General features: G+C 35.1%; 2 protein-coding genes across 2 annotated transcripts in view; one reads left to right on the forward strand and one right to left on the reverse strand.

Annotated features, from left to right (window-relative positions):
• LOC140047799 (valine--tRNA ligase-like) overlaps positions 1–6,667 on the forward strand; it is a 30,592-nt gene extending 23,925 nt beyond the window's left edge. Inside the window, exons 20-24 of the mRNA XM_072092831.1 lie at positions 3,586–3,741; positions 3,987–4,187; positions 4,753–4,858; positions 5,025–5,197; positions 6,484–6,667. Of these exons, the coding sequence (XP_071948932.1) occupies positions 3,586–3,741; positions 3,987–4,187; positions 4,753–4,858; positions 5,025–5,197; positions 6,484–6,648 (801 nt within the window). The 3' untranslated portion in view covers positions 6,649–6,667. The remainder of the gene's footprint in view (positions 1–3,585; positions 3,742–3,986; positions 4,188–4,752; positions 4,859–5,024; positions 5,198–6,483) is intronic.
• Positions 6,668–49,182: 42,515 nt separating this feature from the next.
• LOC140047800 (uncharacterized) lies at positions 49,183–59,000 on the reverse strand. The gene is made up of 4 exons (XM_072092833.1): positions 58,886–59,000; positions 57,890–58,066; positions 55,043–57,726; positions 49,183–54,790 (listed from the first exon to the last, which is right to left on the reverse strand). The coding sequence occupies exons 3-4, from the start codon at positions 57,208–57,210 to the stop codon at positions 49,183–49,185; spliced, it is 7,776 nt and encodes a 2,591-aa protein (XP_071948934.1). The 5' UTR covers positions 57,211–57,726; positions 57,890–58,066; positions 58,886–59,000.
• Positions 59,001–61,675: the final 2,675 nt, after the last annotated feature.

Here is a 61,675-nt window from a genome sequence, read left to right on the forward strand (position 1 = left end):
TAGGGACTTATATATTTTGTTTCATGTTTTGAAGTATAATAAGTCCAATTTCCAGGACCTCCAACTCTATTTTTCTAAATTTTCTTTGAACTTTTATTTTTTAAATTGAAAAATATGGATTGAAACAGTCATCGCGCATCGTTTTTTTGCACGCAGTATTTTATTTATGCATTATAAAAAATGGAAAAAATGGCTACCCTAAATCTGATTAAAATGACCTCAAATGACGCTAGAACGCGTTGCTTCCGGGGGCTTCTCCCCCTGGACCCCCACCGGGGGCCCTTGGCGGCCCCCTGGCCCCCAGCCTTGTGATGCTCGCTTCGCTCGCATAGCCCCCTCGTCGGGGAATGTAGCCCCCGCGTCGAGAAGATCCTGGCGCCACCCCTGGTTGAAAGGCTGGTTACATAACCTGTACACCAAACTCGTATACACATGATTGTAGTGAAATTAGCCTAAAACACACAGCATAATTAGACATACACTTTTGGTGAAAATTGGGTAAATGTCAGGAGGCCAATTTTGATTTGGCCAAGTATCGCGCTATGCGCGAAGGCTAGTTTGTTTGTTTGTTTGTTTGTTTGTCATCACTCTAGCGCTCACAGTTTTGGTTCGAATGACTCCAAATTTCTACCATACATGTCACCTGGTGCAAGAACAACACTGCCCAATTTTGGTTAAAATCCGGGCCACGGTCCCAATTCTGGACCACTTTTAAAAATTACTTTTAGACCTGCTAGTGTTAAAAGAAAGGACAGAATTATCAAAGGCCGGTGAGCAGTCTTCAATTAACAAGTAAACTAAAATTGCATTTTCTCGAGAACTACTTCTCCAAAAAACTTCATTTTTGTACAAGAGGCAAGAGTTATAATTGGTGATTTGTAATTTTAAAACATAAATTGATTTAATATACAGGTTTTTTGATGCGAGTAGTTTACAAAACCTATTTCTCTTCAAATTCACCAGTGTGTTTTTCGCGTTGCTGTTCTATTGTTCGGTTTGTGTGTGTGTGTTTGTCATCGCTCTATCACTCACAGTGGTAAATACACATCGGAATCTTTCTTCAAATGTTAGTCAGTTGTGTATGGCTCGGTGGTCTGTGCTGGTGTTTACAGCATTTAAGTTACCGAGATCGAGTCTCACCTTGGGAAATGAAACGAAATCAGATTTTTTTTTAATTATTCGTATTGTTTATTCAAGTATATTTCTTAGTATATAAATTATACGGCTGATTTATAATCAAATCTAGAGAAATTAAGTCTCTATTTTTATGTTACATGGGAGGTTTATGACATATACTTAACTTTGATCGGGTTAAAATCGGTCAAGGTCAAGGCCAAGGCCAATTTTGATTCGGCCAAGTATCGCGCTATACGCGAAGGCTAGTTGTTTGTTTGTTTGTTTGTCATCACTCTAGCGCTCACAGTTTTGATTCGAATGACTCCAAATTACTACCAGACATGTCACCTGGTGCAAGAAAGACACCGCCCAATTTTGGTTAAAATCCGGACCACGGTTCCAATTCTGAGCCACTTTAAAAAATTATTTTCAGACCTGCTAGTGTTAAAAGATAGGACAGAATTATAAAAAGCCTGTGAGCAGTCTTTAATTAACAAGTACTTAAATTGCATTTTCTCGGGAACTACTTGTCCAAAAAACTTCATTTTTGTACAAGAGGCAAGTGTTATAATTTGTGATTTGTAATTCTAAAACTAAATTAGATTTAATATAGAGGTTTTTTGATGCGAGTAGTTTACAAAACCTATTTCTCTTCAAATTCACCCGTGTGTTTTTAGCGTTGGTGTTCTATTGTTAGCCGACTGAAGCTATTGTTCGTTGAAAGGCTGGTTACATAACCTGTACACCAAACTCGTATACACATGATTGTAGTGAAATTAGCCTAAATCACACAGCATAAGACATACACTTTTGGTGAAAATTGGGTCAATGTCAGGAGGCCAATTTTGATTTGGCCAAGTATCGCGCTATGCGCGAAGGCTAGTTTGTTACTTGGCCAAATTGAAAATTGGCCAAGTACTGTATGTTGATCTGTTTGTTTGTTTGTTTGTTTGTCATCACACTAGCGCTCACAGTTTTGATTCGAATGACTCCAAATTACTACCAGACATGTCACCTGGTGCAAGGAAGACACCGCCCAATTTTGGTTAAAATCCGGACCACGGTTCCAATTCTGGGCCACTTTTAAAAATTATGTTCAGACCTGCTAGTGTGGACAGAATTATAAAAAGCCGGTGAGCAGTCTTAAATTAACAAGTAAACTAAAATTGCATTTTCTCGAGAACTACTTGTCCAAAAAACTTCATTTTTGTACAAGAGGCAAGTGTTATAATTTGTGATTTGTAATTTTAAAACATAATTAGATTTAATGTACAGGTTTTTTGATGCGAATAGTTTTAAAAACCTATTTCTTTTCAAATTCACCCGTGTGTTTTTTCCGCGTGCTGTTCTATTGTTCGGTTCGGTTTGTGTGTGTGTTTGTCATCGCTCTATCGCTCACAATGGTAAATACACATAGGAATCTATCTTCAAATGTTAGTCAGTTGTGTATGGCTCGGTGGTCTGTGCTGGTGTCTACAGCATTTAAGTTACCGAGATCGAGTCTCACCTTGGGAAATGAAACGAAATCAGATTTTTTTTTATTGTTTGTTCAAGTATATTTCTTAGTATATAAATTATACGGCTGATTTATAATTAAATCTAGAGAAATTATGTCTCTATTTTCATTTTACATTGGAGGTTTATGACATATACTGAACTTTGATCGGGTTAAAATCGGTCAAAGTCAAGTTTGTTTAGGAGGCCAATTTTGATTTGGCCAAGTATCGCGCTATGCGCGAAGGCTAGTTTGTTTGTTTGTTAGCAGGATTACTCAAAAAGTAATTACAAGATCTTTACCAAAATGAAGAGACATATAGATATGTGGTCAAGGACCATTCCATTAAATTTTGGGACCATTTGGGACCACAGTCCCAATTCTGGACCACTTTCTAGTATACTTTTTTAGACCTGCTAGTGTTAAAAGATAGGACAGAATTTTTCAAAAGCCGGCGAGCAGTCTTAAAGTAACAAGTAAACTGAAATTGCATTTTCTCGAGTACTTGTCCAAAAAACTTCATTTTTTAACAAGAGGCAAGAGTTATAATTTGTGATTTGTAATTTTAAAACATAATCTGATTTAAAGTGCACGTTTTGTTTATGCGAGTAGTTTAAAAAAACCTATTTCTTTTCAAATTCACTCGTTTGATTTTCGCGTTGCTGTTCTATTGTTAGTCGACTGAAGCTATTGTTAATTGAAAGGCTCGTTACATAACCATTACACCAAACTCGCATACACATGCTTGTAATGAAATTAGCCTAAATCACAAACAGCATAATAAGACACGCACAAATATATATATATATTTTTTTTTTTACCGGAAAAATCTTATGTAGGAGAATTTTACAGTAGGCGGAGGTATGCCCTCTCGGAGTGGCTTTCTAGTTATATAATTGGATTCAATACAAACGTTTTGTAATTGTGCAATTCTCAATTTATTGAATTTATTTTTCTCTGTATATTGCCTCCAGGTTATGCAAAACAGCAGAGCTATCGACCGCTGGATCCTTTCTAAGCTCAGCCATACAGCGGAAATTTGCAATTCAGGTTTTCATGATTACAAGCTGAGAGTCGTGACATCAGCAATACGTCACTTTTGGCACAAATGTCTGTGTGATGTGTACCTGGTATGAGATACTATATATGTATATCAATTAGATTAAACACAAAAGTGTTCAATTGATATTAAGTTTAGTAATATCAATAATTATATACAGTAATACTAATTAAAACATTTTATTGCACTAGAAACTGTTTAATGTTTATCAGCTGCTAGTTTCTGAGATGCCTAATATAACAAATCCAGTGAATAAGGCCAAGGTGCCTGGTTTTTGAAGAATTACCTACAATCTTTTCTTTTTATTATACAAAGGAGACCATCAAGCCTTCATTATATAATGATGAATCAGGCTCTGGTAATGTTTCACGCTCTGTACTGTTCATGTGTATTGAGGCTGGCCTGAGGCTTCTAAGCCCCTTCATGCCTTACCTTACAGAGGAGCTGTATCAGAGATTACCCGGCCTACAACATGTTCCTAGCATTTGTGTTGCACAATACCCAACTACTGAAGAAGTAAGTTTTTTTTAAATTATGCATATATAAAGTTACAAAAGTTATTTAAATCCATCCCCGACATTTAATTATTAAACTAATTTAAAAATGTATATTTCCATTTTAATGTAACATAATAGTTATCTACTTTGACCAAAAATTTGATCGAAAAAAAAAGTATTTACTTGAAAAAAATGTAATTTAAAGCAAAACATGGTCAAATTGGCTACCAGCCAATGGATTTTGGTTGAATTTAACCATTTATTTGTGAAAACATTATTTTTTTTAAGTGATTAACTTTATTAAAACTACAAAATAACATATTCAAAGTCTGATTTAATTAATCTTCATTTTTCATGTTTTTTGGGGGACAATACATCTTTAAAGAAGGTTATTTTATTATCATCATGATCATCTCTAATAATATTAGCTCTTTTGTCATTTTTATTACTGTTACCCCATCATCCCATCATAATCGTCATAATTGCTGTCTTCTCATTGTCCACAAAAAATATGTGATACAAAATATTCAAATGACTTTGATGAATAATCATTTATTCTAATGTTTTTTGTTGAATATTCATAGTTCCCATATAAGGATGCAATCCTAGAGAATAATACAGATTTGATGTTGGATGTTGCTAGAGGAATACGATCACTTAAAAACCAATATGAGGTTACCCAAGTAAATGGTATGGCTTTTGATGCCTTTTTTAAAATGGATTTTCAATATTTTGTTTAATTCAAGGATCGGTTTCTGGATGTATTTTAAATAATAAAATTTATAAATTGTTGAAAACAATTGTTTATAGTAGTTTTTTAGGTAGTAAAATGTATATATTTTTCTCCTTTTTTTAGCTTTTGTTGTGTGTTCAACAAATGATGTTTACTCTATACTGTGCAGTTATCAAGATGATATAAAAACATTAACTAAAGCAGCTTCTGTAGAGCTTCTATCTAATGGCATTACCCCCACTGGTTGTGCAGTTTCTACCATATCACCTTCATGTACTGTTGCTGTGCAACTTGAGGTAGGTTCAGTAGAGCTTCTATCTAATGGCATTACCCCCACTGGTTGTGCAGTTTCTACCATATCACCTTCATGTACTGTTGCTGTGCAACTTGAGGTAGGTTCAGTAGAGCTTCTATCTAATGGCATTACCCCCACTGGTTGTGCAGTTTCTACCATATCACCTTCATGTACTGTTGCTGTGCAACTTGGGGTAGGTTCAGTAGAGCTTCTATCTAATGGCATTACACCCACTGGTGTGCAGTTTCTACCATATCACCTTCATGTACTGTTGCTGTGCAACTTGAGATATGTTCTTTTTCCTGTATACTTTCATTCATTCATTACCTCAGCCAAGGAGGTTATGTTTTCACCCCTGTATGTTTGTGTGTGTGTCTGTCAACAGCGTTGAGGCCACAGTTTTTATCCGATTCTCACAAAATTTGGCCACAATGAACTAGGGCCCAAAAGCTCGGAGGATTTCGAATTTGAGGGGAAAAGGTCATAGGTCAAGGTCACAACTAACAAAATATTATTTTACTGCCTAGAGACCACTGTTTTTATCCGATTCTCACCAAACTTAGCCACAATGATCAATGACACATCATATAATTGTAGTTAAATTTTTAAGGTCAGGGTCAAAGATCAAGGACCACAAAAAACTATAAAAAAAAATAAAAAAAAAAAAAAAACCTCAGTGGGACTTGAACCAGCAATCTGTGAGAGGCTGGATACATAACCATTACACCACACTGTCATCCACAACTTTGTAGTGTGCAGTTAACATATTTACACTTAGAACTAATAAAAAAAATGAATTTTACAGTAGGCGGAGGTTTGTACTCTCGGAGTACCCTCTAGTTCATTTCTTTATTAGCCATAAAAATACATACAGTAATCCAAGATGGCATGGAATGACCACAGTTTAAAACAAAACTTTGACCCTCAGACCGGTCACTCCGTAATACTAAGTAATAGCAATATGTGAATTGTTAGACCTAGGTCAATTAAAGTGTTGTCGGTTGTTACCTGGACCTAGAAATCATCTAACCTGTGTTAAGGTGGGAGCAAAGAAACACATCCAAATATCTCTGCAAACGCACAGTGGATAAAATGACATATTTTGGTCATCAGTCAATCGGCAAATCAAAAGCAAACAGCAGCACAGTTTTCTTTAAAATTATTTATTAATATAGAAAACAGCAAATGGCCAATATACCCTTTATTGGCACTCTACTGTAGTATGTCGTGTACTGTTTATTATTATTTGTGTTTTTATTACGTTTGTTGTTTTTCTGTAATTTACAGGGAGTGGTGGACGTATCAAAATTATTAAGTAAATTTAAATTGCAAGAAACTAAACGGAAATCTCAAACTTCAAAGCTGAAAAAAAACAAAAATAACAACAGATATACCAAATTACAGGGAGTGGTGGACGTATCGCTGTGGAATAGAGTATCACACAAACATTAATCTATCTATCCTCAAGTGTGTAAGTATATAACTATTTACAAAAAAAAATTTTTTTTGCATCACTAGAGAAAACTTTCGTATAGACTTGATAACCTATTACCATGCTTTCATGAAAATATTTGAGTAGTATATTAAGGAAGATGGCTGCTATTATTGCAATCTAAATCAATAGAAATTAGTATTGCACTAATTTTACGATTAGTTATTAGTTTATTAAACATTATCAAATCATGACTACAGAGGCCACATCACCCACACAGTAAGACTTCCTAAATGCTAGGCCAAATTCTATCTGAAACAAAAGCCACTTATGGAGTCACCATTGGTTGCTTAAAAAGTGGGACATATTTGAAATAAATTAAACCCAAATAGAATGGAATTTTTGCTGTATTTTTATAGGACTGTATATCATTCATGGTATCAGATCAACTAGTTTTATTTCCATTACCTAAGTAACATACACGATCAAACCACCGGACATTTAAATTGTTTTTTTGATAAATAGATTGATAAATAGATCTATCACAACTAGAATTCAAAATTAGACAACGAAATTATCATTTTTTTACAGAAAAATCAAAATGCAATGAAATCATGGCAGACTTGAATTAGAAATTTGATGAGTTGAAAGCTAATCTTAACAAACACTATGATGGTGAACATTATTGTTGGTTAAAATTCTGCTTATGCGATTTCTTAGATATAGGGGACTTTCACCAAAATGAAAAACCAGTAATAGCACATGAATTGTTCAATAAGCTTGAACTAAAAGGTTATTTTACACCTACTAATGTCAGCCTGTTGTTGGAGATTACAAAGGTCACAGAAGTTAAGGCTGCTGAAGATCTTGTACTTGAGTTTAAGCAATCTAATTGAGATCAGAATGCTGATAAACAACTACATGTATTGTCACCATATCGAAAACGCTTGTTTAAAAATGTTGACGGAGCAAGTTTTTTATGTGTTATTGCATACTACAAATTGACGTCAAAGTTTGACTCCAAAAATATTTGGAAGGTAGTATTCTACCTTTTTACCTTGAGAGTAATGGAATATTAGCAGATGAACCTGGCACAATAAAGAAATTTTCCCTTAATGAATTTGCAAAGAATATACTACTTGCTAGAGGTAATACAAACCTTTCCTAGGTAAAATGAATAATTTATAAATAAATGATGATTTATAAATAAATGATGATTTATAGTTTAATATTTAGTTGTATGTAGTTTTATGTATATACTTTACCCTAATTATGAACCCCTTCTGAAGCAAGTCTACAAGTTAAATATACAGTGTGTACTTTTTAGTGAATTTTTAATTTAATTGTTTTTTATAATTTATATGTATTTTGTTACGACATAGCAATATATCAGTGGGAAAGCCACTCGACAAATCGAACAAATTTTCATCTAAGAGAGGGCGTCCTATTTTTTCTTTGTGATTGAAGATAAAACCCAAGAAAGACGTCATTTGACCACATTTTGTACTTATATTAACTTTAGTTCAATCATTACCATGGTTATGCTTTTAAATTTTCCTGAATAATATTTGTGAATTATATATAAGTTATGGTTAATTCTGACATAGGCGAGCACAATGCAAAAACTTCGGTTCAAATCTCCGCCATGGATACCTACCTTATCTATCTCACATGTACCGCGAAACGTAGATTTGATAACATTAGTTTTCACATCGAGGCTATTGTTCCTATATATTTCTATCTTAGGAAGATATTATAAAGGGTTTTATAAGAAATTTTCTGATTTCAACAGTAGATTTTCAATTCTTGGCGGTCAAAGTAATTTCCGGGTTTACAATAAGTTCACCTTGCAACAACCTGGTTTCAACTATTTTCTCTCTTCTATACACAAGGGAGCAGTTAAAATAATAGATTTGACCCTAAAGGTGACTGGAAACAGGCACTTTCCATCAATCAATACAGTGTCCCTTTGGAAGACGAAAAAAATCAGATAGTAGGACTGGAGCTTAAGTTGGCCATAGTCATAGCCATTTCAGTTTTTTGTTTATTTTAAAACATACCACGCGTGTGTGAAAATACAGTAGTTAAAAAATAGAAATTATACTGGAAATTAATAAAGATCAAATTAAATATACGCCATAAATCGGAATATATTGTGTGGAATAGTAGGCCTATTATACACTTACATAGGGAGATTTGATGATAAAACATTTTGTTTAAAATCGAGTGAAATCCCGATAGCTGAGTTTTATTGAATAAGCTGGCAGGAATAACTGTAGGCTATCTTCCTGTGCCCCGTTAGGATCGAGATGTCTGCCAATGTTGCAAGCCGTAATGTCTTCTTTCTTGGGCCCACTCTGTTACGGCAGTTAGTTTCAAAAGATGTTTAAATTAAATATGTATTAATAATTATTAGGATGGTGATTATTTGAATAAACGCCTCTCCAATAAATCATCACTTTGAATAATAATCCCCGCCACCCCGCCCCCCCCCCCCCCCTCTTCACCCCCCCCCCAACCCAACTATCTAATAAACGTCCATCCACATTTATAAATTTGTAGTAGAATTCATCGCACTGTTATCTACAATTTACCCGCATTTGTTATTCTTTTTTACCACTTTTCATATCTATTAGAGGATTTCTTTTGATTATAAATGTTACCATGTTATTAAAACTAAAAAATTTAACATATATCCCTCGAGTAAGCACCTCCCTCAAATAAACCCCGCCTCCCCAAAGGGCCCTACCAAACAATAAAAACTAAACTTTAAACTGTTATTAATCATCTAAAACACTGTGGAACAAAGTAGTTTAGTTTTACGAATGTCAAGCATTTTCAATATGGTAACCGACAGAAAACGTACAAGAACATTATCATTCCGAGAACCATCGTCTACACTTCCTAGAGGGGGAGCGAGCGAAGCGAGCTCACCCTCTAGTGTATATCAATTAGATTAATTAATTAAAACATTTTATTGCACTAGAAACTGTTTAATGAAGGAGATACAATATCAGCTGCTAGTTTCTGAGATGCCTAATATAACAAATCCAGTGAATAACTACTACTTAACTACAATATTTTCTTTTTATTGTACAAAGGAGACAATCAAACCATCATTGTATGATGATGAATCCGTCTCTGGTAATGTTTCACGCTCTGTTCTATTCATGTGTATTGAGGCTGGCCTGAGGCTTCTAAGCCCCTTCATGCCTTACCTTACAGAGGAGCTGTATCAGAGATTACCCGGCCTACAACATGTTCCTAGCATTTGTGTTACACAATACCCAACTACTGAAGAAGTAAGTTATTTTTTAATTATGCAAATATAAAGTTACAAAAGTTATTTAAATCCATCCCCGACATTTCATTATTAAACTAATTTAAAGAAGGTTATTTATCATCATGATGATGATTCATCTCTCATAACATTAGCTCTTTTTTCATTTTTATTATGTTTACCCCATAATCCCATCATTATAATTGCTGTTTTTTCATTGTCCACAACAATTATGTCATACAAAATATTCAAAAAAAAACTTTGATGAATAATCATTAATTCTAATGTTTTTTGTTGAATATTCATAGTTTCCATATAAGGATGCAATCCTAGAGAATAATACAGATTTTATGTTGGATGTTGCTAGTGGGATTCGATCACTTAAAAAACAATATGAGCTTACCCAAGTAAAAGGTATGGCTTTTGATGCCTTTTTTAAAATAGATTTTCAATATTTTGTTTAATTCAAAGATCGGTTTCCGGATATATTTTAAATAATAGAATTTAGAAATTGTTGGAAAACAATTCTTTGTCTATAGTAGTTCTTTAGGTAGTAAAATGTATATATTTTTTCTCCTTTTTATAGCTTTTGTTGTGTGTTTGACCAATGATGTTTACTCTATACTGTGCAATTATCAAGATGATATAAAAACATTAACCAAAGCAGCTTCTGTAGAGCTTATATCTAATGGCATTACCCCCACTGGTTGTGCAGTTTCTACCATATCACCTTCATGTACTGTTGCTGTGCAGCTTGAGGTAAATTCAATAGACCTGCTATTTAATGACATTACACCCACTGCATATTATTATTTGTGTTTTTATTACCTTTGTTGTTATTCTGTAATTTACTGGGAGTGGTAGACGTATCAAATTTATTAAATAAATTTGAATTTCAAGAAACTAAACTGAAATCTCAAATTTCAAAGCTGAAAAAAACTAATAAAATACCACATTACGAGAAAGTTTGAGGTGTAAGTCAACAACAAACCAGCAACAAGGTATTATTTCATGAATTTACAGTCATTTTTTAAATTACAGAATGTAAAAACTTAACACACAACATAAGAAAGGTTATTTTAGTTGTTTTTATAGGCTGGAATAGAAACTTGATACTGTACAAACAAATAGGTGAAAACATAATATACTGTATTATATACTGCTAAGACTGTTTATAGCAATCAGCACGACCCCTGGTCTACTACAACATATGTATTTCTAAAGTAAGAATAGTAAAATAGACATAACATTTTCCATTTTTGAATTGACAATTACTATATACAGGGTATATCAGTTCTATAAATAGAAACACTATAGATGGTTTGTGCTAATTTTACAACGTATCATTTTAGCCTAATAATAATCATTCATTACGGTATATTATAAATCATAGATTCTGTAAACAATTATGGGAAACAAAAATATTGTTTAAGATTGCAACGTTTATATCAAAACAATTTACTATTCATAACACAAGTGAAAATTGCATAAAACAAAAACCCATCCCTATTTTACAATGGTATTGTCCATTAATAGGGGAATTTATCAGTAAATTACTATAACAACTTTAACAAAAAGTTGACCTTTGACCAAGCTATTCCAAGCTGAATGAATGGGTTCACCAAAAATTCCACTAATACTAACCTTGTATGATCCATTTTGAATCAATATGATACAAATTTCCTCAGTTTCCACTTTCAAAAAACATACTGTATGGTATCAGTTTGTCTGCCTAAAACAAATTATATTTTAAAGGTTAAGCCACAAACAAATCACAGACATAGTAGATCTTAGATATTTATTATTACATGCCTGTGACATTTAATTACAATCTTGCTTTACTATACATTATTAATTTCGGGTGTCACGAAACCTCAGACCACGAAAGCTCAGACCCCCTAAGACCTAAGATCACGAAAGCTAAGACCCAATACCTGAGATTACAAATATTTACGTTTCGCACCTACCTTGTATTTTAACTCCAACATTTTTTCTGAATACCACACCTTAGAATTAGCACTTTTATGAAAAAGAATCACATAAAAAGTAACAAATAAATTCTTAAATTGATGATTTTACAGCCGTTTTTCTCGCCCACATACTGTTGACTATAGGCCTACCCCATGTTCAATATTTTCGTTTCTATGGAACGTCAAAAGAGCAAAAACCTACCCCATGTTCAATATTTTCGTTTCTATGGAACGTCAAAAGAGCAAAAATTATATAGAGGGCTGAAATCTGTGGAGTCCATCTATTTTAACGCATTTTTTAGTGAAAATCACGTTACTTATTTATTTATTTATTCATAATTTTAACAAAGTAGGTCTAGGTTTAATTAATTAATGCTTCTTACCATAAATATCATTAGATAACAAAATAAATTATAATTCGCAGAATTTTTTGTCAGTGGAGCATAATACTTTTGTTTCACAACATTTAGAGGAAGGTTTAACTCGCGGCTGGTTATTATTAGCTCGCAAGAAGTGATGGTTTTTACTTCTAGGGTGGTTAGGAGGCGGCTTAGTTCGGGATGACCAAGGCACAGTGATGCTGACCCTGCTGATCAGTGTTTGATTTAGACCACCAAACTCATAGTGGTTAGTGATGAGGGCATATCATTTTTCGGTTTTTTGTTTTTCTCCTGTGAAAATATTGTTTTCCTCAAAATCACACTTGTGTGGATGAAACAATGTAAAATTAAAATTGTAATGATAATAGTATAATGATGTTGGTACGAAGGAATAAATACTCGAAAATAAATTTTAATTAAAAAATCATGATAATCATGGGAATGATAACTAAACGTGATATAATTATGCATAGGCTTATAATATGCAAAATATAAGCTTAAAATAAAATAAATGCAATGTTTATTAGTAATATTAGTTTTACGCACTATTATTTTAAAGAGATCCAAATTCTTCATACAAAAAAAGTAGAAAGTGCGTGATAATCAATATCGATGTGCGCTGATATACCAATCATTATTCGTAACAAAAAACGTAAACACAGTGGCGGTGCACAACACAGGCATATTATTAATATAAATGTAATAATATGCCTGTGTTGTGCATCGTCACTGTGTTTACAAGTGCGATAACACCATTGAAAACAACTGGATGGAAACTTAGATATGGATGATAATGTCCATTAAAAACTGTCACCAACTATAAATTCTGCCAACAACTTTAAAAACAGCTAACAACAGCATCTGTAAAATGTTCAAACAAAGTCAAAAGTATACCCAAGGAACAGTTAAAATGTTTTTTTCCGTCCAGCTGCCCCAATGAAAAAAGTAATAACACTAACATTATTAACACTAACCATGTAGTTATAAATTTAACAAACTCTGAAAATAAAATTATGCTTATATATTCGGAGACTTTAATCTTGACTTAATGAATAGCATCCGTCTATGTTTTATGCTTAGGGACAACAAAGACAAGCCACTTTGGCTTCTGTGTGTCTTGACCATAAACTATGTAAACTGTCTGTTGATGAATGTTGTTAATACCATACCTACGTACCTATCAAAAAAAAAACCCTTATAGTAACAATAACCAATATTTTTACAAAACAAATGATTTTGAGTAATTACTAAAAAAGAAAGGGAAAAAACATTAGGCCTATTATTGTACGGGGTCACTCAAGGAGACAAACAGGGTTCATCCTGCTTTTGTTATTCTTTCTTTCTTTTAGGCTACCTCACATATGGTGGTCACTCTAATTGGTGGTCGCGCTTATGTGCGTCACTATGAAGTAGAGGGGAATTTCCCCATTTCTCCACAGAAGAGTGTCCCATCGAAGGTGCTGACCGGCCGTGAGCGACCCATGTTGTTTTTTGTTTTGATTAGTCACGGTTATAATTTAGCTCTCTTCTAAGGAGGTCGAAGTGAGCATCTCTCAGTTTGTTCCCAACTTCGTTCGGTACCTCGATGTATGATTGGTCGTAATACGGGAAACGAGCGGTTATACATTCTCGTTTAATGCAGTAGAACTTCCTGGTAAGTTTGGTAGAAACAAGTTTGTTCCCCTTGTTATTTGGATCCGGATATAGCCACTTCTCATCATGGTAAATTGCAATATTATAAGGGATGATTTCTTGTCTCCGTGGGAATTCCGTGTGACATTGTCTGCATTCAATGGCTCTTGATTCCTTCTTAATAAAACAGACCACAAGAGAATTGTTGTTGTGGTGAATATCAGTGTAAGGGCGTGTAGTGGCAGTAGTTGTAGCTCTGGGACGATTACGCCATTTGTTCTTGTGTGTTCCTCCTTTTTTACCGCTTGTTTCCGTGACCTTTTCGACCAATGCACTTTTTGAGACCAGATGCTTTTGTTTGAGGTGATGTAGATGTGACTTTAAAATGCCGTTAATTTCGGCAACACAAATGGAGTGTTTGCACAAACCATTGTATTTATAACAAGGGCAGGTACAGTTCGCATGATCGGAGTAAACTACACACTCATACATACCGCTCTTGCAACTTTTAGAAGCGACTAAATATTTTGTCGGACCGTTCGTCAAAGAGGGCATTTTCTGCACGCCGTTTTTGCTGTTGAGAATTTTGGTAGCTTCATCAATGATCGTTTTGATCAGACCATCAGAGTGACCTGTTATGCTTAACAGAATGGTTAAGTCCTCTGAGAATGTCTTGTATTCATAAAGATCTTTCTGGTTTTGCCCAGTTACAATTATGGTTTTCTTTTTGATGGCATCTTGAATTGTCAGCTTGTTGAACTTATCAATATATTGCTGCCTTTCCTCCTTCTCCCATTCAAACCAATCCTCAGGCTCAACTGCGAGGTAGCTTGCTATCTCTGCCAGTTTATATTCGTCACTTAGCCCACAGATCGCCAAACCCAGCTCAATTTGTTGTTGGCGGTCTACTTCCTCCCAAACATCTCTTACGAATTCCAACTTAGTCATGTTGGTTTTGTTTTTTTCTTTCTTTACAACAGCTTCCTTTTGGCGAGTTAATTTGTTGTTTATGCTCTCCGATTGGTTGGAGTAGCATCTTTTTGTTTTTTCTGTGTTGTCTGTTGGCATTCCCGCCTTCCGCCTCGCTGATTCTACCATACTGGTTGCCATCATCGTTTCGTGGGCAGCAAGGTAGGCCCAGAATTGTGGTGATCTGCATCCAGTAACCAATGTTTCATGGTTATCTATTACCTTTTTCGAAGCTGTAAGGCGACTTTTCAAATCATCACTGTCACTTGCATCTAATATTCCTTCATGTTTACCATCTCCGAAAACCGAATCAATGATTGGTTTCTGTGACTTCTTTTGCACCCCTAATCTCTTTAGCTTTTCCACGCAATTTATGCGAAAGTGTCTGAAACACCTTAACCCGGTTGCCCTTTTCATTGATTCTTCTATTGCACCATGTAACGCTGTTTCTCCATCTGTGATGAATCCCAACCCATCTTCAAGACCAGGACAGTTTCCATTGACAGCAGATGCTATTTTTCTGTATGTTGCTCTGTCCTTACTGCTATGAATAGCAGTTGGGCCTAGAAAAACTGGTGCTTCTCCGGTTCTCTTTGTTACCAACATAAGATGTTTATATGTATATGGCGTTACCTCGTATTTTCCGAAACTGTATGTTGGATCAACACTGAAAGGATGACTAAGCCCTTCTGTTCGGGAAGTACAGAAACGCGAAAGGTCTTGGCACATATGTGGCTTACCCAAAACCCAAAGATCCTCTGGAACATCATGGTGTTCTAAAACTATCGGCTCTTCTTTATGCTTTGAGTATAATAGGAGGTCGTCCACACTGTCATAATTTAATGATTTATTCTTTATATCGTGGAGTTGTTTTCGTGATCTTGGTAGTTGACCTGGATTTCGAGAATTGTGTAAACCTCCAAAGTCGTCAAACACTTTCTTAAATGCAACTGACACAGACTTAGTGGATACTTCCTTCTTCAAAGCTTCCATTGTGCTTTTTTGGGTTGGATAGTAGGGTGTTCTACCATGCTTCCTATTTCCATGAGGTTCGACAGAAAACTCTACTGGATCGTCGTTGTTATTACATGTATTGTACTGTAATAAACAGGTTTTGTTCACTATATCATTACTTCCTTTAGTTAAAAAGAAAATGGAGCGACACAAGCCATGGCAATTTTTCTTAGAGTTCACATGAAGATGATATTCGCTTTCATTTTGAAGCTCTACTTTCTTTTTTTCAAGAATATGTATTTTCTCTCCAGTGATGTTTATTGTCCATATACATAAACGGAGCACATTGCGATATATACCATTCATGTCATTTTTTATGTCCTCCCAGTTCTTGTATCTCGATACATCAATTAAGAAACTCATGTTTCTTCTTACTCTGAGTGGTGTCTTTGTACATTTATTATGCTTGTTATGTCGTAGTATTGTAACTGCCTCAGTCACAGTGTATCGTTGACGCCTAAATCGTTCAAATATTGGTAATTCATCATCGTTCTTATACGACATCACATCCTACAAATAATAAATAAACAGTATTATTGTAAGATAATATATAAATTATTTATTTTAAGGCTATACCTATTACACTGCCCTTTGTTTTCAAACGGGGGAGTCGGATAAAGGAAACAAATGCGACAGTAAAAAAAAATCGTAACGTGTATAGAGCTAAATTTCCTGTTGAATTTAAAGATACTCATTAAGGACCTCATTGGAAACAAGTCCGTAGAGGACTTTTATGTGTTATCCTTGGCATCCTTTCTTGTTTTATTCATGGTTTTTTATATTTGCTATTTTAATTGTTTGTCTGTGATTTTTTTATGTACTGATGCCGAAATAAATAAAATCAAATCATACTGTATGCCTACTTTTGCTATTTATTGCATACGGTAATCAATTGGTCAATGACAGATTGTAGTTTAGAACTACAGCCAATATTTAAGGGGTTGTTCGTAATTCCTTGTTATGGCGGTGGAACAAGTGGCTTATATCAAAACTTGTGAATGAATCATATTCACATGAAAATTTAAAAATATCTTATAGCTAAAATAGGAAATAAATAAGTAAAATATATATTTTGGACAGTCATCATTCACCTTTTCACCGTATACATCGGATTTAACTTTCGGTACAGGTAATTCCATTTCAGTTGTTGTTTTATGACCAGAAATATTTGGTCCTGTAGGCCTACTCGTAACATGTATATTTTTTGAAATAGAAGTAGCGTCATTTGCCTAAAAAATAGAAATTCATTCATGTAAGCTTTATTCCAATCAAACATGTATACTGTAATAATAATTATAAGAAACAAAATTACATTTATTTACAATCGCTTTTTGCCAGTTCAATGGCAATAACTGTCGATTTGTCTAACTCATGCTTTCTATAACAGGCATGAATTACTTCCAATATTGATTTCACACAGTGTTTATAATTATAAATAATCATTTTAGTACAGTAATATAGTATACCGTACCTTAGTGTCATATACGTCATCGTCCGAGATTACAATCGTAAAGTCATCATCAGATGAATTAATACCACCTTGTAGGCCTGTACAGCTTGTAAAAGGCGTAGTGTAAGTCGGATTCTATAAAAACAAGAAAAGTTGTCTACATGTCAATTACTGTGTTATACTACGATCTATTATTAGAATTGTTATTGTCAAATCAATGACACAGTTGATAACTGGCTTTAAAAATTTACTCATCTCAACCTCACTCGTTGTAGGCGTACCATTATAATTACATTTAATTTTGAAAAAGGGAGATGACGACAACATTGTTAATAGGCCTATATATAATGTAATCATACCGTACCTTTTTGTCACAATCAACGTCATCGTCCATTATCGTAAAGTCATCATCAAATGAACTGATACCACTCATTAGGCCTGTACAGCTTGTAGTAGGCGTAGTATAGTTCGGACACTATAACGGACAAAACAAATTCAACACTATGAGTAGGTCTGTATGCAGCTTGTCTAGTTTCAAAAAGGTCATTGTTTTAAATATGACTGTAATATGTATTGTTTATTCCACTACGTTACGAATGTAACCGTTCTAACTGAATCTGTAGGTCAGATTATAAAGAATAGATAACGACACAATTTTTAATAAATAAATAAATTATGTAATAATACTGTACCTTATTGTCACATTCAACGTCATCATCCGATATTACAATCGTAAAGTCATCATTGAAAATGCCACTCTGTAGGCCTGTACAGCTTGTAGTATTTGTAGTGTATACCGGACACTGTAACGAACAATAAGTGCAATTATTTATCAACAAACTATTGTTAGTTATCTTTTACGAGGGTACCATTCTAACTAAATTCGTAGGCCAGATTATAATAAAGACTCTCTATTGAAATTTATAGGAAATGAAACAATTTTTATTTAATGTAATCATACCGTACCTTTTTGTCACAATCAATGTCATCGTCCGAGATTATCGTAAAGTCATCATCAAATGAACTGATACCACTCTGTAGGCCGGAAAAGCTTGTAGTAGGCGTAGTATAGTTCTGACACTATAACGGACAAAACAGACGTTCAATGTAATATTAAATTGTTTTAAAATTTAAAATTTTTTTTTATTATAGTGAACTCAGCAGTTTAATTAACTTTCGGTAATAAAGGTAGGGTAAATTTTCAGAAGTATGTAACAGAGTCAGGTCTAATGCCCGCTCCCAAAACTTGTATTTGTAATTTATTACCTATAGTCCTAATTTGGCTTTTAAAGTCTAAGTGATTTTTCCGCCCGTCTAGATTATACTATACAACATTTTTAATTACAGTATAAACAAAAAACACAGGCTAATTTAGATTTTTTAAGCTGTCACTGCTGTGCCGTTTTAAAAAGACTCTTCCTTCTATTCCACCCTTATGGATCACTTTATTTTAAAAACATAAATCTACAAATGATTGTCATTTATCATGAGGTTTTGAAGTGGAAAGGAAGAACTTGAACTTGAGAGTAGACCTGTAACAGACAGTGTATGGCCGTGATGCTCATCGACTTCTTAACCTTTCTCTTATTATAAATGCCTATACACGTTAACGAATCTGGGGGGAAATGTATACCTTGCTCTCTGAGAGTACACTTGTAGGCATCTCATTTGTTGTTTCTTCACTGGATGAATCACTGGGGTCACTAATATAGACACTCGCAGAAGAACTTGGCATCTGTAAGTTATTTATGAAAATAGATAACTGTAACAGCACTATGAATCATTGCACATTCACGAACCATAGCTATTTTATCTACTGCTTCCATAGCCTAATTAGAAAATAAATACTCATCATTGATTTCTTTTAAAGGTTTAACATGGATGACATAATATTAATATAATTATACCTCTGAATGCATAGTTTTGACATGTTTATACTTAGGAGAACTGGATATGGACGGGCTCTGAAGAAACGAATGTCTGGAATGATAAATGAGAAATTATAAAAACGGGTACACAAAATATTCATCCGTACACAGTTTAGAGCAAATTAAAAAATATATGCCTTGCTCAAAACATTATTTTTCCATTTTCCATGCTGCAGTATTTTATTAGCCGTACTTGTTTTGAGACTCTACATAATTAAGTTATATATTAAGCTATAATTTTTTTTTACAGTACAGTAAGTACTATAATATAATTATTGAAAGTAGTAACTTTACTTTCCCCCTTATGAAAACGGAGACCCAAGGCCAATTATGTATAGCTTTACCATACTTAATTTATTATCATTATCATCATAAGGTAAACTAAATCATAAACATAATCAATTACCTTGGTACCTGCTCCTTCACTAGAGAGAAAGATTGTAGTTGGTCTACGTCAACACCACTATGTCTCATCCGTTTCCAGACCCAAGAGCATAGCTCATTAACGGAAGTTACGTCGGTAGATGGGAGCACCTTTATTATTCCTTGGCCGTTTCCACCTAGTTGTTTTTCAACTGGGTGGGTATCAATTATAAAATAATTTCTGCGAGTGCAACCAATTATAATTATATACCCGCCACAGGTATATAGTGCTACATTTAGCCTTTCATTTTCATTAGGATTCAGTTCGATTACAGCCTTTACAAGAGCATTCCGTCCTTCGTCTGTATATACACGTTCCTGTACAATCATCTCCTCTGTAATACTATAGGGAGAAATCAGGTTTCCATTTTTTAAGACCGTGTAGGCTTCCAGGACATCATAGAATGAAGCAATATTACGCAAATAGTTGAAAAGTCTTGGTGAATCGATAATAATATGCTCAATTGCCGATTTAATTTCTTCACCAAAAAATGTATTCCAGTTCTTGATGAGCCTATCAGCGATTATCAACCCTAAGAAAGCACATGCATTTGTTGCATCATTTGGAATGGCTAGGCCTTCCACTGGGTCTTTGCAAATCAAACTACCTTGCTCAACTATTGTGGAGAAATCAAACTCCTCAACAGCACTAGTTTGGCTGTACCTTAATGGGATATCCATACCTATAAATCAGTTACTGAATTGTCCAACAGAATTCCTGCTCACCACCAGCGGATTCACATGGGTGCTATGGCCTTACAGGGACACTCGCCGTAGTTTCTTCACTGGTGTTGGTGGTGCAGACCACCTCACGTGCAGCAGGAGAAAGTATCAAAATAAACTCGCACACAAGTTGTTGTTGCATCACCATAGTAGTAGTCCGCTACGACCTTTATGGGTCGCCGTCTCGAAATAGGTGTTGATGTTGATGTTAAGTGAAATAAATAGGCCTAAATAAAAAAAAAAATTGTTTGGAAGCAGCGAGGGGCAGTGATTTTGGTTTAAAAAAAACCCGTGTATGATAATATAAAACGAGACTAAAAAGAGGAGAAAGAGCGATGGCTTTTAATAAAATGTATAGGTATCTGTTTTGTTTCTATTTTCTATTCATTTTTGTCCGATCCTCTTTAATAAATCCTTTCAATTCGGACATTTCCTTCCTTTTTGGAAACGTTCAAATATTGTTCCTATTCAAAGGTGGCTATGGGAAACAAGGAAATTAATTTCCAATTAGAGACTAATCTCGCTGTTGCTGAATGTTATGAAAAAAATATTATTATTTTTAACCACATTTTGACTGTCTGGTCTTGACCTTTTGACCGACTCATGGAATTATATTGAAATGGAAGTGAAAATTTAGGGACTACTTGATAATAACATTAAAATTGAAACAATTCACGAACAATTCTTAGGCATAATTAAAGGTGTAGTATAGGCAGAAATGCCTCAACGTTGGAGTAACTGCTAAACTCGGTAGAGTACCGGTACGAATTAACTATATCCTTACAACGTTATGCGATACTTTTACACATATTGTGAGTTGATCAAAGCAGATGTGAGTCCTTTCACAGTAAACCAACACCAAACCTTACATTTTTCATAAAAACTAAATGTATATAATTATTTATTGTTCAAACTTTGGGTATTATTAGGTAATTTAATGTAGTTTTATAAAACAAAAGTCAAAAGATAACTTGAGTGTGTTCAATATAAAATATGTGGTTGTTTGTAACATGGTGGAACATATCACGGGTGTAACATTGACATACACAGATGCAAGAAACAGATATAAAACTACAGAGGTAAGTCAATTAAATGTATTTATCTATTTTATTAAATTGCCTGAACTTAGAAAGAACACTAACAATTATGAATGCTATTCTTTTTAGTCGCGTGCAACGACACTACAGCTCACTATGTCGGTCGGTTGGTCGGTCGGTAAACACTAACTTGAGCACGCGACTGCAGCCATCTATGGCCTTGTTTTTCCAAGAATCATGATAAAAACAATAAACGCTCGGAATAATCCATTCTTACAAATCGAAACATAATTATGAATTTTTAAATAACATGGAATTATTAACAAAAATTGTTTACTAAGTTTTTATATAATTGATTTCAACCAATCACACAACTATCTATTTAATAAAAAGCATATCATATAATATTCTTTTAGCAAAAGTCTTCTTTAATGATGCCCATGAAATACCATTGTAGTATAATGGACGAACATTGACATACAATTTTTAGTATTTTAGTAATTACTTTAGATTTGGAGCTGTGATAATATGAAATAAACAAAAAAGCTAATAATACATAAACAATAAATGATTATGATAATAAAGTGTCTTTCATTAACCCTTTGCATTACAACAAGTTAAAGGTCTAAACAGGGTTCCCAGATAAGCTGGCCCCGATTCGAAACGGGTATTGGTGGTGCAATAACTTTCATAACATTCTCCCAACTGTACCAGATCAAATCTTTCTCACCATCAGGCCATATCCAATACAGTCAACTTCAGTGTTAGTGTTTATTATCTGTGTGACAACACCTGGATATTGCATAGTACCATAATTGACTACTACCCAGTCATTGCACTTCCAAGGTAGGACATCATCCACCAATGGTGCTTCATTAGACAAATCAGGAACTATAGGTTCTTAGTCAATGCCGTACAACTTTCAGCAGTACCTGTATGTAAGATATTATATTTTTTAGAGTATTAACTAAAATGGTTATTATCAAATCAAATCACTTTATTTCATCCTCAACAGGAAAATAATTTAAGTGCATTACATACTGTACGGTAGTATTACATACATTTAGATGTTATGCTATCCATTAAGAAAAGTCGATATAAATGAAATGTGCTGGACCATGCAAGTTAGATATTTACTCTGTGCATATGGCTTCGGTAATGTTTGGTTCAAACAATATATATTGTCAATTTCTCAATTCAATGACTCTAACTTAAGGGTTACAAACAAAAAACACATTCTTAGTTGAAATATTATCGTTTATTAAACATGACATCATAAGTAGGCCTAGAGTTACCATATTATTGTGAATGTTCATAATCTTAAGTCGGCCTACATTATTATTTTAACTAAATTTCACCTTGGATTTTTAAAACTCGAAACCTAAAAGGCGATTTAGAGGGCTATTCCCGTTACCTGTATCATACAAAGTTTTTTTGTTTCGTTTTCTTTCCCGTTTTTATACTTGTACTATTATTTTTTGCTCTTTTGGCGCTCCATAGAAACGAATATTGAGCATGGAGAGGAGTTAGAGTATACAAAGAAACACGTCTGAAAAATCATCAATTTAAAGGATTTATTTATTTGTTTGTATGTGTTTCTCCTTCTTAAAGTACTTATAAGTCTTAATTTTAAAGTGTGGTATTCAGGATAAAGTTAGTTAACAAATTTGAAGTCAAAATTACAAGGCAGGTGCGAAAGAAAAACATCCTCCAAACCAACACAATGGAGTAAATATATACCAACAAACAACCCGTCAAATTTGTTTGTTGTAAAGAAAAAATATATATTTACTCAACGGCCGAAAATAATGTGAGTTTATCTATGTTTTGCGGTAAGTATTTAATTATATTTATGGTAGTAAATGAAACCTACTGTGTTTAAAATTATGTATGGATAAACAAGTATTGTTTTTAAGCTGTAGTATATCTTAGATTTTGTAATCTTAGTCTTAGGTCTTAGCTTTCGTGATCTTAGGTCTTAGGGGGTCTGAGCTTTCGTGGTCTGAGGTTTCGTGACACCCTATTAATTTCAAAAGAATCTTTGACATTTAGACCTTACAACTTTATAACACAAGTTAATTTGATTTATTTCTGAGACTATCCCTTTTCACATCTGTATAAATTTGTTCTCTTGATTTATTCAACGTTTTCATACACGCATCGCAAACTGTGAGAAATCTCGGAAGGAAAGCATAGTTGTGTGCTATGATTGGTCAATTTAAAATCAGGGAAATACATGCGCGAACAGCAACAACTCGGGACATCTCGGAACAAAACATCTTGGAAGATTTCCAGAAAATTGTCTTAACACTATGCAAACCTAATAACAACTTGTTGATATAAGAGTCTTAGCGGCTTCAACAAACATCTATTGTAGCAACTAAATATTTCCCATATTGAACTAAAAAACTTTGAAGCCATTTTAAGTTAAGATTGTGCCCTTTAATTCCTTTAAATACTAAAATAGTTTTACACTATTGTTCATCAAAGTTTTTTTTTTAATATTTTGTATGACATAATTGTTGTGGACAATGAAAAAACAGCAATTATAATGATGGGATTATGGGGTAAACATAATAAAAATGAAAAAAAGAGCTAATATTCGAGAGATGAATCATCATCATGATGATAAATAACCTTCTTTAAATTAGTTTAATAATGAAATGTCGGGGATGGATTTAAATAACTTTGGTAACTTTATATTTGCATAATTAAAAAATAACTTACTTTTTCAGTAGTTGGGTATTGTGCAACACAAATGCTAGGAACATGTTGTAGGCCGGGTAATCTCTGATACAGCTCCTCTGTAAGGTAAGGCATGAAGGGGCTTAGAAGCCTCAGGCCTGCCTCAATACACATGAACAGTACAGAGCGTGAAACATTACCAGAGCCTGATTCATCATTATATAATGAAGGCTTGATGGTCTCCTTTGTATAATAAAAAGTTTTTATTGTTTGGTAGGGCCCTTTGGGGAGGCGGGGTTTATTTGAGGGAGGTGCTTACTCGAGGGATATATGTTAAATTTTTTACTTTTAATAATATGGTAACATTTATAATCAAAAGAAATCCTCTAATAGATATGAAAAGTGGTAAAAAAGAATAACAAATGCGGGTAAATTGTAGATAACAGTGCGATGAATTCTACTACAAATAGTATAATTGTGTTATTATAAATGTGGATGGACGTTTATTAGATATAATTTGTGACGTAGCAAGTAGTCTTTATTATAGACCATTGCTATATCGCGGTCTAACCTATAAGCGGTCTTTAAAATTAATGCCTACTCGAAGGAGTCTTAAAAGAGTCTTAAACCTCTCTTTTTTGTTGCTTTTATGTATTATTGTGAAAGACAGCCAATTGAACAAGTTTTAAGTGTTAAGTCAAATAATAATGGTGATTTTATTCTTAGCCTAGAATAGTTTAGACTGTTTTATAGCAATGGTCTAACAGGAGTGGCTTTAGTAAGACCATCTATCTCATTCCGATAAAGCCGGCTATAATCGGAGAGTTAAGACCATCAGGTAAAACTGTTTTATAGCAATCCACCCTGGGTTCTAGCCCGTAATTAGTTAAGATAAATATTTTGGCACATATGGCGTTTCATGCGTATAATATAATACTCAAGCCTAAATTTGAACTAGTAAATTTTGCTGCAGCGAAAAATCGAAGGAACTAGATTCGTTGCAGGAGGGAGTATAACAGACAGAAACTCAAATACGCATGGGCTTAGCATGACGCTTTCAAAAAAATTCAACAAAAATGTAAGTAAACAAGTATGATTACTGCAACAAAAATGCTTATTTATTTAAGTACAATGGTATTATTGTCAAAGATTGAAGTTCAGTGGTGCCCTTTTCATATTTCCCCCTCAAGGTCTACTATTATTTATTTCTTGCAATTCATACTGTATTGAAAACAGGAACAATAATGTAAAACTATTTTAGTATTTAAAGCAAACACTACTAAATCCAAGTTCAATTGTTAGATATGGATGGTAGCATGTTATGCTTTAAATATTTTGTACAAAAGATTACTCTATTCAGTGTTTAGACTGGCAAAAGAAGTTTTCTTGCTCTAGGGTAAATTATTCATTTTAAATAAAGCAATCTGGGTGGGGTGTCACGAAACCTAAGACCACAAAAGCTAAGACCCCTAAGACCTAAGATCACAAAAGCTAAGACCCAAGACCTAAGATTACAAATTCTAAGATATACTACAGCTTAAAAACAATACTTGTTTATCCATACATAATTTTAAACACAGTAGGTTTCATTTATTACCATAAATATAATTAAATACTACCGCAAAACATAGATCAACTCACATTATTTTCGCCCATTGAGTAAATGTATAGTTTTTCTTTACAACAAACAAACTTGACGGGTTGTTTGTTGGTATATATTTACTCCATTGTGTTGGTTCAGAGAATGTTTTTCTTACGCACCTGCCTTTCTTGTATTTTTACTCCAAATTTGTTGACTAACTTTATCCTGAATACCACACTTTAAAATTAGGATTTATAAGTACTTTCAGAAGGAGAAACACATAAAAACAAATAAATACATCCTTTAAATTGATGATTTTACAGACATGTTTCTTTGTATACTCATAGAGATAACTCTTCGAGCTGGGTGTCACGAAACCTAAGACCACGAAAGCTAAAACCCCCTAAGACCTAAGATCACGAAAGCTAAGACACAACACTTAAGATTACAAATACTAAGATATACTACAGCTTAAAAACAATACTTGTTTATCCATACGCAATTTTAAACACAGTAGGTTTAATTTATTACCATAAATATAATTTAATACTACCGCAAAATATAGATAAACTCACATTATTTTCGCCCGTTGAGTAAATGTATATTTTTTCTTTACAACAAACAAACTTGACGGGTTGTTTGTTGGTATATTATTTACTCCATTGTGTTGGTTCAGAGGATGTTTTTCTTACGCACCTGCCTTTCTTGTATTTTGACTCCAAATTTTGTGACTAACTTTATCCTGAACACCACACTTTAAAATTAGGACTTATAAGTACTTTCAGAAGAAGAAACACATAATAAAAAATAAATAAATCCTTTAAATTGATGATTTTACAGATGTGTTTCTTTGTATACTGTAATGTAACTCCTCGAGCTCCCCCCATGCTCAATGTTTTTGTTTCTAAGGAGCGCCAAAAAAGCAACAATAATAGTACAAGTATAAAAACAGAAAGAAAATGAAACAAAAAAACTTATTTTTAAATTAAAATTTATTTGCCAGTATTTATTTCTTCGTACTTGCATGATTATACTATTATCATTACAATTTTAATTTTACATTGTTCCATCCACACTGTAGATGGACTCCACAGAGTTTTCAGCCCTCTATATAAGTAAGTACAAGTATAAAAACAGAAAGAAAATGAAACAAAAAAACTTATTTTTCAATTAAAATTTATTTGCCAGTATTTATTTCTTCGTACTTGCATGATTATACTATTATCATTACAATTTTAATTTTACATTGTTCCATCCACACTGTAGATGGACTCCACAGAGTTTTCAGCCCTCTATATAATGTTTGCTCTTTTGACGTTCCATAGAAACAAAAACATTGAACATGGGGTAGGCCTACTGTACTCTAGGCTAGTCATTTTGTGTGCGAGAAAAAGGTCTGTAAAATCATCAATTTAAAAATGTATTTGTTAATTTTTATGCGATTCTTTTTCATGAAAGTGCCAATTCTAAGGTGTGGTTTTCAGAATAAATGTTTGGAGTTAAAATACAAGGCAGGTGCGAAAGATAAATATTTGTAATCTTAGGTCTTGGGTCTTAGCTTTTGTGATCTTAGGTCTTAGGGGGTCTTAGCTTCCGTGGTCTTAGGTTTCGTGACACCCTCCTCGAGCTCCCCCCATGCTTAATGTTTTTGTTTCTATGAAGCGCCAAAAGAGCAACATATAGTACAAGTATAAAAACAGAAAGAAAACGAAACAAAAAAACTTATTATCATGATTTTTAAATTGAAATTTATTTGCCAGTATTTCTTTCTTCGTACTTGCATGATATACTATTATCATTACAATTTTAATTTTACATTGTTCCATCCACACTGATGATGGACTCCACAGAGTTTTCAGCCCTCTATATAATTTTTGCTCTTTTGACGTTCCATAGAAACAAAAACATTGAACAGGGGTAGGCCTACTGTACTCTGTAGGCTAGTCATGCGAAATTCGCAAACAGTTTGTGTGCGAGAAAAACGTCTGTAAAATCATCAATTTAAAATTGTATTTGTTACTTTTTATGTGATTCTTTTTCATAAAAGTGCCAATTCTAAGGTGTGGTATTCAGAATAAATGTTGGGAGTTAAAATACAAGGCAGATGCGAAAGATAAATATTTGTAATCTTAGGTCTTGGGTCTTAGCTTTCGTGATCTTAGGTCTTAGGGGGTCTTAGCTTTCGTGGTCTTAGGTTTCGTGACACCCAATCTGGGTGCATAGTATCTAGGTAAATTAAGTACCTGGATAGTAAATCATCAAACCATAATAGATTTAACTATCGAGGTGGGGAGACTGAATAATGTTGCGTAAGATACATTGTATCTATATATAATATTATTATTAGTCCAGTCAATCTAGCAAATATAAGGGGGTGACCCACCACTAATTGCAAAAGAATTTATTTCACTGCAGTGCATTTCAGCATGGCTCCCTAATCAACATACTAAAAGTCCCCAAAAATCTAAGCATGGGAAATTTGCTAATTTGCATAATATGCAAATTAGCTTCCGCCATTAGAAAAACATCAAAATATTGCCATAACTTTGGATTGAAATGTCCAATTGAAACAAATTAAGTGTTCAAAGGTATGTTGTCATGGTCAGTGAACAAGATCAACATACTTTTAAATTAATTATTTGATTCTAATTTGCATAATATGCAAATTAGTTATCAAAATTGTGTAAAACAGATCAGAATTTATGCTAAAAGTTTAGTTTGGATGGTCTGATTTAAACAATTAAATGTTTAGAAGTATTAATGACCAATTACCATGATAGCCATACTTTTATTTCAATTCAGTATAATGCATATAATTTACATAATATGCAAATTAGCTCATAAATAGAAGTGCCTTTATTCTGTGTATAAACATTAGACTGGAAGCACCTAACTAAATAAGCAAGTAAGGTTTTGGCAGAAAATATAAATGAACTAGAGGTCATATATCAGAAAGTCAGCAAAAGTATTCATAATTATATAAACAAGACAGTCATACCCTTAATTAAATTACAGTTTATGAATATTTACAAAATATGCAAATTACCAATAGACTGGATACACAAAATACACAACAAACAAGTGGGGTTTTCCTGAATACATGAACCATATAAAAAAGTCATCACATCTGTGTGTGAATATTGTACATCATGGATTTCAGGCTTTACCATACATTGCATCCAGATTGTTAATAGGAATCAGTTATATAGATCTTAACGTAAACAAAAAAGAAGCTTAAAATGAACTCCCAAGAGAGCAACAGAGAATTTGCTTGTAAGTGAAAAAACCCTGGTCTGACAGCTGTCTACTGGCGGTATTGAATAGGTACTACCTAGGCCATCCATTATGATAAAGCCGTGTAGGATTATTAGTGGCAGAAAGGAATGACACATTCTCAGAACGTCACCCACTTCTTATAATAACTTTGATTAACTGTTGTATATTTTTTAAAGGACTATATTTGTTTAAATCATTTATCGATCAAAAATGGGTTGAAATCTTAAAGTAATGTTTCTATGAATTAAAGAGTAGGAGAATGGTGTATCATCCGCAAGTCCCCTAGTATGAATGTGTATATAGGATATTCTACCATAATTATTACAATAAAACTTCTATATACAGTCAAAATGATTTTAATATATATATTTTTATCATTGTTTAATAAAAAAAAAAAGATTCGCGCCTTAGTTTCATTTTTTATGAATTGCAGATTTGGCTGTGTGTGTTTTCTGCAATAAAAGTTTAGATGGTCAGGAAACAGTAATCGTACGAGAAAAGGGTAGTGATAGTATCAATAGGGCCAGTGAGCAACAAAGAAGTAGTATAAGAACTCATAAAGGTCAGCGGGTACATACTCAATGTCGTCGGGTTTTTACTCATCCACGAACAATAACAAATGCACAGACAAAATTAAATGAGCTGGATCAGCCATCACCAAGTATCCTTCGTTCTGAAACACCAACATTTTCTTTTGACAAGCATTGCTTGTTTTGTGGCAAACCAGCTACTTACAATGAGAAAAAGCGTGAAGGTATGGATGTCTTTCCTGTAAGAACTACATCATTCCAAAGTAGTGTCATACGTTTATGTGAAGAACGGAAAGACGAGTGGTCAACATTGGTTAGTAGCAGAATTGCATTTGCCCGTGATCTCATTGCCGCTGATGGAATTTACCATCAGAGCTGTAATGTAAATTTCAGAACAGGTAAACAGGTTCCACAGCAACACTCCTCTGGACTAGGCAGTATTGCAAAGCAACCAACGCTTGGAAGACCGAAAGAAGCAGAAAGGTATGAAGCATTTCTGTTGGTGGCAAAATACCTTGAGGAAAATGATGATGAACAAATTACAATAACAGACCTGATTAAAAAAATGGAAAGTCTTTTGGATACAAATATTTTAGCCTATAGCTTTACACACATGAAAAATAATTTGCTTCAACATTTTGGTGACAGTATTATAATTGCTGAGGTAAATGGAAAACAAAATGTTGTAACGTTTAGAGGAACCGCTGTGAACATCCTCCATGACTTTTATCAGGAACAGAAAAATAAGGACCCGTATATGGAGAAGATTCGAATGATAAGTACAGTTGCTAAACTTTTAAAGAGTGATATTAAGTCAGTTGAGTCTGTGAATGATATATATCCAACCAGAAAACAGATGTCATCAACAGCGACAGCATTAGAGTTCATCCCAACGCCAGTCTAGTGCCCCCTATCTGGGTAGACTTATATATCATGGCCGCTGGTTGTTATGTTATTGTTGTGATATTTGGTTTTGACCAATAAAGATCTTATTCTACTTGAGTCTTACGTGTCCGGTCGTCTTTATTGTGGTGTGCCTTTTGCCTTACTGGCGTGGTGGCAGCTATACGATTACGAGCCCACCCACCATTATTCGACTATTACTGGTGAGTAGCCTACCTAATCTAGTAGGCCTAGCCCAACAAATCGAGCTAGCATATCATCACATACTCTACGCTTTCACAGGCGCCGATCGGCTGTTGCTTCACACGTGCAACTGACAACACCTAGACTTCTGTATACATTTCTTACCATGGCCGGTACTAGAGCACCCAAGCAATGGTGCTTAACCAAGAACGAAACTATAAATACATTCGAAAACTGGAAGCAAAACCTTATCTACACACTCTCACTTGATGCAAATTTTGCCCCATTTCTCCTAGATGGTTCTGTTTGGCGTCCCAAAACCAGGGCATCCCCCCTTCGCGGCTTAACTGACGACAATGAGGAGGTACCTGTTGCACGTCGTCATACCGCCCAACAAAAAATCACTATCCTTGAACTCATGCTCGGTCAGATCGCTAATTTTTGCCCTATAATTTCCCGGAATACCATTGTTAAAAGCTCCTCCTCACTTTCACAAATTTGGCAAACTATCCGACTGCATTATGGATTCCAGTCAACCGGCGCCCATTTTATTGATTTTGCTGATATACTTTTACAAGATAATGAAAGGCCGGAAGATCTCTATCAGCGCTTAGTTGCTTTCGTCCATGATAATTTACTACGTCAAGACGGGGGCATTTCCTACCATGACGCCCAAATACAGGAGGACGAAGAACTTTCACCCTCGTTGGAAAATTTGGTAGTTCTTACTTGGCTCTCTCTCATCCACAAAGGCCTTCCTAGGTTGGTTAAGCAAAGGTATGGTACTGAGCTCCGCACTCGAACTCTAGCGTCAGTGAAACCGGAGATTTCTCAAGCTTTAGACTCTCTCTTAGAAGAGTTACGAACTGCGGATGATGCGCGTGTTTTTCGGTCATCCACATTTCGCTCTCCTTCAGCTTTCACACCCCGCTCTACTGATTCTCGCCGAAATTCCAATGCTCGGCAGTCATTCTCCCGACCACAGTTTTCCCAACACAAGTCCTGTCCTATCTGTAAACAGAGCGGCCGATCGGACGACAAGCATTTCCTCAGTGAATGCCCTCACTTGCCCGAGTCAGACAGGAAATACATGGCTAAAGCCCGACAAATCGTTGGCATCATCGATGATGATAACACCTCGGATGAGCCTGGTGATAATAGTGCACCGTCGACAGCTTTACGAGTCCAAGTTCGCCAGTCCCCATACCTTGACACATTTCACCAACACCACACAGCCAGAATCACACTAGACAGTGGGGCTACAGGAAACATGATTGCCTTTACTGCTGCCACTGCCCTTGGCGCCACCATTAAAAGTAGCTCTCAGTCTGCCCATCAGGCTGACGGATCTTCCCCACTTTCGGTCGTAGGCGAAACCACAATTATTCTCACAAGGGACGACAGAGAATTCAAATTTGAGGGTCTCGTTGTCGAAAAACTTGACGTCGACATTCTTGCCGGAACTCCTTTTATGGAGCTAAATGATATCGCCCTCCGACCTGCGAAGCGGGAAATCAAATTGGGTGACGGTACCACGTACATCTATGGTTCCCAGGTACAGGGCCTTCACCATAACACGGTTCGACGTGCTTGTGTGCTTCGTGCTCCTGAAGGGGAGACCACTATATGGCCGGGAGAATTTATCGAGGTAGCCATTCCGTCTGACTTCATCCAACAAGATGACGTGTTTGCTCTCGAACCACATAGTAAGGGTACGTTTCCTCGAACGTGGCCAAAGTTTGACTTGGTCTCTAGTGTTGCGGGAAGGGTACGTATCCCAAACTCCACCGACACACCTCAGGTCATCAAACGACACGAACATTTTTGCCAAGTCCGACCCACCTTTGTGCCATTGTCGGCCGAAAATGCTATTCCCCAAAAGTCGCCATCTAAGCCCTGTAAGCCTCCTTCCTCTGTCGCGTTTTCTGATTATGTCAAGCTAGATCCAGACCATATCCTCCCACAGAATGTGAAATCCCAATTCCAATCCATTCTTACTGAATACGATGTTGTTTTCGATCCTATGATTAAAGCCTACAACGGCTCTGTTGGCCCATTCCAGGCTGTTGTTAACATGGGACCTGTACAGCCTCCTCAGAGGAAAGGTCGAGTTCCTCAGTACTCCAGAGATAAACTGGTTGAGCTACAGGACAAATTTGATGAGCTTGAGGAAGTGGGAGTATTTGTTCGCCCCGAGGACGTCGGTGTCCAAGTCGAATATCTTAACCCATCTTTCCTTGTCAAAAAAGAGAGTGGTGGTTACCGTCTGGTTACAGCATTCGCCGAGGTCGGACGATATGCAAAACCCCAACCCTCCCTTATGCCGGATGTCAACTCCGTTCTACGTAACATCGCAAAATGGAAGCACATAATCACTACTGACCTCACAAAGGCCTTTTACCAGATTCCTTTGTCTCGCGCTTCTATGAAGTACTGCGGCGTTGCCACACCATTTCGAGGTGTGAGAGTTTATGCCCGGTGTGCCATGGGTATGCCTGGTTCAGAGACCGCCCTCGAAGAGCTGACTTGTCGGGTACTGGGGGATTTGATTAAGGAGGGAGTAGTAGCAAAGCTTGCGGATGACCTTTATTGTGGAGGGGACAGTTTAGAGGAGTTAATTTACAATTGGCGGCGTCTACTCCAATGCATTTACAAGTGTGGTCTGCGATTGTCTGCTAGCAAAACGGTGATTTGTCCACAAACTACAACCATTCTTGGGTGGACCTGGTCCCTAGGTTCTATTCGCGCAAATACTCATCGTATTTCAACGTTGAAGGCATGCACTCCACCACCGACGGTAAGAGGTTTACGCTCGTTTATCGGGGCATATAAGGTGTTAGCACGCGTTTTACCTCAGTGCGCATCTCTCATCGCTCCACTGGAAGAAGCCATAGCCGGCTTACAGTCCAAAGAAACAATACATTGGTACGATGCCTTACATGAAGCATTTAAAGTAGCACAGAACGCACTTGACTCAAACAAGGTCATAGTTTTACCTCATCCCGATGACCAACTGTGGATCGTTACGGATGGTGCTGTTAAAAGTCATGGTCTAGGCGCAACCTTATACGTTACTCGTGAATCCAAACCACAGTTAGCCGGCTTTTTTAGTGCCAAACTCCGTGCGCGTCAGGTCACATGGCTACCCTGCGAGATCGAAGCTTTGGCTATCGCGGCAGCCGTTAAACATTTTAGTCCTTTTATTATCCAGTCTCGACATAACACATGTGTCCTAACTGACAGTAAGCCATGCGTCCAAGCGCTTGAAAAGCTATGCAGGGGAGAATTCTCAGTCAGTCCCCGTGTGTCCACCTTCCTGTCCACCGCTAGCAGGTACCAGATTTCTATTCGGCACCTGGCAGGCTCAGCCAACGTCCCATCCGACTTTGCTAGTCGCAATGCTCCACCATGCTCAGTTGACAACTGTCAGGTTTGCTCATTTGTCAACGGCGCGATAGAGTCAACGGTACTACGTTCATCGATACGTGATTTCATTACTGGAGACGCCAAACTCCCGTTCACCAGTCGGCCAGCTTGGCTAGCCATCCAATCCGAGTGTCCAGACCTTCGGCGTGTAAAAGCTCATCTTATTCAAGGAACGCGTCCATCTAAAAAGTTAACCAATGTCAGGGACATTAAACGGTACCTTAACTGTTGTTCCATTGGAAGAGATGGTCTCCTTGTAGTCAACCGCACTGAACCACTCTCACTTAAGCATGAATGTATTATTGTCCCTCGCCCCGTATTAAACGGACTGCTGACATCACTTCACGTCCGGCTAGATCACCCAACTAGTCACCAACTTAAGTTATCCGTTCGCCGCCACTTCTTTGCGCTTGACTTGGACAAAACCATCGAACAGGTGTCAGAATCGTGTCATCACTGTGCCTCGATCCGTACTGTACCCACCACTGCAATTGAGCAGTCCACTGATGATCCTCCGTCGAAGCTCGGAGTCACCTTTGCCGCCGATGTCCTAAAACGCGAGCGTCAACTTATTCTTGTTGTCAGAGAGACGGTGACGTCTTACACCCTTTCGTGTTTAATCAGCGATGAGAAGCACGATACTCTCCGTGATACCTTGATTCGCTTATGCATTGGCATGTGCCCCGTGGAGGGCCCCTCAGCAACCATCCGCACAGACCCTGCCCCGGGCTTCATGGCACTCGTCCACGATCCCGTCTTACTGAAACATAGGATTTCGATCGAAATTGGCAGAGTTAAAAACATCAACAAAAACCCGGTTGGAGAGAAAGCTGTACGCGAATTGTCAGAAGAGTTACTTCGGCAAGAGCCTGGTGGTGGTCCCATCTCACCGACGGTGCTTGCTGTCGCCACATCTCGTCTTAACTCCCGTATCCGAACACGAGGATTGTCGTCTCGCGAAATGTGGACACAGCGAGATCAGTTCACTCATGACCAAATCTCTATTTCTGACCGCAAGTTGATTATCAGCCAACAGCACCTCAGAGCCTCTAATCACGCGCACAGCGAAAAGTCTAAGGCACCCGTCGCGTGTGCAGCACCTGACGTTTCTATTACGGTTGGTGATTTAGTCTACCTGTGGACAGATCGTCGCAAGACCTGTGCACGAGATCGCTATCTCGTTGTTTCTGTAGATGGAAAGTGGTGCAACGTCCGAAAGTTTACGCACTCACAATTGAGAAGCGCTACTTATCGTGTAAAGAAATCAGAGTGTTTTACTGTACCGACTGACGTTCATCATTCTCCCACACCAACCTCACAACGCCACTGCGACACCTCTGATGAAGAACCTGATTTCACAGTTGATCCGTCTCCATTTCCTCCACCCGAGGTACCGTCAACTCTTTCTGCCTCTCCTGATGAGGTGAACGATAAGTCATCATCCATACAGACCCCGGAAGAATCACCAATGGAAGTTCCAGCACAGTTGTCTCATCGCACATCCACACGTTCACGCAGATTTCCTAGACATCTCGCTGACTACGTTCTTGATTTATAATGTTTCATTCGTATTATATAGTTAAGTTTCGACCATTCAATTTAGATTTTGAGTGCTTTTGCTTGCTTTGTTTTGTTTTTGACTTGTGTTTTATGAGAAGAGAAAAAAAAAATGATTACGCCAGTCTAGCGCCCCCTATCTGGGTAGACTTATATATCATGGCCGCTGGTTGTTATGTTATTGTTGTGATATTTGGTTTTGACCAATAAAGATCTTATTCTACTTGAGTCTTACGTGTCCGGTCGTCTTTATTGTGGTGTGCCTTTTGCCTTACTGGCGCAAAGTCCTTAATTACATTGTTACAAGAATTGTTTGTTGGAAAAAACACTGATCTCAAGGTAGCATCGATTGGACAAGCTATTATGCAAGCTACGAGGCCAAGAGTTCTTCTAGCCCCACTGCAATTTGGATTGGCAGTTGAGATGCATCACCAATTTTCATCAAGATTCGTCGTTGACACACTACACAAGCATGGTTTCAGTTGTTCTTACTCCGAAGTCCAAAAATTTGAGAAAAGTGCTGCTTTAACACATGGAACTGAGATCCCTGGACCGGACTCAGAAAGATGCATTCAATTTGTTGCTGATAATGTAGATCACAATATACGAACTCTTGATGGCTTTGGAACATTTCATGGAATGGGAATCATTGCCACTTTTACACCAGAAAAATGTCTACATAAACCTGTACCTAGAATGTCAGTTACAACAGATGACATCATCAAAGTAGGCAGGATTAACATCAAAACTTTCAAATCCCAGCACACAGGACGCAGTCCATTAACATACAAAGAACTTCAATCAATGGAAGTGTATGATTCAACGTATCATGTTGATCTTTTGTGGGACGTGGTATTTGCTCTTCGCCCCAAAAAGCCTGGGTGGTCAGGTCTAATGCAGGCCGTACATCATGGTAATTATCCTGGAAAATCATCGGTGCAATTCCTGCCCATGATAGATTTAAATCCATCTGACATGTCATGTATCTTCTCCACACTCTCGTATGTTTGTGAACAAGCTAAGGCATACAATGTCACACCCGTTATTACATTTGATCAACCACTTTGGTGGAAAGCCATGATGATTATTGAATCAGAGCCAGATTGCAGTTATCTGAAGTCCATTGTCCTGAGACTAGGGGGCTTACATATGGAAATAAGCTTCTTAGGCTGCATTGGTTACATTATGGCAGGAAGTGGTCTACAAGAGATCCTTGAAGTAGCATATGCAGGAAATGCTGTCAAGCATATGCTGAGTGGAAAAGCAATCTCCAGAGCAGTACGAGGACATCTCTTGGTTGATGCTGCCTTACATACCATATTACTAGCTAATGCATATAATCTTCCTATATCCACTTTTCAACCTGATCAACTACAACACAATCGAGACACGGAAACAACAGAACTTTCAGAAGAAATGGAAATAGAAGTTGATGCTGACATTATTCCAAACACACGGCCAGATCAAGATTTGCTCGAAGCCAGTAAGATTTTGGATAATGTAATAAATTATCCAGACGCTCATATCGACCTTTCCTCTTCAGATGTCCTTACAAGAATTACTCATAGATTAAAAGAAGAGCGGAACTTACTTAGTGATAAAAGGACTGCCCAACTCTGGTTGCAATATTTGGACATGGTTGCTGTTTTATAAAAATTCATAAAAGCTGAACGTATAGGGAATTGGACTTTACATCTTTCAGCAGTAAAGGATATGTTACCTTTTTTTGCTGCGGCTGGGCATAACCTGTACACAAAATCTGCGTATCTGTACATGCAAAAAATTTGCCAACTCGAAAAGACTCACCCCAATGTCTACACCAACTTCATAAATGGTTTTCATGTGATTAGAAGAAGTGATCGGTACTGGGCAGGACTATCTACCGATCTTATTATTGAGCAAGTCCTAATGAGAAGTGTCAAAACAAGTGGTGGGTTAACGAGAGGTAGAGGGATGACAGAAGTTCAACGGTTGACCTGGGTACTGGGAATGCCTTCTTGTGCCGAGGTAAACTTTGCAATGCAAGAGCTCACCAGTGTTAACTACAACACTAGTGAGCAACACAAAGACACATCACAATCTCGTCAAAAAAGAGACACAGAAGATACTTATAAACTAATCGAAGCATTCAAGGAGTGGGATCCATTTGGTAGTGAGTCATCACTACGTAGCATAGTAAGTGGTGTTGCTGCTACTGACAATGTAAATGTTGACCAGGCAAGGTCTGTGGGCCAGTGTATACTTGAATCGATGGTTGGAAAGAACATTGATGAGTTCTCTTTCCAAAGAAAAAAACAAGCAGTCACACTTGGATCCAAAACAACTGTTGTCATTTGCGGAGATCCAGTCCAAGTTGATCCACAATTACTCTTTCAGCGATTAAGTGTTATCGCCAGACGTGAAGAGGAGGAAGATCCCGCAAATTTATTTAAATATGAACTTTGCAGTCATCCAACTGCATTATTCGATAATGTAGGTCTTCCAAGGGAGGCAAATAAGGCGACACTAGCCGATGCTCTTTGGGAGATTGTAAAGCAGGATCAGACAGACCCCCCTAATGATCCACATTATGTGCTTGATGGTGGTGCCCTCTTGCAACGTTTACCATGGTCAAGAGGTCAAACATTTGACAGTATTTGTCATACGTATGTATCATATGTGACAAGTCGGTATGGAATTCCAACTATTGTAATTGATGGTTATGAAGATGGACCTGCAATCAAAGATGCTACACACTGCAGACGTACAGGCAGTTCCAGGGGACCAAATGTTTTATTTACAGGAGAGACTTCGCTAATTATGAAGAAAAATGAATTTCTGACCAACAAAGTAAACAAGCAACGATTTCTTCATTTGCTCAGTTTACATCTTGAAAAGGCAGGTTGTACAACAATTCATGCCAAAGGAGATGCAGATATCCTAATTGTCAAGACAGCAGTTGAGTCAGCAAGGGTTGTTAACACAGTTCTTGTTGGTGACGATACTGATTTGCTAATCCTGCTGTGCTATTATGGAGATACAATTGAGAAGGACCTCTTTTTTATACCAGAAATAAAGACCAACACCAAAAAGCACAAGGTATGGAACATACAGAAAACAGTGATGATCTTGGGGAATAAATTATGTTCCAGACTTCTCTTTGTGCATGCTTTACTTGGATGCGACACAACGTCGAGAGTATTTGGTATAGGAAAACATGTAGCACTGAAGCAAGTCCAGAATAGTATTGATTTCCAGCAATTTGCTGATCTGTTTACTAAAGAGGGTGCGACAAAGAAAGATATAATTGCAGCAGGAGAGGACTCTCTGATTCAGCTCTATAAGGGCAAGTATGGTGAAAGTATAGACGTTCTACGGTACAAGCGATTCTGTGAGAAGGTGGCAAAGAGTAGCACATGTGTTGAACCTCAGACATTGCCTCCAACATCTGCAGCTGCACAATACCATAGTCGGCGAGTATATTTTCAGATACAAACATGGAAACAGACTGCTGCACAAATGAAAGCAGAAGAATGGGGATGGAAGGTAACTGATGGACAACTGCTGCCATTACAAACACATCTCCCCGCTGCACCTGAAAAGTTGATGAAGATAATCAGATGTAACTGCAAAACTGGTTGCAGTACTAGCAGATGCACTTGTAAACGATATTCAATTAGTTGTACATGGATATGTGGGGTGTGCAAAGGTTCCAGTTGCACAAACTCTTCTTCCTTAGATATAGATGATCTCAGTGATAATGATTGATATGCTTTACAACATTTGAAATTCCAGAATAATAAAGTGCTTTATTTATTCCCGATTATTATTAAGCAGCTAAAATCAAGAACAATATTACACTGAACATACTTTAGATCCGAATTTGCATAAATTATATGCAAATTTGATTTAAATTTTAAAATCAAGGTGGTTCTTTAGACATTGTTTAATTGAATCCAAATTTAAGATCCTTGTTGCGTGATTACTGTATGAAGGAGCTAATTACAAATTATACATAATCCTATTAATTTTATTCTGAATTCACTATTAAAAAAAAATACGACATTTGCAATGTTAATTTCGCGTAATATGCAAATTTTATTCAAATTTATTTAGTTTACTCTTTCTATTGACCATGAAATGTGAGTTTTAATGCTTAGTTTGATTGAATTGCAGCATTTTATGCACATTTATAAAGAAAATAGATTAATTCATCATCAAAAAAGGCTAATTTGCATATTATGCAAATTAGACAAATTTCCCATGTTGGGATTTTGGGGGACTTTTAGTATAGTGTTTAGGGGACCATACTAAAATGCATTGTGGTAAAAAAAATTCTTTTGCAATTAGTGGTGGGTGAAGGTACTATTTTGACTGGACTATATATAACAATTGGGCAATTAAAAAATAATTTAATAGTGGCAATGCAATCAAAACAGGTAGGAAGATATGTAAAACTATACTACATGCAAAAGAATAAGAATATTTATATATTTACACAACAGGCACAGAACATGAATTGAAAACTGTGATATACTAAAATTTAATTAATTAATTTTGAAACGATAAAGATGAGAAAATTTGTGAGAGTCAGAAAAAGTAGCCCCATCCATACACCAACATTGTTCTTCACCCCACTCTAACAATGGTAGAATCCAGTTGATGTTGATTTCCTCACTCATTCTAGCTATTAATGTTAGTAAAAACTGTATGATTAAAGAACTAAAACCCAGAAAATTAACATTTGGCTATACATGGATGGACAAAATATTGAATACAATAGGCCTATCCGTAGAATGTACTGTTATTAGGTTATATGCATTATCGTGCATATAACCTCTTGATTCTGTCAAAATCTTTGTTTATTTATTCTTTCCTTAGCACTATTTTGTCCGTTAATTATCTTGATATCAGTTTCATCTAGCTAAGTCAATTTTTCAGAGTATATACCTTATGGCCAGGAATCGATGTGGTTATGTTTTCAAGGTGCGCAATCAAAAATTACGCGGTCTACGCGCGATTTAACGAAATCACGTTTGTAATCATATCTTCACAAGCATCTATATATAAATTAGGCGAGCACAATGCAAAAACTTCTCTACAAAGAAATAATTTCGACAATCAAACAAATTATGACATTTTCTTAGGCCGAAATAACAAACTTAACATTAACTTTCTTTCTTAAGAAGTTCATATATTAAATTTAAAAGTATATAGTTTGACAGTGCATCGTTTTTTACATTTGTAAAGATGTCATCATAGTAAAAATTAAAAATTCATTGCGGTATTTAATAATCTATTTGCACCAAAGAGGTTACTGCATAGTAAATGCACGGGGAAATTTTTCTTCAACTTTTTGTCAGTTGTGTATGTCTCGGTGGTCTGTGCTCGTGTCTATGGCATTCAAGGTACCGAGATCGAGTCTCACCTTGGGAAACAAAATAAGATTTTTTTTTTTTAAATATCCGTATTGTTTATTCAAATTTATTTCTTAGTGTATAGATTATACACATGATTTATAATGAAATCTAGATAAAAAGTAACTTATGTCTTTATTATTATGTAACAACAAATGTGGTTTATGATATTATACGCAGAGGGATCTTTGATTTTTTTTTTTGAATTTCTTTATTTAGTGATCGGATTGTGATATCGGCTATTGTATTCGCGTTAGCAAGGTCCTATCATATTATAAATAATTAAAGATTCTGAGAAAAACAATCAATCAATATATCTTTTAAAAATCAATTATCTTTATTTAAATCAATGCATATAACCTATAATTCGTCATAGTGACGAATTAAATCTAGTTATTGTTATTTTTATTTTGTGTAGAATATATTGAATCGCAAGATCGCTTCGATGTGACGCACAGAACGTTGCGGAAATCATAACAACACTTTAACCAGTGAGTTGTTTGGTATTGATCAATTTTGCTTAGTTATGAAGAGAGAGAAGGTGGCTTAGAGACAGTATCTGAAAGAAAATCTACAAATCATGATGTACTCTTATAGACTTTAGACTCATTGCAGTGTAAGGTAATTAAATATTAGATTCATAGTCCTCAGTATGCACAATGATTATCTACTATCACATATTAAAATATAAAACAATCATATAGCCTTTAATGAATTTACATGGAGGTCTATCCAAATAAATTTAAATAAAAGGGTCGTAATATGTCTTTGTCACTCTCCAGCTCGTGGAAAATAAAGTTAGGATTCCATCATTTCAACAACAAAAAATATTCAGAATATCCTGCCAGTTTGCGTACAAGAATATAACCTGCTTAGTTTTTAATACGAGTACTGCTTTCTATACACATACCTTTGATTTCTGCAAAAAAAAATAAAATCTCTGTAATAATGTACTTTAATTACGGTAATAATCTAGGCGTAGGTTACGTTGACCGGGCCAGTGACAGGACGATCGACTGTACTACCATAAGTCCTCTAGGTGGATACAATTTATTTCTTGTCTACAAAGTGTACAGTAGTATGCTAATTAGGTAGTTGGAGTAGTTTGGAGAGAAACATCTATTTATAAGAGAGTACTGTATATATCAAACTATCTGTGTTGGCCGCCTTTGTATTTTTAGATATTAATACCAATAGGTACCATGTATTGGGATGCAAATTAACAGTTAGGCCTATGAATAAAAAATCTCTATATGATGCTTTAGTGCATTTTTCAGCTGTGAAATATAAAATTGTTAATTGAAAAAGAAAATTTAGGGTGATCATCCCAGTATTTACATTCTAAATTGGATACTTCATGCAACAATAGGCATAAACGATTTTTAAATTAACAGGTATAAAAGCAAATTGAAAGCCCTACGTACTCTGTATTTGGAGGAAATAAGCATAAGAGCAAATAAAGCCTTGACCACAGGATGTAATTCACTATTTTGAATCGGTAGTACGACTACTGTCGCACTTATGTGTTGGACCATACTGTAATGTGGTCCAGGTCGACGGGCCAGAATGATGGTAGTGCCAGTATATCGTTTACTGTAGTTTAGCCTCAAGGCAATACCATGTAGCTGGAGTACCTTGGAAAAATACAGTAGAGATTTATGAGACTTGGTGTGTGATGATTCAGTATGATAATTTGTCCTGTGAAAGAAAAAATTGTTGAACTATGAATAAAATATTGTAAAATATAATAAGGAAATTATACTATAGTATAATTAAGGGGGAACCGTATAATATATAATTATAATAAATGCAATGGCAATTACTAATATAATTATGTATACAAAAACAATATTACATTTAAATTCATATATTATTTTATTATGATAAGGAAATTTGTTTTAGAATGAGAAAAAGCCGCCCCAACCCAGCTATCAATAAAGCTACAGTATAAACAGAATGAATAGACCATTATTGTAACCGGTCTGGGTATAGCATATACCTATTCTACTCTAGGCCTAGTAAGATTAGCTAGAAGGATACAGGTCAACCCGTACCCATGCCAACAACGTACCCAAATTTTGGTTTACTCATACCCAAAACGTTGGTCCACTCCATGCACATCATGGGCTGGCTCGTACTCATCACGGGCTGGCCTGTACCCATGTTTAATGCTATTAAAAGTATATTTATATTACATACGGGTTGGTTTAGGTACGGGTTGACCAGCACACCCTAGCTATAATACGGGTCAAACCGTACCAATGGCTGCCAACTCGTACCCATCAGCCATCATGGATGGGCTAGAATACTACTTACAGGTTAGGTTAGCCTAGCTGAGCTAACCTACCTCACCTCTCTCGAAAATGCGACCGAAATTACTGAAGCCCAGGCCTAATTAACTAGAGCAACTAACCAACCAGGCCTACTTAATTTAAAATTAACTCTATAGGCCTAGGCTAGCTAGCCCTCTAGATAGATTAATTAGTGATCCGTAGTAGTGGGCTAACACCTTTGGCTCTACTACGAGGCCTTTTTATGCTCATAGGATAGCTTTTTTTGCGGCGTACCTAATGTAGGCCTATGCCTATCTAGGCCTAGGCCAGATTTCCCATTCTCGCAGGACTATAGCCTATGCTCTAGTAGGGCTAGTGGGTGTACCCTGGTCGACTCGTACCCATGCCAACTCGTACTTAACTTCCTACCCACCCCCTCATACCACCCAAATAATTGGTTGATTTCACGCTAGTAGGCCTAGCCTAGCTACGATATTCATTATGCCCTGCTAAAAAAGTAGATGAGCTACTAAACAAATTACGTAATTCGTACAATAATTGACTAGGCTAGGCCTAGGCTAGGCCTTTCTTGCATGGCAATACCAAAACCTGTTACTATTCTGGTTGCCGAGTGGATTTTATATTGAATATAGTCTATAACGTTACAAATTGTCTCCAGATAGGAACCTAATGACAGCGATATCGTGTATTAAAAGTACTTAATACAGTCAGATAGGTCTCTGGTAGACTGTCGACAGTCTTCCACGTTGAGTGTACTAACAGCAACAGAATCGGGTGACGTTCTATATAAACATCAGATAAGCCGTTGATTCCATCTCCCAAAAACGTGCCAATATTTGTTATAACGTAAAAGATAGCCCAACTGTCCACTAGAGAGAGAGTTTATTGAATTACAATATTCTGTCTGTCATCGAAAAATATATGATATACATTTAATTTTTTTAATGTAATATTTCCAGACGGTGACAAATATGTCTTGACTATAATATACATCATACCGTTTTGAATGTCCGTTTAAAAATAGCAGAGAAATGCAGTTTGTTTTAATATAGATATAGGCCTAATATGCAGTTTGTCCACCAGAGGGAGCTTTTGGACCAAAGTTCTTTTTAACTAAATAATTTGTCTAGGACTGGTGTGATCGTGTATTTCAGCTTGGATGGGTAGGGGGTGGGGGAGTTCATGTTTGGTCGATAACATGTTGAACGGAGGGGGTGGAAGGGGGTATGGTGTGTAGGGATAGGCCTACACCGTGTGTAACTGAAGTGTCTACCAGAGAGAGTTTAAGGGCATCTTTACATACATTTGTATTTAGTACATTTATATCGATCAATTACAAATAGCAACAGGTACGTTCTATATGAACATCAGATAAGCCGTTGATTTCATCGCCCAAAAACGTGGCTCGTCATCACCCGAAGTAAATATTATTTCATAAGGCCGTTGAAACCTACAATGTAAAATTGAAAAGATGTTAAGAAGAGATAAAATGAATAAAATATTCACACACTAAAGCCAAATTTATATAAATTATGCAATATATAAGGATGCAGTAGACAACGAACAAATGATTTAATTTAGGAACCATGATCGACAAAGTACTGGAACAATAAATGTAACATGGTTATGAAAACATTTTAAGAACGAAATACTTACTCATCATCCGACACAGCAATTATGTCTCCAAGCATGTCTTTCTTTTGTACCACATTTTTAATTACCAACGATGACGTTGATTCCAGTTTTTTTACGTCTTTGTATTCAGTGACGATTAAGCCACTTGCCTCCACCCTTTCATTTAGAGTGAAGGCAACGTCGGTGTGGTCACCCCACAGGTTCACCTCAATGGTATCCGGCCCATCGCTTATATGGATTGTGCGTAAACGTTTATTTTCGCCAACTGTTCTCACTTCGCCAATATAAGACACGTTTCCCTCAGCCGACAGTCTTCTTTTCATCGGCAAAGCTTTGATTTGATTTAACGCAACCTTTGCTGGATTTTGATAGTTTTTAAGTACACTTGCATCAAATTCAAATGCCGCTGCTTTAAAGAAAAACTGGAGGGAAAATAATATTTAATCTCAATTGCCTTTTCAAATCAATTCCAATAACATGATTATTAGCTCAAAAAGTATCAAACCAAATATTAAAATAGACTAGTCATACCTTTGTTTTGGCCGACAATGAAACTTTATCGCCCAAGGTATCGACTGAACAATTTTTAACAGTTATAAATGTTCCTCTTTCTAACGCCAGTATCTTATCTATTATGCTTCTCGTTAGGGCCGTACTTTCATTTATAAAACACTCGAAAATTTTATTGTGATCTTTTAACATCACATGTCCTTTTATGAACTGTCTGGCTGTTGGACCCTTTCCAATTGTGCGAGACTCGAATGGCTCTACAATATACAAATTAACAGACTTCTCGACTCTGCTCTGCATTTTGTTAGTGTATTATACCAATAGGCCTACAATGTATATTTAGCAGTTTTTCCAAGTGAATGAGATGAGTTCGTACATGCCACTTTTATATATCCATTGAGTACAATAGCAACAACTATCGACCAATCAATTTAACTAAAACCAATTCAATATTCAAATTAGTACTACACATCGGAAGCAATTACGTAACTACCAGAACGAAATACAATTGATTTTAATAGCTGTTCGTGTTTCCTTTATATTTATTTAAATTAGTACTAATTGTCTTTTTATTCAGTATTATACTGAATAAAAAGACCAGAACGAAATACAATTGATTTCAATAGCTGTTCGTGTTTCTTTTATATTTATTTAAATTAGTACTAATTGTCTTTTTATTCAGTATAATACTGAATAAAAAGACAATATAGTACTAATTTAAATAAATATAAAAGAAACACGAACAGCTATTAAAATCAATTGTATTTCGTTCTGGTAGTTACGTAATTGCTTCCGATGTGTAGTACTAATTTGAATATTGAATTGGTTTTAGTTAAATTGATTGGTCGATAGTTGTTGCTATTGTACTCAATGGATATATAAAAGTGGCATGTACGAACTCATCTCATTCACTTGGAGAAACTGCTAAACATACATTGTAGGCCTATTGGTATAATATACTAACAAAATGCAGAGCAGAGTCGAGAAGTCTGTTAATTTGTATATTGTAGAGCCATTCGAGTCTCGCACAATTGGAAAGGGTCCAACAGCCAGACAGTTCATAAAAGGACATGTGATGTTAAAAGGTCACAATACAATTTTCGAGTGTTTTATAAATGAAAGTACGGCCCTAACGAGAAGCATAATAGATAAGATACTGGCGTTAGAAAGAGGAACATTTATAACTGTTAAAAATTGTTCAGTCGATACCCTGGGCGATAAAGTTTCATTGTCGGCCAAAACAAAGGTATGACTAGTCTATTTTAATATTTGGTTTGATACTTTTTGAGCTAATAATCATGTTATTGGAATTGGTTTGAAAAGGCAATTGAGATTAAATATTCTTTTTTTCCCTCCAGTTTTTCTTTAAAGCAGCGGAATTTGAATTTGATGCAAGTGTACTTAAAAACTACCAAAATCCAGCAAAGGTTGCGTTAAATCAAATCAAAGCTTTGCCGATGAAAAGAAGACTGTCGGCTGAGGGAAACGTGTCTTATATTGGCGAAGTGAGAACAGTTGGCGAAAATAAACGTTTACGCACAATCCATATAAGCGATGGGCCGGATACCATTGAGGTGAACCTGTGGGGTGACCACACCGACGTTGCCTTCACTCTAAATGAAAGGGTGGAGGCAAGTGGCTTAATCGTCACTGAATACAAAGACGTAAAAAAACTGGAATCAACGTCATCGTTGGTAATTAAAAATGTGGTACAAAAGAAAGACATGCTTGGAGACATAATTGCTGTGTCGGATGATGAGTAAGTATTTCGTTCTTAAAATGTTCATAACCATGTTACATTTATTGTTCCAGTACTTTGTCGATCATGGTTCCTAAATTAAATCATTTGTTCGTTTTCTACTGCATCCTTATATATTGCATAATTTATATAAATTTGGCTTTAGTGTGTGAATATTTTATTCATTTTATCTCTTTTTAACACCTTTCAATTTTACATTGTAGGTTTCAACGACCTTATGAAATAATATTTACTTCGGGTGATGACGAGCATGTCATTCTGATTACTGAAAACTCGGAGATGAATGGTGACCTCTCTACTCTTCCAATTTCGGCACACGTGACAACAATTGACAGCGGTCCATGTAGGCCTATGGAATGCGTTTCGTTAAACTTCGTCGTCGATGATGATGGTGATGTCGACTTTCAACAAACCGATTGAAATATTATTATGGCACAATCTAAATATCTTCAGTTGTTACTTTATAGAAAGTTTGTAAATAAATAAAAAAAAAGATAAACTTGAATAGTGTTGTTTGTTTCCATAGTTCATACTTTGTTTGGATCCATTTTTCCCGTGACTATACCTGTACCTGTGCAGATATTCTACAATTTTCTTTTTGTCCTATCGATTCGTTAATCATTTCGTCTCTGCGCCCCCTTCCATTTAAAGTTTCTCACAATAGTGACATAAACTTTTCATTGGAAAATAGCAAGGCATGAACAAAATTAATTTTAAATTTGTTTTAAAAAACTAAATTTCTTAAAACAAGTGTTATCTGCTCAACGCGGGTGACTAAATAATATATTCTATAATATGATTCGGATCTACTATTTCCATTATAACTGCATTGTTGTCGTAATCAACTTTTATTTAAGTAGAAATAAATTTACATCGTACAATATCTCTAAATTGTAATTGTAAGATATTATTTTGATGCAAGAAAATGTTAGTCTGTGACTGTTTAAAACAAATTACCGTACATTTATAATGAAGGCGTAAGACACCTTTTTCTCTAAATGTCACTATAAATCATACGTATGATATACACTAAGAAATAAAATTAAACAAACGATGCGCATAGCCAAAAAAAAATTATTTTGTTAAGTGGATTTCGTTCCCATGATGAGACTCCATCTCGATATCTCAAACGATGTAGGCTATACATGATAACTGACCATCGAGCCATATACAAATCGGGATAAATCTTGAACACAGATTCCTCGTTATATTTGCCATGTCGTAACCACCTTTATGATGCAGATACACTTCGGATTATTAATATCTCATAATAATGAAAAGGTAAGCTATTTATCCTATACATTTCATTATAAATTATACGTATGATTTATGCACTAAGAAATAAAATTAAACAAATGATGCGGATAAAAAAATGTCTTGTTTAATATCGATCTCGGTACATCGAATGCTGTAGTATAAGCATCGCGATGATAGAATCTTGCTAACGCAAATTCAATAGCCGGTATCACTGAACATCGAGCCATATACAAAACAATAAAAAACAATCCGATTAAAGATCCCTCCGCGTATACTGTCATAAACCCCATTTGTTACATAATAATAAAGACATTACTTACTTTTTATCTAGATTTCATTATAAATCATGTGTATAATCTATATAAACACTAAGAAATAAAATTGAACAAACAATACGGATAATAAAAAAAAACTTATTTCGTTTCGTTTTCCAAGGTGAGACTCGATCTCGGTTCTTGGAATGCCATAGACACGAGCAAAGACCACCGAGCCATACACAACTGACTAAACGTAGAAGAAAGTTTCCTCCGTGTATTTACTATGCAGTAACCATTATAGATCACATACCGCAATGCATCATGATGCACTGTCCAAATATATACTTTTTACTTTAATATTTGAATATTTTAAAGAAGAAGGTTAATGTCATAATTTGTTCGATTCATAGGACGTTTTAATTAATGCTACTGTAAATTTAAAACTACCAGACCAGAGAATTAAAAAAATAAATAAATTATACAGAATAGATAAGATGATCAGAATTGAATTCGAATAGCTTCATGGTAGCTATAATATATTGGCAAAACTGTCGTATTTAGACAATCCAAGTCTCTCACAAAAACCAAATCCAACAAAGTACCACCTTCGGTTGTACTGCATTCAATTACTTGTTTGTAGTTATAATTAATCATTAGGGTATATACTTGAGACGTATTTTTTAGCAGATCTTCATTAAAATCTCCCATGACTATGCAACTTGTGCTCAGCTTATGAAACTCCAACAATAACATTTCTAGGCTCTTACAAAATTGTTTTACGTTATACCCAGGGGGTCGATATATTACTGAGACAACCACAGATTTTGGAGACGTTAACATAAACGCAATGAATTCAATATCCTTAACATTGATGTTCAGTCTACTAAAATATTTACTTTTAGCATAAACTGCAACACCGCCATGTTCTTTATCTTTAAATTCTGATGTAATTTGGGTTGCATTAGTATAACAATTATACCTTGGCTGATGATACAGGTTGAATGTGTCAAGAGATATGTCAAAACTACTGTCATTTTTACTTAACCATGTTTCAGTCAAGCAAATAAAATCTGAATTCAAAAACAATCTATTACATTGTAAATCTGCAAAATGTTGTTTAAGACCTTGTACGTTGTGTAAGATGATTGAACACGTAGATTTTGAATAATTATCATTATATTCATAGGGAAACGACTTCATATTATGTAAACAATGTTTTACTCTTCCGTCACAATGAATGTGTTTCGGATGAAAATTTTCAATCACAAGCCTAGATATTGACGTCACACGACTTAAAGCTACATATGCTTGTCCTGACAAAAACGTGTTTTTCAGGTTAATAACGGCCTTGTCTAATGTCATGCCTTGTACTTTATGAACTGTACATGCATATGCTAATTTTAAGGGAAATTGCTTGCGTGTATATTTTTTACCCATAGATTCCTGAAATCGTTCAATTGTTTGGGTACCAATTGCATCATTATCAAATTTAACTTTAATAGATATTGGTTTATTGTCGCAAGACTGTATTATTTCTAAAACACTTCCCATACAGCCATTCGTCATGCCTTTATCTACATCAACATTTTTAATTAACATTATTCTGGCATTAGGTGCAAGCCATAAATGACTTATTAGTGATGTTTGACTGTTAGATTTGCATGGTTTGTCACAAAGTTTGTTTTTATTTGCCCTATTCAATTCTGTATCCTGCGCTTCAATACATATTACATCGGTACATTTGTTATGCAGCATTTCTTTGTTCCACGTATTTACATCTCTATTATATGAATAAATATGCAGTGCATCCTCACACTGTTCCCCAGTTTCACGTGATTTCAAAATTGCCAACGATTCATCAGATAAAATGTCACCTCTTTCAAGTATTCGCAACTTATTTAGTAGAATGGCGAATTCTGCATCACCTTTTTGCCTCATTATTTCATCTAAATTCACTTTCTCAAAATTATCAATCCATAATGCTCCTTGAATCGTTTGTGCATATAAAGGCATACCCTTAACAGGAGGTAATTGATAAAAATCACCAACTGCAATAATTGAAACTTTGCCAAAGGGAGAATCATCACGTGACTGTTTAATTTGTCTTAATCGACCATGAATATACCACAATAGCTTTTGATCTACCATAGATATCTCGTCAATTATTAAAATTTGCAATTGACAAAGATAATTCCGAAGTTGATTGATCTTTTCTTCACCAAGAGGCTGATATGGAAATGAAACGTTTACAGGAATTGACAATGCACTGTGAATAGTTTTACCGTTAATATTGTATGCTGCAATTCCCGTCGGAGCCACTTTTAAAATTGATACATCATCAGGTTTTTGCATCATTTTTCCTAAGATTCGTGTTCCTTCATTAAAAATACATTTCACCACGTGCGACTTTCCAGTACCCGCACCACCACTAATAAATATATTAAAGGGGCCAGGCTCTTTTCCATTTAACTTATCTAAACACCATTGTCGGATTTTGTAAAACAGTTGTTGTTGCGTTTTATTCAAACTCCTAATCATCTTGTTGCTTACTTGTCGTAATACATTAATTGACGAAAGTGATGGATTTTCTAATGTATACATTTTTTTTTTCTCATGACATAAATCTGGAATATTGAATTCATCTTCAATATCATCAGTATTTACATTCGGTTTCGGATGTGTTAATCGTTCAACTTCACTTTCAGGACACAAAAGTCCCCATGCATCTTCCGGTATTCCAAACTTTTCAATATAATCTTGAGCTTGATCGATTTTATCAGCGTTTTTTTCATATTGCTGCAAATTGTCATGAACAATAGATTTTACACCTTTTAAACTACTTCCATTTAATCTAACAAAACCTTTTTCATAAAACTCTTCATATGTTACAAATTGTGGTGGTTTTAGTTGTTCATCTATACGAAATGGAAGGAATAGTTGCATTAAACTCAGGTAATATTTTTCGGGTGATATGTCTCGTACAAACCTAGGATATCTCAAAACGGCATTTGCACTTCTTGACCGTTTTTGGATATATCCTAATTTATTTTTTAGCTTGAATACATTTTTTTTCTGTTTACCTGTGTTAGTTTCTGATGTTTTTATGATTCTAAAGTATGAACAAAAAGCGGCCAGACACATATTGTCAAAGTCATGTCCATCAGGTCGAGCTCTGTATCTATCAAGTTTATTTGGCATCCAAACAATTTCTTCATCATCCTCTTTGGTTTTTATTACACTGAGTGGCAAACTCATTCTGATTGGATTTGGTCCAACTGGAATAAACTCAACTTTCCTCGACCCTTCCTTTAATCGTAAGCTGCAAACACGAAATACACTTTCTTGAGCAGACACTTCACGATTTTGCATATATACATTACCAAGTTTTCTAAGGCTTTGTCTAGCATCTTCATTTCCATCTTTCATTTCAGATTCAGCCGAAGACAAAAGTAAGCCCATCTCTCTCTCAGCTTTTGACATATATGATACCACGTATGCAACACATGCATATTCATTAGAAACATACTGTAGATCCATATTTGCATTCCATGCTCTCAGCAATTCAGGATTATACTGATTAACCCAAGCATCTTTAGGATTTCGTTTCAAAATAAAATCTTGTCTTTTAGCTATCATATTATTTGCCTCTTCAAATCTCTTCTGTGTTATTTTCATATCATTAAACAGCTGTTTTACGTCATCATACAGGATTTCATCATTTAACAAATTCTTTACTTCACTTAATATTGAACTTGCGCCTTTACTGGGATCATCCGTTTCTCTCTCATCTTTTGGAATAGGGTTAATAACAAAAGTTTTTTCCGATGGTGGCCTGGGAAAATTAAATCTACATTTTGTCCCTTTCTTCTTACAGGATTTAGAATGACTTTTAGAGTGGATTTGAACGTTACTAACAATTTCATGTAATTCTGCGTCTTTACGTTTAGATGGTAGTTCACACGATACATATTTGTCAATGAACTTTGTAACTTCTTCATCTTTATCAATTCCCAGTCGAGGTGCATTTTCAACCCAAAATAAACAGTGACAGTGAGGACTACCACGATTTTGAAATTCTACTCGATAAAAATAATCAATTACTTTTCCAATAGGAAAAGCACAAGATAAAATGACATGTTTTAAGAAACTGTGGAAGCGTTTGTCAAACATTCTTGCTACAGTAACAGGGTTAGATTTTAATAGATTACATTTATCAGTCCAATCCAAATCACATAACTTTCTCCTATTGCCCGTTTGAATCAACAGTGTTTTTATTATTTCAGGCCATCTCATATCAGCTGAAGAAAATGATGCGAACCATGTCGGTTTACCTAGTTGTCTTATCATTGCCAGTACGTCTTTTTGCGTAGCTTGCCAATATGGTGGCGTTCCACGTATCTGTTTTAAGAATTTAAATCCCTTATCAGATTTCAATATTTCTTCAACTTTATTAATATTCTTTAAGTCTGATACTTTAACAGGTTTAAAATCGTCTTTTTTATCTGAACCCTTTCTTAAGGCTATTGATACACTCGATATTACTTGCTGTATTTCATACAGACATTGTGAAAAGAACAGGTATTCAGTATTTCTTGCAAACCTATTATCAACATGCATCAGTCTATTTAAAAAATATCGACCAAGTGTTAACTTCACACTTCTAAAATCATGAAAAGTTCCTTTTCCAGTTGGATACAGTCGGGGAAAACACTTTCCCTCATTGCTTTCATTGTTCAAAAGTGCAACAGGACTATTTCCCTCACAAGGTGCACATGCAATAATGTGATCAAAATAATTATCAAGTATTTCTTGTCTCATATCAATTCGTTGCAAACATGTATCCAATTGTACACCGCACAATCTGGAATTTAACTCGTCTTCTGTTCCTTCTTCTTCATTAAAAGATAAAAGCTCTTTTTTTTCATTTAAATTATTTGACAAATCACTATTCCAGTCCTCATTTACAAATACATCAGAATACCATTTATTATGATGCTGTAAATATTGTAACGCTTGTATTACCTTCGATTTACTTACATATTTATACTCATAATAGCCTTTGTAAGACAACTTTCTTTTCAATTTCACCCGGATCATTTGGTCATCAGTTTGTGTTCTAGGTAACATTGTAACTGTTTCAACTGTGTTTGACGGGACGCAAACAACTGGCCCATGTATTCCATTCTGCCCTCCTTTAGGCAAATTTAATATTTTCATAAATGGGATATTAATGGCAATCAAATGTTGTTCTAAATTATTTAAATCTACAAGTTCTTTTGGAATATCTTCCAATTGCAAATTATTTGTAAATGCTTCCGCCGGTACATCCCCATTTAAAAGCTTTCTGTGACATGTAAAGCACACCCATAAATGTTGCATTGATGACTTCGCAATTTCACAGTCATTATTACATTCGTAATTACAAATATGCAAATACTTGTCGTTGATACACGACTGAACTTTATATTTAGTTTTCAGACATATCATAACTTGCTTTCTAAATAAAAGCTTCAAACAAACACAACATACATACTCCGGTCCATTTGAGGTCATTTCCCTAAATTTGTTTAAAACATTTTCAAATTTTTTCAGTTTTACCTGTGCACATTGTTTTTGTTTAACATTTTTTTCTTCAACCTTTTTCCTAAACTCTTGGTCATTTTCATACTTCTCCTTTCCATAATTTTTCATAGTTTCTTTGACATTTTCTCTAAAACACGGGTCATTTTCATACTTCTCCTTTCCATAATTTTTCATAGTTTCTTTGACATTTTCTCTAAAACACGGGTCATTCTCATACTTTTCCTTTCCATAATTTTTCATAGTTTCTTTGACATTTTCTCTAAAACACGGGTCATTCTCATACTTCTCCCTTCTATAATTTTTCATAGTTTCTTTGAAATTTTCTCTAAAACACGGATCATTCTCATAATTCTCCCTTCCATAATTTTTCATAGTTTCTTTGACATTTTCTCTGAAACACGGGTCATTCTCATACTTCTCCCTTCTATAATTCTTCATAATTTCTTTGACATTTTCTCTAAAATTCGGATCGTCTTCATATTTCATACTTCTATGTTGTTTCATTATTTCTTTAAATTCCTGTCTAAATTTTGAATTTTCTTTATATTTCGATCTCAAACTTTGTTTCTTCATTTCTCTAAGAACAAATGTATCATACCTTTTCCTTGCAATTTCCTTGGTCTGTTTTTTTTTATTTTGCCTAAATCTTTCATCACTGTGATATTTTATTTTTTGAGCATCAAGTACATTACATTTGTTTCTCATCGTATGTGCATTTCTCTGCTTTGTAGCCTTATCATTAAATGTTTGTTTATTACTGATATTTTGTTCATACCGTCTTATTCTCTTCCTTTCTTTATCTAACTTTCGTTTTAGATCATCGCTTTTTTTACGACTTTTTTTGTTTTTAGTTATCGTCTTCTTATTACACGACTTGTCACCAGAATACAAGCTTTTACTCTGCTCATATTTTTTTTTATCAATTTGCTTTAATACTCTGATATGTTCATCTTGCACTTGAATATGTTTCTCAGTTAACAGTTCCTCATCTGAGTTACTATCCGCATTAAGTATGACTTGTACTTCTTCTACATGATTATAATTTATATTAGGTACAGTTTGTTTCGATACGTCAGTATTTTCCTCTTGTACCTTGTAATTTTCTTCTAGTAATAGTTCCTTATCTGAATTACTATCTGCATCCGCAAGTACGTTTAGATCTATTTGTTCCACAGAATGATAATTTACATTAGCTACAGCTTCAACTGCATCAAAATGGTTACCCCCAGTGTACAAAATATAAATTCCTCTTTCAGTTGTTACTTTATTACAAAATCCAGGTTTTCTAGCCGAGAATATTTGCCAATATTTCCCCTGATCATTATATGTATAGATATCAAAGTCCAGCATATTTGCCATTGCACTAATTTCTATGTCACAAGCCCACGTTCCAGAATTCATTACTCTCTGTTTAAAAACGTATTCCCGGACACTTCCGTATCCTTCTTGTAACGTACTCTTAAATGTGTCATTAGTTTGAAGTAAATGATTCACGATTGCTTGCCTCAACACTAAATGATTTATTTGGGTTCCACTAATTAAATATGCTACACATCTGTAAAAGCAATTACCATCACCCATTATTTTTGTTATGTGTGTAGGTTTCCCAATATACATGTTTTTTGTTTCATTTTCTATTAAGTTAGGACTGCAAGAAACAACACTGTTTTCTATTTTAAATTGTTCACATAATTTTATTTTGTCTTTTAAATGAACTGGTAAAAATCTAAAATATTTATCATTTCTTTCACTTAATCTATCAACGGAAACAATTTCGATATCATTTTCAAATTTATGTGTTTTTTTTCCATTATTTAAAACCTCATCACAAATTTCTTTTTCAATTTCTGGTTTAACCCCTAACGTTTCATTGTTAGACAGATAATTTAAATCTGCAACACAACATTCATTAACATCAATAATATTGTCACTATCAATCATAATACAAGCACTATATTGCGTATTTAATGTACTGCTATAATCACATGAAGAGGGTTGCACTCCTTGATTTTGATTTGTTAAATTGTCTTGTTTGTTACAAAAAGAATTTGTTTCATGGGCAATGGATGCTATTTTAATATTTAATCCTGTTATTTCAAACTGAGTAGTATGCAACTGACAACCCATAGATTTTGCTAACTGTATACAATGTTTTTCAATACCTCGCAATGAAGAAATGTACAATAGCACACTACGTCCATTTGGTATTAAGTATCCATCATAGTTTCTGGAATGCGAATCAAATACAAAATAACCACTACTGTTTTTGATGATAGCAAATGTACATCCATGAAAATTCATAAAACATGCTCCACTATTGCACAACGCTTTTTGCAAAGCTTGACCTAAATTCACACACAATGAAAACTCTTCATGATTACCTTCTAGAATGCCGTATGTTGACTCACTATAATTTAATCGAAATGTGTCATCTAAAACGTTCAGTTCCTTTGGTAATTCAGTTACTAATAGAAGTTCTTCATTCATTGTTGAATCTTTTTGAATATAATAATATAACTCATTCCCAATTGTCAAAATCTCATCAAGATTACAAGGCTTGAGTTCAAATACATTCTTTTTTTGCAAATAAAGCATTGAAATAAGAGCATTTGCAACACATTGTTTACCAGCAGAATTACCAAACCGAAAATCACCTTGATTAAAATTTCCCTGTGCAATATGTGTTATTATGGTACAAGAATCATCATTTAAATCAGTGGTACATATTACCTTGCCTGTGTTTTCATCTTTGTTTACCTTGATTCTTTCGTTTATGGCTATATTATTACTTACTCTATCACTTGTAATGGATGTCTTACTAAATTTTTCATTTTCTGCTGCTACTTTCTTTTCTTCAATTTCGTCACATTTGTTATTCTCAATTTTTCCAACACATCCTTTTTTATTTTTCATAAATCGCCCAGTCTTTTTTGATCTTTTCATTTTAATTTTAACAAAATCAACAAAAGTTATTTATTATTTTTTCTAAGCACTACAAATTTCCAAGCTCTTTAAACTAAATTATTGTTTATGATTCAAAATTGTTTTACTATTTTCTGTAATAATGTAATTAAAATGATTTTATTTTAACAATGATATCTATTTCACTTTGAAATTGTAATTTATTTTAGTAAATTTCTTGGATTTATATGTTTTATATGTACAGTATCTTATCTTAATAAATGTGTACAATCTTTATGTACCGATATAAATATAAATATAAAATATATATATTGATAAATGTTAATCTGCTATCTATCACAACTCTTCTTGACTCACCACCTAGCTTAAAAATGCTAGAGGCTATTGTCCTGAGATGCCAATAGACAGACTTTATCTGCTATCTATCACAACTCTTCTTGACTCACCACCTAGCTTAAAAATGCTAGAGGCTATTGTCTTGAGATGCCAATAGACAGACTTTAATGAAATTGAGATCCAACTGAAAAATCCTAGGATCTGAAAAAAAATAAAAAAACATTTTACACTATACAGAAATACAGAAGAAACACCAAATAAACTCATACATATTTTACATTTCAGCTTTCTAAGTTCAACAGTCAACATTATAATGATTTTTAAATAATCAGATTTACAAACAAAATAACTGTTGCCTGAGTACCTCAAGAATGCACAACTGCAGACTAACTGCTGTTTTTTCCAAGTCCGTAGTGAACAAACAATAGTGTTACAGAGCACACCAGTGGTTACCACTTCCTTCCTTTACAATAGTACCGTAACTTGTATGTCCTTCAATAAGCTACTTTCAAGTACAGAACTAAATGAAAGTTATAAAATACTGGATAGAGAAAATAAACATAAAAACATATTATTCAATGTTATCATTAGATTACATAGAAATGAATAACATTTACTGTACAGGTATGTCAAACAACTTTGAAAAACACACACTACATAAAAATATAATACTAAGTAATAGTATAACAATTAGTTTCAAGGGTTCTGATCAGTATAAACAAAATTAATTAATTAATTAAGCATTGGGTGATTGCCATGGTAATTGACAGTCAATAAAATTAGAAAGTAGCAGTACTAGTAGTAGCCTAGGCCTACATTTTGGTCATGGTGTATGAACGATCACTTTGGTCACCGTTTACAGACGCCCAGGGCCGCCAGTAGGCTAAACTACATTCATATTTTTTGTGGTACAATACAAAAAACGAATAAAATCATTAAAAGACAATACAAATCTACATCTATTAATAATAATAATAATTAAAAAATAACAACAATAATAATATAGACTAGCCTAGGCCTACTAACTTACAAGCCAACAAGCTGCATTTTCTATTCTACTATACCATGGTGGAGGTATGAAATATTGTCTCCATTACGAAACGACTACTAGCCTACTGGATAGTACTAGCCTAGGCATAGGCTAGTAATATGACTATTAGGCCTGGCCTACTACTAGGCCTAGTAACTAGCTAGCCTATGCCTAGCTAGCTAGGCCTGGTACACAGGCGCGGCCTATATAGCCCTAGGCCTAGTCTAGGCCTAGCTAGGGCTAGCCTAGGCTAGGCCTAGAGCCTAGAAGCCTAGGCCTAGGGCCTAGTTCAAAATTACATCACTAAAATATCAAAAAGGTTATTCAAACCTGTATATTCTGCAAAATTTAATATACACCACTTTCTAAGATGTATCAATTCAAATCCAGTTGATAGAAATACAATTAATTTTGTGAGCGCACAAATATAGGCTGTTACTAATAGTAATACTAGTAGTACTGTAGTATAATATAGGTACGTACAGCGTTGCCAGCAATAAAATTTAAATTATGCCGTATCCTGTCTCAAATAATGCCAGATTGGAAAAAATAATGCCAGATCCCCAAAATGTGGCCCTAAACAGCGCCACCAACGGTTGTAAGTCTAATAAACGTTTGAAAACCCCAACTGACACAAAATAGGGCCTAAAATTGTATCCCTATGTCGTTCAAAATTTATATTTTTAGTTTTGTGAGTAATAACTAATAATTCTAAAAATATCTGGGGTGCGAAAATGGTAATTGCAAATGACACCAACACGAAAACACGCCCCCCCACAAAAAAAAAACCTGTTACACATATGGAAATTTCGAGCTGAGATATGAGAGCTGCTCGATCTTTGCACTTAATTTAAAATATGAAAGGATCTTAGCCCACCATAATTAGAAAATGGCAATTATATATTAAAGTGTCTCCCGGACCTCAGCCCCACCATGGTTGATAAGAAAATTTGGAAAATGCTGATGGCCGGAAGTGCTACTTAATTTAAAATATGAAATAAAAATATATTTATTAGTGTCTCCAGAAAATTAGCCCACCATAGTTCGAAAATGGCTATTATAATTGAAAATAGGAAATCAAAATATATATTAAGTGTCTCCAGGACCTCAGCCCCACCATAGTTGGGGCTGAGGTACGAAAAGTTGGAAAAATAGGAGCTGCTCGATGGCCGGAAATGGCACTTATTTCAAATATGAAATAAAAATATATTTATTAGTACCTCCAGGATCTAGCCCACCATAGTTCGAAAATGGCAATTATAATTTAAAATAGGAAATAAAAATATATAAGTGTCTTTAGGACCTCAGCCCCACCAAAATTGGAAAAAATAGAGATGCTCGATGGGCGAAAATGGCATTTAATTTGAATTAAAAATTACCTCGCCCACCATGGTCACTACTGGGGCTGAGAGGTGAAGAACATTTGGGAAAATAGGGTTGCTACGACGATGCAAATGGAACATAATTTGAAATATGGAAAACAAATTCTTTAGAAGAAATTCTTTTTAAAATTAGAGCTTCTAAGTTAGTTACCAGGAATTTCCATTTTAAGGGTTGTGGGGTAGGGGTGCGGCCGCTTTATAATTATGAACTGAAAAAAACAAAACCCCTTTCATAATGTTTTCGTTCAATTGTCTCTACACTCGTCGGGATCCAATAACCTGCATGAACTCTGAAATAGAGCAACATAATTGGCCAATAGCTAGCCTCTTCGGATTTGTTGTAGGCCTACTGCCTATAATATCGCACAAACGGTAGTTTTCGAGCAGCCTTCCTATCCGAAGAGTCGATTAAGTCCCAAACGAAAGGATGGAAGAACTATTGTACGGAAAAACCCCAACAGATCTGTTTTGTACGATATGATATTGTATAAGGTGATAATATGTATTAAATTGCAAGATTTATAAACAAAATATTTTATTTTTGTTCTGTGGTATATTATTTTTTTGGTTGTTCAAAAAACACAAAATTATGCCAGATTATGCTAAAAACGGCTAAATAATGCCGCGGCATTATGCCAGATGCCGTGGGCCTCCAAATAATGCCAAAAAGCATAATAATGCCAGAAATGGCAACTATGGGTACGTACCGAACGTATAACAACTATATTATTACAAGATGGATAATTATTTTCAAACATAAAGAGGGCGACATACAGTATCTTTTTTTGTTCATACGATCGCGACCCTCTTTCCGTTCCCAGACGAGGTACGATTTTTTCTGAAATCCTCGGAAAACGCTAGGTTGTTTTTTACGCTTGGGTGGCATGGTCATGACTGTCTCTGCAAGATGGCTTCGATTCGTAGCACGAAAATCGTCTATTGTTACTGCATCTTTGATTGTGATATCAGCTAGCTATTGTATTTGCGTTAGCAAGATCATATCATGTGTTATAAATAATTAAAGATTCTGAGAAAATCAATCAATCAATATATCTTGTAAAAATCAATTATCTTTATTTAAATCAATGCATATAACCTATAATTCGTCATAGTGACGAATTAAATCTAGTTTATTTATTCTTTCCTTAGCACTATTTTGTCCGTGCATTATCTTGGCATCAGTTTAATCTAGCTAAGTCAAGTTTTCAGAGTATATTCCTCATGGCCAGGAATCGATGTGGTTATATTTTCACGATGCGTAATCAAAAATTACGCGGTCTACGCGTGATTTTACGAAATCACGTTTGTAATCATCTTCACAAGCATGAATCACAATTAAACAAAATTTGGTACTCATAAATTTCAGGTCATATTTCATCATATATGGCAATAAAATTACGTGTGTAGCGCATATAACGCTTGCGTACGCGCGCTTAAAATGTTCAAAATTGTCAAAATTTATTTTCGATGAAATTAGAGTACGTTTCAGGCAATTTTAAGCGTTTAAAAAATTGCCATGAGTGCGCAGATTTTTGCACGCGCACTGCGCGTTAAACGTTAATGCGCACTCTTTTTGCCCGATTTCTGTTTTACAATCTTTCTTTAATAATATCATCATATTTGATTCAGGTTTCAACTCGAAATTGCGTTATACGAGCACGTCAAAAGTGAATGGCTACGCACGTATAAGTTAACAAAATGGTGAAAATATGCTAAATTTTAAAATTAATATATATCG

This window comes from Antedon mediterranea, chromosome 4, assembly GCF_964355755.1.
Source record: "Antedon mediterranea chromosome 4, ecAntMedi1.1, whole genome shotgun sequence".
Lineage (NCBI taxonomy): Eukaryota > Metazoa > Echinodermata > Crinoidea > Comatulida > Antedonidae > Antedon > Antedon mediterranea.

What these genes read in the sequence shown, in the direction of transcription:
- LOC140047800 (XM_072092833.1), bottom strand. Translation starts at nt 57,210, where the DNA reads ATGAAAAGATCAAAAAAGACTGGGCGATTTATGAAAAATAAAAAAGGA. An exon ending in GAAAGGAAGAGAATAAGACG is followed by an intron (nt 54,791 to 55,042) that starts GTATGAACAAAA and finishes TTCAAAATTTAG; the next exon opens with ACAGGAATTTAAAGAAATAA.